The sequence below is a fragment of the Chenopodium album genome, chromosome 2 (genome assembly GCF_948465745.1).
Source record: "Chenopodium album chromosome 2, dcCheAlbu1.1, whole genome shotgun sequence".
Classification (NCBI taxonomy): domain Eukaryota; kingdom Viridiplantae; phylum Streptophyta; class Magnoliopsida; order Caryophyllales; family Amaranthaceae; genus Chenopodium; species Chenopodium album.
The window spans coordinates 22,845,222-22,917,310 of record NC_137835.1 but is presented as its reverse complement, the minus strand read 5'-3'; the positions used below and the strand labels follow the sequence as shown (position 1 = coordinate 22,917,310).

Here is a 72,089-nt window from a genome sequence, read left to right as displayed (position 1 = left end):
ACTAATATTTTAGAATTATGTGTGCATTAATATTCAACCAATTTAGTTAAATAATAGTTTGGAGCGAATTGAATTATTGTTTGTATGCCTTTGAGATCACAGGAATGCTTTTCAATATAAGAATCGAGCAGAGGCCAATACGGGCGAATGTGACTCCATGACTCACTTCGTACCATCATCCCCGATCCTCCTTTCGTGGTTCCGAACCATATGGAGTTAGTAATCTCATGGATTCTGAATGGGGTGTAACCTTCACGGGTCAATCGTTGTTGCCTATCGTAATCCCTTTATCGTGGTTGCCTTATAATGATCCGTGAACGGTTTACAAGTTCCTTAAAAACTTGTTGGCGGCTCCCTACTTTATTTGTCCCTAATCATTGTCCCTAATCGTAATAACAATTCCCACTTCCTATGAGTGCCAAGCATATTCACCACATGATTTAATGTAGGCGCACTTCGAGCGACGCCTACAAAGAGTATTTTCAATAATATACCTCATTGATTATGGCTACTTTAGGATACTTTGACCATACTTGTATTGACTCCGTTTAACCAATCTTCCTATGTGATCCTGAAAGCATGCACATTACTATTTTTTAAAAAAAAATTTCATTCTTGAATATTTCGTACCTTTATGATATAAGTCATATAACCTTAGAATTTTTTATTTTTATATCTTATGGAAATGTATTCTTAAATGCATGGAAATGGTTTTATATGTCATATTCCTCTTAATGCAGGAGCTGTAGTGCCAGCGTTGTCATTCAACAGCTTTTCTTGTCATAAGCTTTTCTTATCATATCATGGTTGACAGTTTATATGTCCGCATCTTCAAAGGATCGGCCTTTTATAATTCAAGAGGTTAAAGCTTCCTACTTAGTGAGATTTTGCTGCTGCCTTGATACTTCCCTCATATTGACGACATTGATGCCCCTGCTACTTCACGTTCTGCTCTGCTAGGCTGCTACTTCATGTTCTGCTGTTGGGATGCTACTTCACATTATGCCTTTGCTAGAGCATCTGTTATTGTTGCTTCAAGTTATTTATTTTCAAAAAAAAAAAATGTATATCTTCAAGTTTCTATTGGTAAAAAATAATTGGTGTTTATGGATATTTTTTTTAAGAAACTATGAAATTATATCACTTCAAATTTTGGTATATCGTATATGTTAATTTTACATTTGTGATCGTTATATATATTAATTCTTTATAATTTGATTGAAAAAAGCGATACATAATGTCGAATAAAGTGCTACTATATGTCAAAATATGATTGAAAAATGTTACCTAATAATCAACAAAGTGTTACGTTAGTTCGAAAAAGTGTTACATAATGTTGGATAAAGTAATACTATATGATTGAAAAATATTACTAGAAATAAATAAGTGTTACATAAGAAATAATAAGTAACACTTTAAAAATGATACTAATAATATAAAAAGTGGTACATAAGAGGATTTCTAGTAACATTTTCAAAAGTGTTACCATAAGTTAACCGAAGTGTTACATAAGACTGTAGGTAACATGGGCAGAAGTATCACCCAATAAAGTGTTACCTATTGTCTATAGTAACACTTTTACCCCTTTATGTAACACATTTTGGGTGTTACTTGAGGTTAGTTTTCTACTAGTGAATGCTAGGTCGGTTGACATACTTTTATGCAGTACTAGTGTACTACAAATATGAATAGGGCTCGAGTATATTAAGAGAATTAAATTTGGTAATTTGTTGTTTGTATCGGAAACAAGTGTTTTAATCGAGAACATAGCAGTGATAGCACTAAAGGTTAAAAATATGATTTTTGGTTACGACAAATTTTTAACTTGACTCGTATAATTAAAACCTTTATGAAGTATAATTATAAATTTATCTTTGTAAAATCATATAAATATTTTTTATAATAAAATATTTCGAAAAAATCCATAGTTAATAATTAGTAAACGGCTTAAAAAATACGGGGCATTACATATTGGGTGTTCAAGCTTCCCTTCAAGCAATGAATCCAACAAAAACAAAGGTAAGAGTTAAATGACGAATATGCCATTAGAAGTATGACAAAATCGGTGGGACACAGTCCTAAACATTAACATAACACGACAAATTGAAACAAGAATTGAACTTACAAGATTGAAGTATCGAAGAGAAAAATAAGTAGAGTTGTTTCAAGTGGAAAGGGAAAAAGACTCAGTTGGAAAGAGAAAGAGAAGCAAGAAATCAAAGGAAAAATAATATGAATTTGTTCAAACATCTTGATTCGAAGCCATACTTATATGAAGTAGATCAGAAGCAAAAGAATAGTTTGTTGAAGAAGATATTTCCATGAGATTAGTTCATTAGTGTTCGCTTTAAGTTATTGTGTTTGGTTCTAATTAGTTATGTTTACCATTATTGTATTTCTTTTTTTTCCATAATTAATAAATTTAAGGTCAAGTGTGTTTTAGATATTAACAATTTTTTTACTGTATTGTAGTTTTTAATTAATAATGCAAGTTTAATTAATGGTGTTCTTTTTTAATAAATATATTATTTTATGAATTATTTACTAATGTACTGGTGCATTGATGTACATATTACTGCAAAATGTATCAATTATTTTCTGAAGAGTATAGTGCATTGATGTATATATCACTGCAAAAAGTATCAATTATTTTCTCGAACGTATAGTGTATTAATATATGTATTACTGCAACAAGTACCAATTATTTACTAAAAAAATTGATGCATTGATAATACACTGCAGAAAGTATCAATATACAAGCATCTTTGCAGATATAAATTATCACAAAAACAATTGATATGGTTACTCAATGGAAGACATTTATTGTTTTGAGTAATGTAGTTATTGTGTGTATGTATGTGTATTGTGTATTGATAACATAAATACACCATTGTGCTATAAAATGGTTTATATCAATTTGCATTTCATTCAACCATTTATTCTCAAATTAAACTGTCTTTCATAAAATAGGTCTTCAAAGGAAACTTTTAATTCGTCTTCCATTTCTTCAAATTCTGAAAAATGTTTCCAACCTACTCACCTAATTATCGAATGACAGTGATGATGGACATTATGAAAGGCGTAGACAAGAAAATCGAGTTGTTGATTGAATGATGGGTCAAGTAATAATGTCAAATCCAATTTTGATATATATTAAGCTTTAATATAAATTCCGAGGGCATCAAGGAAACATGTTGAAAGAAATAGTGAAGATAGACAAGCTCATTTATGTAATGACTACTTTGCAGATTCTCCCATATTCCCTGCACATTTATTCGGTCGAAGATTTCGAATGAAGCAACATGTCTTTTTCTGTATAAAAAAAATACTTTGGAAGAACGTCAACATTGTAGAAATGCACATCGGCTATGATATTAATAACATATTGCACCTCAACTGATTCTTCGGATGACTACATTTGGATTAGTGGACCTCTTGCAAGACATTGCTTACAACATTTTGAAGAAGGTATTGTCTCTTATTCTTCTAGCGATGAATACCTTAGGAAACCCAATGAAGAAAATTTGGTAAGACTACTGAGAATTTGAGAATGAAGAGGTTTCCCAAGAATGCTCGGATCTATCAATTGCATGCATTGGCGGTGGAAGAATTGCCCCCTTAGATTGAAGGGATGTTTTCTGGAAAAGCCGGTAAGCCCACACTAATTTTGGTAGCTGTGGCGTCGTATGATCTTTGGATTAGCATGCTTTTTTCGGGATACCAGATAGTCGTAATGATACCAATGTTCTTGATAGACCTCCATTATTTAATGATGTGTTTGAAGAACGTGCATCACCTATTAATTATGTCGTAAACAACCACCGGTACAATATGGGATATTTCCCCACTGATGCTATATATCCTAAATGAGCGGAATTTATTCCCACCATATCCCTCCCACAAAATGAAAAAGAGGATCTTTTTACTAAGAAACAAGAAAGTATGCGGAAGGGCGTTGAGCATGCTTTTGGGGTAATATAGACTCGCTTTGCAATAATAAGAAATCCTACTCTTGCTCGTGATGTATCAATGTTAGGAAAAATTATGGTAGCTTTACAATATAATCGTTGAGGATGAAGGAGATGAGATACATGTGTAACGTATATGTATTATAATACGACTAAATTTGATTAAGCATCACCTATTCACCTCCATCCTCAAGCAGCATAAATAATAATGAACTCTTCCAATTCCAAAATAGTGTAAGTCGAATTGCAAGTTTGGATAATTACATGTGTAATAGAGTTGGTGTTCGTGATGAAGATATGCATATAGCCCTAAAGTCGGATTTAGTGGAATATTTATGGCTAAATTTTGGGGGTAATAATAGACATAATAATCGACAATAATGAACTATTTCAATTTTAGCATTAACTTTATCTAACTAATCATGATTTCTTTTGTTTTAGAAAGGTTCTATGTATCATTGTATTTTTAATATTTGGTATTGTATCATCTTATCATTTTTTTTAATTACTTAACGATTATTAGATCACAATTTACATTAAAAATTAATAATTAATAATTACATTTAATTAACGATGATTAAATAATTTAGGAAAATTTGAGAAAAATAATCCCAACTTTCGCTCGTTCGCTCAAAATAATCTCAACTTTGGATTATTTTTAAATAATCCGAATTTTTAAAGTCATTCGCTCAAAATGATCCCAACTGGTCACCCAACCTATTAAATCAGGTTAATGTGCTTACGTCATTGGTTGAAAATAAAAATTAAAAATATCAAAAATAAAAGGAAAAACTTCAAAAAAAAAAATAAAAAAAAAAAAAAATCAACCCCAACCACCGACCACCTCACCACCACCCTCTTCCCAGCCAAATCTACCTCCGGAGATCCCAACCACCGCCAACAACCCTCCTTCATGCTGGCACTGACTCCCAGACTATCCCTCCCTCACGCTTGCACTGTCACCTCTATTCTCCTTCCCCCTAAATCACATAAACTCCACCGCAACCCGAAACCGTAAAAACACACAGCCCACTACACAAACCCCCTAAATCGTCTCTCCCCCACTCTCGGAACCCTAGAGGGTGGGGGAACGATGAATTGGGGGTTTTGTGCGGTGGGCTGGGTTTTTTTTTTATGAGTTTTCAGGTTTAGTGTAGGAGATTTTGGGGGAAAAAGCGTTGGAAAAGGATGATACTGGCGGTAGGGGAGGGGGTCTGGGTTTTATCGGTAGGAGAGGGTTCTTTGCGCCGGCGGGGGAAGGGGTCTGGTCGTCTGGGCTGGGTTGGTGAGAGGAGGCACGCCGGAGGTCGGTGGTGGTGGGGTTGTTGCGGGTTGGGGATGGGTGTTTCTATTTATTTATTTTTAAAAAAATTCAACCTTTCACATGGTGACACGTGTCACAAACACCATTTTTTTTAACCTCTTGAGTAAGTTACCGGTCAGTTTGGATTATTTTGAGCGAATGACCTCCTAATTAAGTTTGGATTATATAAAAATAATCCAACGTTGAGATTATTTTGAGCGAATAGGCGAAAGTTGGGATTATTTTTTTTTCTTTTCATTTTTTCCAATAATTTTATCATTTATTATTAATTATTTAATTCATTAATGTATTAATTGTAGTGGTGGGGTAGAGTAAAAGTATGAAAGAGAAAATCAATGATTACAAACTAGAAGGACAACTGATGGGAGGGCATGGACATAATTAGGCATGAGAGTGGCATGAATGAGGTGGAAGAGAAAGCAATTGATAAAAAATGTGATGACCATGGGGTGCCCATTGACATGGTGGTCATCCATTAGCTATAATCTAACAATAAACCCAAAAATTCCCTCACCACTCTCTTTCTTACTTTTTCCCATACCCCACCATATTCTCTCTCTTACTTATTTTCAATTTTCATTTTATTAATTACTAAATCCATAATTTTTCTGACCCATATAATTGCTAATAATTAATTGTAATTATTAATATTATGTCTTTAATTAATTATGAACTAATTAAAGAATATTGATTAATTTAACGTATAATAGTTATGAATTAGTGAAAGAATTACTTGAAGAATTCAATTACGAATTATTTGCTAAATATGTAACAAAGACACAAGTAATAAAACTAGAAATGCATTACCAAAAAAAAAAAAAAAGGTGAAATAAGATTACGATACATGAATATTAAAGCGTCATTTACAAAATAATGAAAAGGAAAACAACGACAAATAAATTTCATTTCTAATACAGATGCAATTTCATTTCTAATACAGATGCTGATAGATTTTAAGGATTATTGGCACAAAACTTTTGTCAAATGTGCTTTATCAAGTCATCTTTCAGGGATTGGTGAATTCATCTATTACGCATATCGTCCCTTTTATCCAAGTATTTGATAATGTCGATAGGACATCCTGTTTGAAACTGAAAAGTCTCACCATTAATTATGGCACCACTTGTACTCGCTTCACCTCTACAAAGCATACTCGAAATTATGGTACCACTTGTACTCGTTTCGTAATATCTTGTTATTACTTCAACATTCTTATAAATATCTCATTCATCCTCTACTATCATGTTATGAATGATTATGCAAGCCTTTATAATGTCATTTAGCACATTTTCATTGTGAGCAAGAGCTGGTTGTCGTACAATTATGAACCTACACAAAATGCATGTTCAACATCTTTACGTGTAGCAGCTTGCTGTTTAGCAAAAAAATATATGCTTAAGAGTTTGAGGATTGGTAAATCCTTGCACAAAAGTAGCCTAACCTGGATAAATACCATCATCTAGGTAGTAAGCCATGTTGTATTCATGGTCGTTGATTCTAAACTTTATTGGAAGTGCACAACTTTGCTAAACATCAGTAATAACCGGTGAACGATAAAGTACATTAAGGTTATTATAAGGACGTAAAGTACCGAAAAAAGAATGCCTTATCCATAGATCTTCATCTGCGACTACTTCTAAAATGAGGGTTGCATTCTTATTTCGTCCACAATATTGACCTTTCCGTGCATATTGGGCAATTCATCCACTTCGAATGCATACAATCAATACTGCTAAAGTGCTAATCATGTATGGAAAACCTCATAAGTCAATTATGTAAAGGATCTTTTGTAGGTCTTTGTTTGTCGAGTTTGGTAAATATTTAGCTTCAAAGTCCTTGATTATTCCTTCATAAAATTATTGTACACTTCCGTGCAACTGTTTGACCCATACGTAGATACTCGTCAACTGTGTTTGGAGCCACCCCATGGGCTAACATCATTCTCATTGCCATAATGCGTTTTTGGAGTCCAGATAATCCCAACTTCCCAACTCCATTTCGTCTTTGCTGGAAAACTCATCATTTTCTACAATCTTATTCACAATCTTACAAACACAGTGGCCGCTTAATTCAAAATTAACCTTCGAAGAAACTGATTCTCATTATATTATATACTGGAGGATCCGCAAAGATGTCTTTGAAAATTTAGCTATGCCCTTGATCTTGATTTCTATACATTTGAACCACAACATGAGCATATGTATTATTACGACGTTGGTTTTGAGGGTGGAGGTGTTGGGTACAATATATATGGTAAGTGATTGTTGGCAAGGTCGTCAGTAACTTGGTAAAATCCTTCATTACTATCAGATGAACTTGATCTTGAATAGCTTTTTAAAAACAACATTATTTGTGTTAACTTTAGTAAAAGTTATGTGGATGTTTTGAGTGTGTATTGCAAACCATTCACATAGTCTTTATATAGAATGAAATGGGCACATTTGTTCAGATACCACGATTCACATAGTTGGTATAATAATTTTCAATCTTAAGGTGATTATGACTACACAATTCCAACAAACAACATAGATGTGACTATAGAGGCACACATTTCATTGTGATAAGGATTACACAATCCATAAATAGACATGTATGTGACTTTCGGAGGCACACAAACATTGTGAAAAAGACTTTACAAAACCATAAAGACTAGACAATGTTATAAAACATGCATTACACAATACCGTAAAGATTGAGAGTGAGAGATAGCTCAAGTGGTAAGAGCTTCTCTCCCGATTCCAGGAGATCCTGAGATCGATTCTCACCCCCGCCCTTGTGGCTCTCTAAACACAAAAAAAAAAAAAAAAACAATACCGTAAAGATTACACAATGTCATCGATAAGTGTACACAATGTCATAAACAAGACTACACAATGCCATAAATAAGATTACACATAGTACAGGGGTGGAATCAAGAGGGGGCTAGGGTACGCCATGGCCACCCCCTTGATTTGATTTAAGAATTAATTTTCTATCTTAGTATGATATATATTCCATAGCTAAGTTGGTTAAGATGTGAGATTTTAAGGATTTCTTTTTAATAGCTAGAGTTAGACTCCTTACACCATTATTATTATTATTATTATTATTATTATTATTATTATTATTATTATTATTATTATTATTATTATTATTATTATTATTATTATTATTATTATTATTATTATTATTATTATTATTATTATCCTCCAATCTTTAGATATCAACGCATCACTGATGATTCCCTAACTTTCACATTATTTATTAGCGGGCTTGTTTCATTTTGGATCTGTAAGGAGGGTGTGCCCATCGTAGGGGATCCTTCTCCTTATATGCCCATGGCCCTTTAAAAGCCTAGGACTTTAAACTTGTTAGGGTGTATTAGTATTTGAATTCCTAACTGTTTGGGGGACCTTGAATTAGAGTTGATCCTATCATTACGTTTTTTTGTAAGAAACAAGTAAGGAGTCGCCAATGAGTTTTAGAAAAACTCATAAACCTCGTTCATACTTTTCTCCCAATTAGAGTTAAAGGGATATTTAGCATGAATCATAAGTTTACCCCATGCCCAAATTGGTCTACGTGTACCAGAAATGAGTTCGGGAGTGAGGGTACTAAAATAACGTTCCCTTTAGGGGGAATCGCTATTCTAGCCCTAGTGCAGCCTCTACTAGCTCTTCCTTTTTTACAATTTCATCACCAACAATATATGCAACGTGGATCCTAAAAACTAAGTTAGTTGATTTATTTACAAACATTAATTACGTAGGAATTACATTGCAAAAGTCATTATTCTTTTGTTATTCAAATTCGTGAAAAGAACAAAAAATAAACAATGTTCGCCTTGACATAGGTGATAAAACAATCAATCAATTATTCAAATTCAAGTCTTGATTAACACAAGAATGCTCTATGTGAATTAAATTAATTAAAAGTTTTTTAAAGTGATCAAACAACACTATTTATTCATTTAAAGTTATTTAAACAATAAAAGAAAAGTGATTTATTTATGTGCTCAGGAAACTAACCGTTCTTCTTTTATATTACATATCCGTTTAATGCGTTTATGGACTTTCTTTCTTCTTCTTACCTCCAAGGACTTCAATGGATTCAATTAAGGTTTGAAAGTATTTGTGAAGAGAGAAGCACTACTACAAAAATTAGCAAAGAGATCTGTTGAAATATGCCTGAGAGACCTCTTTATAACGGGTTTCTATCTCAGGGGTCTTTTTGATAAAGAGACCCGTTCAATAGGAGGGTTTGTGTTGAGTAATAAGGTTTTGATGATTGTAAACTAATGATGATTATCTATCTAACGTGTTTGTTAAGTTGTGCATAGAAAGAACAAGTTATACTTGGAACATGATACAAGGAACCTGAGCAATGACAAGTATATAAGGAGCTTAAGCAATATATGATAAGCAATAGAAGAACAAGAACAATGATGAGTGTTATGGTTGATAAGCATGATGATGATTGATGGCTAAGGAACCATGAAGGTAACTATGTAAATAGGTGTTTGCATAAGATAGCTTCATGAGGTAAGTACACTATGCATACATAAGTTGTATATGTGTAGGAGTATTTACATAAGCTTTAAGTTTAATTAGTTCTCTCACTTGAAGTTTGTTTATAACAAACAAACTTCAATCTAATGTTTCTCTTAAGTGTTTATGTGAAGACAGGAACTGACTTAGGTGAACTCAATGGGTTGGAACATAGAAGACTTCAAGTGGAACAAGAGAGAATGAATGAACCTAAAGCAGGTTCTCCCATGAGAACCAAACCACGAAGGAACCTGAAGGTATTCTCTAACAAGATCCAGAAGGAACTTTCGGCAGGCTTTCCCACGAAAGCCGGAGCATGTTCCCTAACAGGTACATGAAGAGTTCCCTAACAGGAACTTAGTTCTCTAACAAGAACTATCTAAGTTCCCTAACAGGAACTTGCCCCGAGATCTAGAATACATCAATACTACAAGATTCCAGAATAAGAGTTTTAAAGAAACAACATGAAGACGGAGAAATCGAAGTATATCGCTCTAGGATTCATGTAAGTATGTTGGACATAAAAGTTAGTCTGGAACAAGTCTAAAGAACCAAGGTGAACTCATGATAGTCAATGAAATTAGAGTTACTGACTTGTCAGGAACTCAGAGACTGTCAGAGTTCCGAAACCTAATCGGAACTTAGGTCTGCACGTCATTAAAGGTCGCAGGTCGAATTTAATGATATAAATATTTACCTAATACGTGCATAAATTTTAGGGATTTGGTTTTACAAAATAAAAATATTTATTTTCTAATAAATCCCTTTTGAAAAAAGATAAGTTATTTTTGGAAAATATTTTCAGTAAAATAAGTTTTAAATAAAATCTAATTTTATGGAAAGTATATCTTTTGTTAAAAGATATGGTAAATATATCTTTTGTAAAAAGATATGGTAAGTATATCTTTTATAAAAAGATATGGCAAGTATATCTTTTGTAAAAAGATATGGTAAGTATATCTTTTGTTAAAAGATATATTAGTATATTTGGAAAATATAAGATTTAGATAAAATCTGATTTTATGGTAAATATATCTTATTATTATTGATAGAATATATTCTTAACAAAAGATTTATTTATGGAAAACTTATTTTTGGAAAATATCTTTTATTTCTATCTTTTAATAAAACTTATCTTTTACGAAAAGAATAATTTGGGTGTACTATAAATATGTTCATATGTATTCATTCAAAGTTGAGATTGATGAAGCTTAGTGGTCGTGCTTAATGGTTTCATCCTTTACCACGAAGCTAAGTCAAACCTCCAGGTCGAAGTTCCAGTCAGGTTCCAGTTACAGTTCGTCCAGTAAGTTCCAGACAGATCTCAAGTGTCCAACATATTAGTTTTATCTCTTTATTCATTGGTATGTATTTAGAGTTATTCTTTGAGATCTTGTAATTGGGAAAAAGGGTTTTGAGTGTTTTATGTATTGGGGTGTGAGAGTTTGTGAGGATTCTCGTTATAATTGTATAGTAAGAGTAGTTTGTGTAAGCTTCTAGGTGAAGCTGTAAGTTTTGTACTTAGGTGGTATAAGTAGTTGTACTTTGGCAGTACGTGTAGTACTTTGGTGGTACGAGTGAATCTAAGTGTGATACTTAGATTGGGTAGGATAGGGTCCTATCAAGTAGCAAGTCCAGTGAGGAACTTGTGAAATAAAGGTCCGTGTCTAATAGGTTGTAACTTGGTGTTTGCCCTATTATAGTGAAGTGGTTTGTGTTTGAAATCCCTAAGGTAGGGTCGAGGTTTTACTTCCAGTTGGGCCCTGGATGGTTTCCTCGTAAAATCCGTTTTGCATTGTCTAAGTTCCTAACAGCAATCAGTTTTATATTCCGCGAAAAGTAGGCACTAGGAACATACTACAATTCATCCCCCCTCTTGTAGTATATCATCCGAAATAACAGTTTGTTTATGAAAACAAAGAGACCCATTTTCACTTATAGTGGGTCCGTTAGGTAAGAAAAAAAGTTAATATTTAAGAAGACAAAGAGACCCATTATGAGAAATATGGGGTATGTTTAGTTGTATCAAACAGACCTATCATGTCAAATAATGGGTCTGTTTGTTTTCTACTTTTTTTTTTTTAAAAAAAACAATAATAATTTTTGCGGTTTGCTTTTGAATTTTGAAAATTTCGTTATTTATGCTCCATAAAAATTTGCAAAAATTTCATATACTGTAATTTAAATTTGAATTTATTGAAATTTACATAAATTATTACATCATGTAAAATTGATGTGAATGATACTAAAGATCATCTAACATATAAAACTCCAACAAAAAAAATTACAATAATAATAACATTAACAAGGGTTGAGTTCCATTTTGGTTGAGTACTCCATTTCGGCATTTCCTATCTCCGTTGAGAATTTTGTGTGATATGATGAATTAAGCAAATCTGACAAAACAAAAACAAAATAATTCATCATTGTAATTAAGAAACATTCTACACTAGAAAAATTATATAAAAAGACATTCAATTATTTTCATAAAAGCACAAACAAAATTGCAATCAATCATGAATGTAATACTCTGCATGAAGGCTATTCTCAATTCAAACCAATTCTTTTTAGAAATTTTCAGCAAAGCATTAACGACGATGAAGACCATCGACTAATGCAAATTTATCTTCAATATAAACAAAGTGTATAATTATACAAAGCCTTTGAGATCAGATCTAATAGTACAATTTACTCCTTCAATAATTTCTCACCAACAAAAAAATCAAGAAAAGAAAACCCATATTAAAGGAACAAATTACATGAAAAACTAACCTGCATATAACATCAATAGGAACAACAAGAACATTTGAATCTGTCGAGCTCTGGTTAACGAACCGATGTGGATCGGAGGAAGGAGAAAGATGAATCCGCCAGAAGCGGCGGTTGCTATGGCGGAGGCTTTCTCACGAGCGTGGCACTTCGGAGGCGCCGATGATGAAGTGTTGGTGGATTTACGCTTTTGGTTTTGGCGGCAAGGAGCTGGTGGTTTTGTTGCCGGAAAATCGCCGAATTTTATGGAGGATGCGGCGGGAATTAATACTCCGTTTGTTTTTCATGTGAAAATATGATGCATTATTTCTGTAAATATGATGCTTTATTTCTGTAAAGAATTCAATAGAGGAAGAGGAGGATGTGATGGCGGCTAATTAAAAGAGAGGATGAGCTAGGGTTTTAATTTGGGGTTTGGGTTTTGAAGAAAGAGAATAAAAATTAAATATCATTGTTGCTGCATTTAAGGACACGGTGATTAAAAACAAATAATAAAAAAAAGGAGTACGGATTCAATATGGGCATTCATCATTGCTACAAGGAACAAAGGTAAAAGACCCATTAACAATGAGAACGGGTCTCTTATCTTTCAATAAGCCAAAGATGTGGGACCTAACATAATTTAGAGACCCGTTAAGTTTGACAACAATTTTTTTATCTCTCTTCTTTTGTCATTAATACATGTAAGAGACCCGTTACAATTAATATTAGATCTTTTTTATCAAACAGACCCGTTGGTTAAATAACGGGTCTTTAATTGGGGGTCTCTTTTCAAGTTTTGTAGTAGTGAAGAAAAGTAGTATGATAGTAAGAGAACCTAAGAGATTAGGGTTTTGAGAATTCCAGGGTTGGAGTTTTGATTTTTCCGTCCCCTTTAGGGTTGAACGAAGACCCCTATTTATAGGCGTAGGAATATAGGTTTAGGGTTTTAGAGCCGCGCCGTCAGGTGGTGTGCAAAACTCGCTGAGCCACGCTGGGTGCAGGCGCGCGCATCTTACTGAGTTGCGCTCGGTGCGGTTTGCCTTATACGAAAACACGCTTTTAAATTAAAACTTCCATAACTTTTGACTGCAAAGTCGGATTAAGGCATGTGAGAAATCATTGGAGAGATCTGAATGTCTAATTTCCATAGCCATTAGAATTAGGTTAAGATATGTTATGGATTCAAAGATATGGCTGTTGGAGTGTAAGGGTATCGGTTTTAGGGCCCGGTTTAGTGTTTTGATTATAACTTCTTCGTTTTAACTTGGAATTGGGCTTATAATATACCGTTGGAAAGCTCTTTGAAAGGGCTATCCATATGTATTAGCCTTGTATCAACAACAATAAACTTTTTTCCTCACCAGGCGGCAAGAAGTAAGTCATAAACAACCACAAAGACAAAGCACGATGCAAGCTTCTCACCAAGATTTCATGTTTTCTTCTTCTTTTGTTTCAAAATCTTCCCCCTAAAAAGTCTAGCATAGGTTCTCCTTATCCATGTGTCTATGTGTCACATTTCTTACCTTCTTCATAAATGAGCATCTCTTTCTTACATTCGATCATGTGATTAGCAAAAAAAAAAAAAAAAAAAAAAAAAAAAAATTGCGGAACCGAACACAAGGTATACCAATGATTTGAGGTACCTTTGCAACCCATTCATTCCCCATTAACCATTCAATCACATGTCCATTTCTTCATCAACCACTTTGAGCCTCGTCTAACGATTGGCCTTATTTATTCAACCCACATTCACCTAGGGATGGGAAAGTGTGAAATTTGTGTAACATTCAAAAAGTAAGTGAAAAAAAAAACAACAAAGCAACAATAAAACAATGTTTAAGGGCAAGTGTTCCAATGTCTTTGATATGAACATGTTTCAAAATGCGTCTCTCATCGAGTGCTTGATACCGTGCCTGAGAAACATGAATGCTAAGTGAGTGATGGACCACATGATCTGAGATTGCCCACATTGATTCAAAAGAATGAAAAAAAAAATCAAAGCAAAAAAAAAAAAAAAAAAAAAAAAAATTATTAAAAATAAACTTGCAAAATTCAAAATTTTCAAATTCACAATTACACATCTTGGGGATTCTCTCGGGTCTTGAGCCTTGTACCCTTTTCTTTTTTAAACCATCAACTTAACCATATTACAACCCTTGAAAGAACTCTTTGAGGTGTACTCACACTTGTGCAAAGTTCGGCTAGAGCTACGTTTGGCCTGATTCCTAACGGATACGTAGGCAACATCTGATTGAGATGCGGCCACATTCATATGCATGATCGAGTCGAAGAATATCCAATGCTTATTCCTATGACCCTATCCATCTAGAGCTAGACTTTGGGGCTTGAACCCACATCAATTAGCCTACCTAGCCTAAAGGGTCACCATTTCAACTTTTCTCACATCTCTTTCCATCACCATAGCCTTTGCAGTCTCACCTTAGTATCACTTTCACATATACATATCCAATCATCTTCCCTTAGGAACCCTTATCATGAAATCTTGTTTCCCTACCGCGCATGCTTCATCATCTTTCAAGACAACATTCATTAAAAGAAACATTGTATACTTGCTTAGCTTCATGACCTGAGCAATGTTCATTGTTTCACGCATCGCATAATGTGTTGAACAACATATATATATAAATGATTTGTAATCATACAAAGCATATCGTCCTGATTTGTAATCATACAAAGCATATCATGCTTAGCTCCTTGACTTAAGCAATGTTCATTATGCAATAATCACTTCATCTATATACGTGCTTAGCTTCCAGACCTAAGTGACGTTCAAGATTGTTTCTTTACACCATATATGATGCTTAGCTCCATGACTTAAGTTCATTCATCTATCGTATCACATGATGTAATTGCCTTTAGCCTCTTGGCCTAAGAACATGCATCATGCATACATTATTTTCAAGACAAGCAATTCAATCCATACGATTCATTTCGTCTTGCTCAAGGAGGAAGTTCAAAACTTCTTCCCTTTTTCATCTTTTTCTTTTGGGGAAGTTCAAACAAAACTTTCGTCTTATTGAGGGAAGTTCGAAAATAAATCTTCATTTTTCACGTCTTTTTTTCTTCAGGAGCAAGTCGGTACCTTCCACTTGTCTCATGACAAAAATGACGAAAAATTTTTGCTTTTGCATTTTCTGTTGCTTGTGTTTGCACACACACACCATATACACACACAACACAAGTTATACACATGTCATGTCATGTCAAGTCAATCTATTGGTCAAGTAAATCATAGTCTATACGAGTCCCCAGACAAATTTTATTTTGCAGGTCTCAATTACAGCCTACGTCCGGGGACAAGCAAACCATCTACAACCCACGTCTAGGGACAAGCGGACCATACACAGCCCACGTTCGGGGACAAACAAACCATCTACATCCCACGTTCGAGGACAAACGAACCATCTACAACCCACGTTCGGGAACAAGTGAACCATCTACAACCCACGTTTGGGGGATAAGCGAACCATTTACAGCCCACGTTTGGGGACAAGCGAACCATCTATAGCCCACGTTCGGGGACAAGCAAACCATCTACAACCCACGTTCAGGGACAAACGAACCATTTACAGCCCACGTTCGGGGACAAGAGAACCAACTACAGCCCACGTTCGGGGACAATCGAACCATCATCATTTTAGTGATCATCTCCCAAGCGAAGACAATTCATGACGCAAGGTTCTCAATACATAGAGACTTGCAATCTCATCATCAGACAAGTTTTTCCTCAAGTATGGAAAATTGTCGGTCGTTGCCACCTCTCAAGGCGAAGAAGTCAACGATTATATCATCTATCGACTTTCCTCAAGCATGGAAAGTATCTCAATCGATGGATTTCTTCAAGCATAGAAAATCGCTAAATTCATCAGTCGATTTTCCTCAAGCATGGAAAGTATCTCAACTGGTGGCTTTCTTCAAGCATAGAAAACCGCCAAATTCATATGTCGACTTTCCTCAAGCATGGAAAGTATCATCCGGTAGATTTCTTCAAGCATAGAAAGCTACCAAACTAATCTGTCGACTTTCCTCAAGCAGGGAAAATATCTCAACAAACGTCATCCTGTGGATTCCTTCAAGCATAGGAAGCAACCAAACTCATTTTTCACCGATACACTGGCGTCAAATACGCATTCTATCTCTTTACTCTTTTTTAACTGTGGAATTAACATTTTTCAGCAGGTATCGGTGTATACTAAGTGATTTAGGATCGCTGAATGTCTTAAATCATTCCCCATCTCTATCGACTACTTTGACTATTGTTTCTACAAACTCAGTCAAAGTGGGGGCTTCTGTAGACACCTAAAAATATCTCCCCAAAACCAAACTTGATGATGAACAAACTTTCATTGCCATTATTGGTCGGGTTGAATATTTAATATTTGGAGTGCTTAAATCCATATTCAATCCCAATACATTTCATAAACAACCCAATTCCTTTCCCCAAACCAGAACTTATTTTCCTCTTTTCGTGCCTTTAAACCCAAAATGATTCATTTCGTGTCCTTTAAAATCATTCATTCCGTGTCCTTTTTTTTTAAAAACGTTTAGTCTAGTTTATATTGGTCCATAATCTGGGCCCAATGATTGAATAGTTGGATGGATATTGAAAAGATCTTTCCAACGATACATTATAAGCCCAAATCCGAGTTATAACGAATAAGTTGTGGCCAAAATACTAAACTGAGCCCAAATCGAACCCAAGCCCACCTTACCTACGACCTAATGATCATGTGGAGGGTCCAAAAGCTTTAATCCCATTTCTAAACCAATTAGGATTAATTAGAATCTTATATAAGTTTCTAAAAGATCTTAATTATCCTTTATGAAAAGATAAGATTAAAAAGTTGAAATTGAATATAACTCCTTTTTTTTTTAAATCCTAATTCTATTCGAATTGAAAGATGTTCAAAGATAGTCAAATATTATTTTTGTGCCTCATATTTTTTTATCCAAATATTATATGGTTGGATATCCCTTGAAATTATCTTTCCAATGATATATTATAATATCAATTCCGAGCTATAACGGAAAAGATATGAATGAAATACCAAACTCTATCCAAAACTGACACCGTCCCACTATTTCGGCCATATATTTTATTTTACAAAGGATTTTAATCTGATTTTAATTGGGTTAGAAATTAGAATTCAAAATCTTTTCAACGACATATTATTTATATTATTCAAATTTCTGGAACAAAAGATATGATAAAAACAAAAATTGCTATCTATCGGGTTGTATTCTGATTAAATTCGGATTTTATCTTAATTCTTCGAACCTTCTTTTTTCATTATAAATAGAGGTCATATCAGCCTTTTTCAATCATCAACAAGCTTTATCACAAAATCATTCTCTTCTCCCTCTTTAGCCTAAATACTAGCCACCCTATTATTTCAAAATACTTGTCCTAAGCACTCCAAGGAGTCCATACTTGACCCGAGGTTCCGTCCTTAAACCAAGGCGTGAAAGGTATAATTAACTGAGGGTTTGGACCAAATCAACTCAACTTTTTATTTAATTTAATTTCCATTTGGTTTATATAATTATTGAAGTTACTAACATTTTATTCATGATGTAGCAATTTAAGGAAACGCGGAAAGTGAGTAATTAATCATTTAATTACTCTTATTTTTATTCTTGTTGCTAGTATCATGATTAGGTTTATGATGATTTGATTTGACTAACAATTTATTTTTGAATTGCTTCCAATATTAATGTTGATTTCTATTATTATTATTGATCACCATATTGAATGTTTAAAGGAAATATGTAATTAAATCACGCCTAAAAAGATAATTTGGACAACCGGTTTTGGTTCCTTTTTAATCTTGTTGTTTAATCAAGTGATCAAATATTTTAGAATTATGTGTTGCATTAATATTCAACTAATTTAGCCTAATAATAGTTTGGAGCAAATTGAATATTTTATTTGCATACCTATGAGATCGCAGGAATCATTCTTCATTATGAGAATTGAGTAGAGGCCAATATGGGCGAATGTGACTCCATGACTCACTTTGTACCATCATCCCCGATCCTCCTTTCGTGGTTCTGAATCATATGGAGTTAGTAATCTCATGGATTATGAATGGGGTGTAACCTTCACGGGTCAATCGTTGTTGCCTTTCGTTGTCCCTTTATCGTGGTTGCCTTTTATGATCCGTGAACGGTTTACAAGTTCCTTCAAAACTTGTTGGCAACTCCCTACTTTCCTTGTCCCTAATCGTATATGTCAATTCCCACATCCTATGAGTGCCAAGCATATTCACAACATGCTTACGTAGGCGGGCTTTGAACGACGCCCACAAGGAGTTGCCAAAATTATGGGGAAAGTTAAAATAATTTCAGTTCATAAGGAAACCCTAGCCTTTCCCTCTCTCTTCTCTCTCCTAAACTCTAGCCTTTATTGTTAGTTTTTAAGGGCTTCCATTGGATTTCACCAGTGGAAAGCCTCAACCTTTATTTTTTTTTATTGCTTTCTTAGGTTATAATAATGTCTCCCTCGAATGAAAGGGTTTAACATCATTTGAAAGACAAGGTTTTCCGATCTCATTCCATAAATAAGGTTTTTCAAGCTCAAGACAAGGTATTATTTGCATTTTATTTGGTCTCCATTTATGTTTGGATACGATTGATTATTGCTTGGATTCAAGTTACGAACTCATCAACACAAGAATTATTTTTCTCTAAAAATTATGAAGCGGCGACGAATCCACTCAAAAAGTTGTATGAGACAACGAATTGAGAATGAGCTGAATTGTTATATTTATGTATTTGAATTCATAGCCCTTCCCCTATTAACTCTTGTTTGACTTTGTTAGATTTGTTTTTGTTATCATTAATTATATATTTTAGATGTCGTATGACTTTAATTAATGAGATTTAGTGTCCTTTTGGACTTCTTTTTTAAAAATATTATGGGGAAAATTTAGAGAGAGATTTTTTTTTTCAAATAGTTCGAAAATAACAAGGGAAAGAGACTGGAAAACGACGAGGGAAAAGTAAAGACTTTTACCTAAAAAAATTGATCAATATTAACAACTGTCCTTTTTTCTACAAAACGTTCTTTTTTTTTATTGTTTATTTATTCATTTATATTTTTTTATTTTGACTCCAAATGTCAATTTACCATTTTGACTCTAGAGTGCATTTGGACTCAAGTTATTAGTCTTAGAATTCCTGTTTGATTATACCACTTTGATATGCACAAAGTTTTATGCAAGTGAGTTGAATATGTTGAAATATATATTGTGTAATTAGGGGTTGTTAAAAAAAATGATAACGGGTGAATAATTTATGTAAAAATAAGGGATGTGAGGGAATAAAAATATTAAAAGCATGTATTTAGGGGTAAAACTAGGACCAAAAGATTATAAAGTATTCACATTTAATGAAGTGTTGCAATTAAAAAAACGTTTGATTTTAAGCAGTGTTTCACTTAAAATAAACCATAGGATGTATTAAAGAGAGATAGTAGAGAGTAAGAGATTAACTGAATAGAGCTTAGAATAATGGATAAAAAGAGTGAGTAGAACTTAGAGTCTACCGCAATTTATATCTTACTCCTCGAGTACCATAAATTCATGTTATTTTGATGTTAACTTTTTATTATTTCAATTTTTATATATATTATTTTAAATAAATGAATGTTATTTCACCCTTTTTCTCAGTCATCTTCCTCCTACACTCACTCTCTTTCTTCCTCTTAGCTACTCCAACTCAAAATCACACACTTTCCCTTCCTTTCTTCTTCCAGACCTCTTATTCTCATTCTCTCTCTTCCTCTCACTACTCCAACTCCAAATCAAAGACACTTTCTCTCTCCTCTTTTCTTCTTCCAATTTTCTGGGTTTCTTAGAAATCAATTGATTTGAAGCCATTTAAGGATTTAAATGTGTTCATGTCTAGAAATTTAATACCTCTTGAAGTGTTTGATTCTCTTCACGACGTCTTGAAACTCAATGCTGCTAATGTTATTTTGATGTGAACTTATTATTATTCAATTTATATATATGTTATTTTTTAAAAGTATTTGTTATTTTATGTAAATTACAAATAGCATGAGTTGAGGTTGAAGTAGATAAGTAATGAAATAACATATTGTTGTAACAAATAACACAACATTTAAGCAAAATAACATAAAGGGTACGCAGAATAACTCAAACATATTGTGCAAGGAGTACCACAATCCATGGTAATCCAAGAGTATATAATACTAATTGAGAATCTACAAGAAAGAAGCGTATTACATAAACAAAAAGGCTGGCAAGTTAATGTAATATTCAATAACAGTGTGAAATTTGTATTCTGGCTGCTTTCCAAGAATAGTTTCCATGAAACTAACATAATTATAGATGGTCAAAATTAAAAATCTGTTCATTAAGCCGTGTGTTCTGCTTCATCAATGAGACCAACTATTCTTGACTTAATCACAAATTAAATAAAGATCATATTTGCCATCAAGTGACCAATTACCCAATATCATCAGTTGCAAATTGCGAATTGCCTTAATCTCTGACCTACAGTGACTCTGCGATTAATCTCTCTGTTACTGCTTTCGGAAGGCCCATTACACTGTCGGTTGTCCCAACCTGCATGAGTAAATAACAATATTTTCAACATATGCCAAAGTCTCCTTCATATATGATGGTTTCACAAAGGGGTGCACTTAAATTGCGCTACACAATTCATTTCTTGATCAAGATCCAACTAGTTGACAGCTTCAGTAGTTATATTCAAGGTGAGTGAAATGATCTAGTATGACGTCATATCCGATTGATGGTGTTATGTGCTTATGTTTATGATAGATTCTGTGACTTTGAATATCACCTTGGCACAATGATTTTATTTTTCAATGATGGCATATTCTGCACAAATTCAATATCCGCATTCTTACTATATCATATAAAGTGGTCTAGGATAACTAATATTGCAGCAAATGAAAAGAGAGTGGAGAAGACCAACCACTTGCTTAACCAAGGGTTTTATGAGAGGATGTTCAATTATTAGAGCACCAGCAACATGCAGTACTGCACCCTCTGCGATCTGAAAATTGGAAGGAAAGGATCAAGTTACAGGCAAAAGGTTTTAAAATCATTCTCACACTATATCCGAAAGATTTTTGAGAGGCATAAGAAAGAATAAAGGATATTGAGGAGGATGCTTACAAGCTTGTCAATAGTATCATCTGGTATCTCATCAAACAAAATCTGCAAAGATATCAGAGCATATGTATTACAGTCTTTCATCCGGGAACTAAAGATATAGATATACAGCTCTGGGCAGCTATGGCAGTAAAAGTGTCATGCGCATTTGTATCAGGTACATGCAAAATTAAAGTAGGAGGGCATAACAAATATGTTTCTAAATACAAAAGGGTGAGTGACGTATGAACATTCTGCCACAGTTTAGCATTCAAAAGTGCAACTATGGTTATTGAAACATCCTATAAAGGAGATTATAAATCTCAAAGTTAAATTTGATCTTTCTTTTAAGCTTTTCCACAGAATTCCATCCAAAGGATTTTTCTGCAGCATCGGTTTTTTTATTATTTATTTATTTATTATTATTATTTTTTTTTTGAATGTATTTGAATCTCAAACTAATGGTGAAGTAATTTTCTGTCATTTGATAGGTTTACTCAATAAATAAATAAATAAAGATACCAAAAAATGCAAAATATAAAGTGGATTTTTTTTGTCTTCAAGAATAACCTGGATTTAGAAGAGTAGGTATACAAACTTAAATTTCACTTGTTTAAATCAGGAAGCTACATCATGAACCAATTAAATTACAAATTAAATAACCAATTCACAGCAAAATTTATGGACTAACAGGGCAGAAACTCGCTATTAACAGCTAAAACAGAAGAAAAAACAACGAAATTAACTAACATTTTTTATCTACAGGGTTGGGGTAGGCTAAGTTCATTAGAGGGGAAGACACAGATAAAGCAAAAGGTTTATGCAATAAGAAGCTTCTTCATTTCTCCACTTGAACTCACTAAGTACAAGGAGTTTGTATTTTATCCAGATGATGAAACGGGTCTCAGTAAATTAATTTCAAATAAATCACACCAAAATGTACCTCCACTCTATCCCATTCCCCTTTCCTGAAACCTGTCTGAAGGTTTGTCACAAGAACAGAGCTGACAGTTGAAGCCTTCCTTCCAGAATAATCTGTCAATGAGACAAACGAGAAACCAATTTGAGAAACATGAACACAGATGGCGCTCTCCAGTTCTCATCGTAACAAACTATCATAATTGCATAATACATCTAGCTTTACATTACCAAAGTGGTATTATTTAGAACTTAGGATACCAATGGAATGTCACTGGTCAATTTAGAATACTTAAACGATGAGCATTCAGAGCATGGCGATGAATAAATTATCACTCACAAGGTGTTAGACAGCAACTGCACCATTTTTTATTTTTATTTTTTTGGATAAGAAACTGCACCATTTTATAGCTGTTGATTCAAACCACAAATTGCCAACAATGGTGAATTAATTGTACTTATAAGTATAGATAACAGTCTGCAGAGCTACCTAAATGAACTTTCATCATCTTCTCTGTTTAATATTTGAAACCCCATTGACTTTGGAAAGAACCCTTCTCCAAAGAAAAATCTAAGCTCCGGCCAAGTCAATAAACGGAATGACAAACAGGATGGGAAGAAATCACATAGAAGCAGCAAGAGGGGTTCAAAACTACGAAGCTATTTTACAATACACGCCCCTTGTATATTCTCTCTTGATCAAACAAAGAGTAAGATTCCTAATGCTAATTGATCAAGTGCACTTCTACACTGCATGGCTGTTACCAAGAGCGTGACCATAGCTGTAATTCAACCTAGGTGGGCTGTTATTCTTATAGTTATTCTGCAGGGATTCACTTCCGTAGCTCTAGCAATTAGCAAGGGAAGCTCTAGCTTACAAGAGTTACAATCACTGTAGGACCTTCAAGGCCAGAGTGGGTTAGCAGTCAGCATCTACTAAATATCTCATCAAACCAAGGACCCCTTTTAGGAATGTCAAACCGGACCTACAATAGCCAGTGTTCATCGCCAAATAATCCTAAATCGAACAATGTGCCAGCAGCCATATGGTGCCCTTGTTAATTAGTACTGATTCAAAGAAAGAAAGTAATTTAAGCCCAAGAAGAAACACAAGTCCAGTTCTATAATCAAATTACTGTATGACTTAAAGATGCCACAAACAAGTAAACACATCACAATTAACACAAATTGATAGACAATGACACTCTCAAAGGCACATAGAAACCTTTTAAATACTGTCAAGCTTCCTCTTTGCCAGATGGTTTCTCCCTTATCATGCCTTCATAAGCCAGTACTGATTCAAATAACCCTAAATCGAACAATGGGCCAGCAGCCATATGGTGCCCTTGTTATCTAGGACTGATTCAAAGAAGGTAATTTAAGCCCACGAAGGAACAAAAGTCCAGTTCTATAATCAAACTACTGTATGACTTAATGCCAAAAATAAGTAAACACATCCCAATTAACACAAATTGATAGACAATGACACCCTCAGAGGCACATATAAACCTTTTAAATACTGTCGAGCTTCCTCTTTGCCAGATGGTTTCTCCCTTATCATGCCTTCATAAACCACCACCTGGAATGAAAGAAAATGAGAAATAAGCAACAATCCTCACATTTTCCTCGAAAATAAATTTGTCCACAATGAAATGAAGTGAACAGATGTTGAAAATAGTAAATAAGACCCACATTAGCTTAATTATAGATGCTCATTTGGCTTTGCAAGATGTCAAATTTGGATATTTTACTCTAGTTTTCAATTTCACTAATTAAGTATCAGAACATTACTCTTTTTATAATTTTATACATCTTTTTTGCAAAGTACAAAGATGTTGAATAAAAGAGAGAAGAGCACATAACAAATGAAAAGTGAGGAATTGTTTTTATAGAAAAGCAGTTTCCCAAACCCAAGCCTGCACTATTGAGTTCTTCCAAGTCACATCTTCACGTAGCACCCGATAAGAGTTATAACCAACATACCAGTTTGACGCTGGTCAAATATTGAACTATGTTAACAGAAGCCCTCAAAACATTACAGCTTTTCTGTCACAAGTTGACTTTCTCACTTACAAGTAAATCGTAAAGAGCGATGCTAAATTTAGCGATTAAACAGGCCAAAATGTCTCCACATGGTCAAATCCACATTTAAAAAAGATGAATTTTATATATTCACTCTAAGTAAGACCAAACTTAACCACACTAAAATTGCGCAGTTCCAAAATGTCTCCACATGGTCAAATTGGACACAACTCAATGCTAAATTCATTAGCTGATCTTAACTTGTTTATCTTATAAAAGATTAATGGGAATGGCTGTTACTTGGTATTTCTTGGTACAACACCCAGCTTGAGAGACAGAGCAAAGACATAGAGGGCCAGAGAAGGCCATACCCTACTTCTTCACAGTTTTCCACGTACTGGACATAAATAGCTGCCTAAATCAGCAAACATGGCACCAACTAAAAAATGCATAAGCTGTTAATCAGCAGATTGTAAATATGGGTTGCCAGATGCTGGATTCTACAGAAACCAAATAGAGTATGACTAATAAATTCTCTGTGAGAACTTAAAGCCAAGTTAATTATATTTTGTGTTTCCACAATAAGACTTTCATCTCATCAAAGAAACATGCTCTTTAACAATTGAAGGGTTAAGCACATGGGATGTGTATTCATAGCCTTGTCCTAGAAAGGAAATTTTGGCAATGGGCAATGAGAAGAATGCGTCTTTCCGTAAAGAGAGTTGCTCTGAAAGCTATGATGAATTATCAAGATGTGCAGGGATTTAAAGTGTCGAGGACAAGTGCTCTCAGAATTATTTCTGGCAAATTCAATTAATTATTCTTTTTTTTTTTTTTGAAAAAAAAAAATCAATGTTTCTAGTATAGGAAGACAATGATGGAAATTAGAATATCAGATAATGATATTTTGACAACAGCAACTGCAGGCCTGAAGAATATTGTTGATTACAAGAATCACAACATTTTTTATGATAAAAGACGACCAAGGAAATCATATATGCTTAGCATATATGATGCTGCCAAAGCTATTAACCTCAGATGCTGGTCAAATCCATAGTGTGTTGGATAGCAAATACTTGAAGAAATTATATGCCTTTATTCCTAAGATTAATTAAATAAAATTGTTTATTGTAATGATAAATAGGAAGGTGAAGTGTCATATGATGTGGAGTCTCTAAACAATTAAACACAGTAAAAGTGCGTACTGCATAGCCTACAATTGACAAGAGGGAATGACACTTATGACAGAAAGCATTCTTGGTTCTACACTTTGGAAACACTAAATAGCTCAAGAGAGTGCCATATCATTTTGCAGTTTTTGCTTGCTAATCATATTTAACTTGGCAAAAGTATCTATCCATTTATATTTCGGATATTGTTAGTTGAATTATTTATTACTTCTGCTTCTTCTTAGTATGTTTTTGTTATACATTATTTCATATACAAAGGTAAGGACTATATGTGAATAAGATTCTACTTCCTGCGTGTCTCAAAACATGCATCATACTTTGACCACATTATATTACAATGTTGTTAGCCTATTAGGTTCATCTCAATTTATATCCTCAAAAGATCAGCCTTTATAATTTTTTCTAATACATAATTGTAGTTAGAAATGGACAAATTAGTGTGTTGGAAAACATAAAAGTCACAACGATGTGATGTATTGAGAAACAGAAGATGTATCTCACTACAACATATGCCAGGTGAATAATTTCCAAAAGGAAAAAACATATTGCATAGACTAACTAGAATATCATTTTTAAAGGAAAACGAAAATAACAAAAAATAAAAAAGAAACTATTTATACTTGGTCGGCTGTAATTAAGATAGTGGTTCCAGCATCAGTTCTGTGATCACCATTGGAAGGCTTTGTTAATGTGGCTTCTGCCTGAGAAGATATGGCGATAAATTAAGTAAATATGGAATCCACTACAACAGTAACATAACTTTTGACAACATACACAACCACTTTCATCAGAGTATAAAAGATTATATTGTTGGAGGCTTGGAGCAAACTTCTAATGCTACAGATTTGATAATGTTGCGGACCTTGAGGCCATATTCCAATAGAAGGGTCATCAAGCATAAAACTAGATGAATGCAATCAAGAGTTTACATCGTATTTCAACCACAAAGCTAAAAAGAAATAATAAGTTACAACTAAGGATTAACATTAGCCTCTGAAATATGTCCATAAGATTGGTTTCAATGGCAGATTAGACAAGAAACAAGTGACAACATATCAAGAATTACAATCAGTCTGTTGATAAATCTATGGTCAGCTTAATCAGCTAATAATAAAATTGATTAGGGGAAACTAAGTTAATCCCGTGCGTTGCATGATTTAAATAGCTATCATTTTAAGATAGTCATTATTCTTTATTCGAAATATGTATAGTTGCAATCTCGTTATTTTTATTATATATTTAGTCTTGGAACTTAAGAGGGAAGGGGAAAAAAATGACGCCCAATATAGTTTAGGCGGGAAAATTTTTCATAAGAAGTTGACATGCGTCCAACTGTCCATCAATGATGTCAGCATGGCCTGTTTTAGTAATAGTTAAAAGATATAGGCATTGTGCTAATCTTAACCCCAATTGTACAACATTCACTAAACAAATAACAGATGATCACATGTAGCATTGACCACAAGTAAATCAACTCTCACAATGAATTTTCAAAAACTTAAGAGAGGATGCGAAAGTCAAAAGTCACAACTATTAAAACAACAGTTATTGTTCAAGGTGGTGCGTAGTCTCTGACTGAGTGATCAGTGGAGAGGCTATTTCTGATGTTCTGGTAGAGAATACAGAATTTTTTTTTCTTTGACTATAGTAAGTAGACAATTATTATTATACTTTGTTAAACAAGATAGAACTTGAACAGCATCATGATAATTGAAAATCACAGCCGCAATAAATGCCCCCAGTACCTATGACAACTGAATTAAAAAAAAGGACATGGAGACACATTTTACAGGTTGGCATCAACACACACACACACACACACACACACCAAAAAAAAAAAAAAAAAAAAAAAAAAAAAAAAAAAAAAAAAAGACTGAATCACAGTATAGCATCAAAACAATCAACATCCTTAGCAAGCTACAGTAGCTTTCTCACTCAAGGATTCTATAATCAAGCTCACAACACTAACTAATGGAATTTTCTGATGTCTATGTTAACACTAATTAAGAAAAGGAGAAAGATTGAAGGGTACATTGAAAGAAAGATGCGATGAGACCACTTATTCAAAATATCATGTTCAACATAAGTACAAATTGAGCTGCCCAATAAATTTAAATATGATCAAGAGTCATGACTAAAAAAACAGCCAAAAGTAGAAAGCCTGTGTAAATTTTAACAAAAGTACATAAAGAGTGTTAAAGACTTAAAGCACTCTCAGAAGACGAGCATTAAGCAAAATCTGAATAAATATGAAGTGCATAACAAATACTTCAGACAGTAGGGCAGCACACAGATAGAAAGAAGAGAAAGCATACTGTGTCAGCTGCAATGAGAAGCGTTGGCTCATTATCGTTCACTTGTTTATCAGCAATTTGAAGCTTTGAGATGACGGCATCAGCCTGAAGGATATCCACAACTCACCATTAGGCTTGTACGAGTTGGCTTCACAAGAAGAAATGTATTACACCGTCACAACTCTATTTGGAGATTATGAGGCATGGTGCATACAACATTACAACCACATATATTACAAGAATACATGAATACACTTTATGCCTTACATTACTCTTATTCTGTTATTTCACCTTAATATAATAGTGCCTGTAGGACTGTAGAACACAGGTTCAAACTCGAACAAGAAACTCAAACTGCTAGGCCTCATAGTGTCATACATACACTTGTATCTCATCCATTGGTCATGTCAAGCTCAAGTCAACTTTAATTACAGGATGCTTAATAGCTCCTCCGTCTTTATATTTACGCCCCATTTTTCATGCTCGGATTCCCTAAATGTATAACATTTCCCATAATGGTCCTATCACTTTACTCTCTTGTCAATTACATATGGTCCAACTGGTTTAGTCACCCATCAAATTCCCCAAACTCTGGTGAGGCATACAAATAAGGACACAGGGAGTAAACTCTCTACAAATAAACCAAAATGCATTGAACACGAAAAATCGCAAAGTAGTTTACATATTCACTAAGCTACGCAAAGGAACACAACATATGAAGTTGAGCAAACATCTCAAACTTAAATAGGGAATAAAGATTGCACCTTCGCCTCAGCAAGGGCCATGACCAAATCTTCCGGCTTTTCTTTGCGGATAGCTTTTTCATCAATATCTGCAGTCTGCAGGACAAACATAATTCTATACTTCGTATTTAAAAACCCAGAAAACTAATAACAAAAGTAGCAGAAAAATCAAGTAATCAACCATGAATTTACCATAATTGTGAATTCATAACCCATTTCCACCATTATTTCTCTTCTTGCTTTTGATTTAGAGCCCAAAATTATCTGCACCAAATCCCATAATATCTTCATTATCAAATACAATTTTCAATCAATATCAGTAAATGGATTAATATATCCATAGTATAAGTACAAAAAAAAAAAAATCTTCAAAATGCTGCTAATTAATTTCTTCAAAATTTAAATTATTGCCAAATTATTCTGGAAAGTTGATAATCTAAAGTCCATAAACAAGGAACAAGACCCAGATAGGCAATTAATGTAGAGTACTAAGAGTGGAAATTTGAGTTTAATTACACTAATAATTCGAAAAATATTAGTTTAAGTTTGTAGATAAGAGAACAAATTAGCTTTAGAGAAAGTACCTTGAATGTGGGAGCAGCGGAATCCATCCTCGCTCTTTCTTTCTGACTCTCTGAACAAAAAAAATAAGGTGAGGAGGACGTTATTGCTAACTACTTTAAATAAGCCTTTTTTTTTTCTTTTTTCTTTTTTTTTTTTTTTTTTTTATTTTATTTTATTTTTTTTTTATGTTTAAATAAGCTAGATGTAGACCATGCAGTACTGAAGTGAGAAAATCTTTGGTTTTATTTTTTTTTTTTTTTTTTTTTTTTGGGTTTTTCTACATGGTCCCCTTGAATTTTTGAGTTTTCTACCTTGTACCCTTCTAAATTCAGATTTCTACAAGGTGACCTTGAGTTATTAGTTTATTTTACATTATACTCTTGAGTTTTTGGATTGTTCTATATGGTACCCTTGAGGCATCAAATACACAACTAACATGTTTATTGCAAAAAAAAAAAAAAAAAAAAAAAAAAAAGACTAACAACTTGAGTCCCTCTAAAACAAGATCTTTTAGTTAAAGTATGAGCAAAAAAAAGTTCTTATCTTCCATCTCAAATGATCATACAAAAGTTCTACTAAATAGCGAATAATGAAGATTGGTGATTCCTCCATCTAATATAAATAGAAGTGGTAAATAGATCATTTAGACGGTGTCGGTTTGAGTCAAATTAAGTGTAGACACCCATTTGTGTCTCCTCAAAACCAAACCCGGTGATGAGTACCTTTCACGTCGAATCGTAATCGAATGAAGTGAAAGTGTGAAAAGTCTAGTGTTGCGGATAGTTTTAATTTCTTTTCTTTTCTCTCTGTTTTTTAAAACCTATTTTAAGAAAATAGTCAATCCAGTTTGGTTGGTCCATGATATGGGTCAAATAGTAGTGTAGTTAGATAGGGCTTGAAAAGAGCTTTCCAACGATATATTATAAGCCCAATTCCGATGAATATTGAGGAAGTTATGGCCAAATTACTAAACTAGGCCCGGTTTGAGCTTTATATGCGGCCCAATGATCTAGAGGAGGGCCCAATATGGATTTATCATTCCTAATGCAATTAGGAATGGTTTTAGTGTTCTAGATTCTTCTAGAAGGTTCCTTTCATTCCTAATTCAATTAGCATTGATAAATTGACTTTTGTTGACTTTTTAGAGTTTTAATCAGAATAAAAGAATGTTTTTGAGGAAAATACGATTTTATCCTCCTGTACGGTTAATTTCTATCTGATTTTAGAAAACGCGTCAGAAATTTAATCAGCGCCAAATGCCAGTCATTAGCGCCTGGCGCTAAGCCTGGTGCCTGGCGCTAGCTTTAGCGCCTGGCGCTAATGTCAGCGTCTGGCGCTAACCTTATTTTTGCGCGTCAGAACTCTGTTTCGATTTTTTATCTTTTTGGCTGATTTTCTCTATAAATAGCCTTCTAAAAACTCCGTTTTCATTCACCAATTCTCACCAACTCTCATCAAGAAATTCTTGATATATTATCTCTCTCTTTTCTAAACTAGCCTTTTCTCAAATACAAAATTTGCATTCACAAGACCTAGATACACCTAGCCTTATTCAAAGTTGTCTTCGCCCTAGACGTGAAAGGTTTTAATTTCTGAGGGTTTGGTCCCAAATCTCTCCTTCAATTATTTAATTTAATTGTTGTTTTATTATTTTCCTTGAAGTTACTAACGTGTGTATTTTGTTATTAGAAAGAGATACGAGGCATCCAAGTAAGTGCTTTAATGGTTTTTATTGATATTATTATGTAGAGATCATGCTTAGGTTGTTATTATGATTCCTAATGTTATGTTAGGGCGTTTTGATCTTCCTAGTATCATGTCTAGGGTAACTTTAATATCAAGTATGATTAAAAGTATGATGCCTTTTATTTTCTTCCTAATATTTATGATCGTTAGTATCATGTTAGGGCTAAAGCTTTGATTTTTATTGTTTAGTGTCATTCTAGGGTTTGTTATCAATCTTGTTAGTGGATCTTGCTATTATTATGCTTTAACATGATTTATGATTATTTTTATGATTATAATTGTTATAATAATTATTATGATTATTATTATGTTGCTTGATATTTTATTGTTATTGCTTGGTCACACCTTTTATGCATGTTTAAAGGAAATTGGTACTTGTAATCATGCTTAATAAGATAATTAATAATCTTGTTAGGGTTAATTTGATTATAATTCAAGTGATCGCCAATAATAGATTTATTTGTGCATTAATATTCAACCAACATAGATAAACAGGTTTAGGGTTAAACCTATTGATTGCATGTTAGTGAGAAAACGCACATGAATACGACCAGAATAAAGTAGAGGCCTATTATTAGGGCAGGTTCAATCTCTTTTAGGTTGGATTTGTACCTTCATCCCCGAACTACCAGTCATGGTTCAAGACCTATTGGAGTTGACGATCTCTTGGATCGTAAAGGGGTGTAACCTTCACCTCGTGAACGGTTTACAAGTTCCTAAAACTTGTTGGCGATTCTTTTGCTCTATCTTCTTTCCCTTTGGACTCCACCGTACTTTAGTGTATGATCACAGTGGGGTTCAAGCTAGGGGTAACGCTTGAAATATTCCCTACATTAAGTTAGAGTCATTTAATTTACAACTCAAGGGTACCATGTAGAAAAACCCAAAAACTCAAGGGCACCTTGTAGAACTTAGGGTTTAGAAGGGTACAATGTAGAAAACCCAATAACTCAGGGGTACCATGTATAAAAACCATTTTTTGTTTTTTTTAAGGATGCCCACCCAATTTACCCGGAGCTTGGCTTTGACCCTGATTATTGGGTAAGTCTTTTAACAAGAGTTTTTGGATACGGTGAATCTCAAACTCGAGACTTTCCTAAGCGACAACAAGTCATTTACCACTAGAGTCAACTGTTGTTGGTAAGAAAAAACAAGTTTACGGGGTATTTTCAAGTTTCACTTATACTCATCCCCGTCCCCATCTTTAAAAAAAAAGTTAACCAAACTCTTATAAATAGAGTTATGTCAATTATAAATAGTGTTATGGTGTAGTTTTTTTTTTTTTTTTCCTACCTTTTAAAAAATTTGAGAGGACACTTATCAACAGTGTTTGAATAATTATATGCCTTAGAATGTTTATCAATTTATTCGTTTGATGTTAGTTGACTCTTTTATTGAACTCTTAAGAATAGTGTGTGGAAAATTGTACCGAAAAATTTTCATTTACATATTTTCCCTATTATTAATGTCACCAACAACAAATGTTGTGACATTATACCAAATTAAAAAAAAAAACCCCCACACATGGCTAGTTTTGCATGAGACATTTGTGAGCGTTAGCCACCCTAGCCATAAACAAAAGATGTATTTTAATGGGTGTTTTGGGTTTTTTTGTCCCTCGAAAGAGTTACGACTCGAAAACTGGTCTGACTACGCCTGTACATGCAAAATAACAAAGACTCCGGGTGGTTGGAGCTCCGCCTCCGACGATCAAGTTAGAACATGTTTGGAGAATGTAAAAAGGTGCGAAAAGTAAACTGAGATATTCTCGGATTCCGAGATCAGGTGTTTCTTTGATGTAAGAGAATGTAGGTATGCTGTAATAAATTCTAGATGTCCCCAAAATGGGGGGAATCTCCCTATTTATAGGGTCATTAAAAAATGTGCCCCTAATTAGGTCGCTCTGACCTAATTCTGATGGGCTGCGCCAAATTACGGCTTTATCGGGATTTGGGCCCTTGAAGGTCGTCTTTTCTCCCAGATTCTGGGAATGACACGTGTCAAATGGAGATTGGTCCAATTAGGAATAATCTGGGTCTGACACGTATGTCACCACCTGGTTGGGCCACGTGACATGGGTAAAATTACCCAAAACATTTGCCCCTTACAGATGCGACGTGATGCGCCACGTGGCATCTGTGACACATGTCACTCAGCCACCATTTTTTTACTGTGAAATTTTAACCTTTCACATTCCGGGGGAATTACAAGAATGCCCCTGTATCTACCCCTCTATAAATACAGGTTTTACCCTCCCTATTTTGGACGTTTCCAAAACTTTTTAGAGAGAGAAAGTCAAAAGTTTCTAGAGAGAGAGAGTCTGACTACTGTCTGTGTTAAAACACAAACGTCGTTTCTTTTTCACCTGCCCCAGCCAGTTTAGCAATCGCTTGTGTTATATACAAGCAAGGTCACCTTCAGCCAACCTACTACAGCCGGTCAACACTTGTCCCCTTTCAGAGTCAAATTCTTAAAGGTACCGTCTCTACCCCCTTCTGCTCATTCTTTTTCATTTGTATACTTTTATTCAATAAATGGATTCATCACCAACACACAGCACAACCTAGGTTAGTAGTCAGCCGGTCTCCTGGTACGGCTGAGTCTAGGGCTAGGAGTGCCGGCTCTAGGTGCATGGAGCAATTTTGTACATCACCCCAACCGACCGTCTCTATGTCTGTGTAGGACACAATGGCTAGAACCAAACAAACAACCACCAGACGGCGGAGAAGAGACAGTACATTGGAAGTGTCGTCTGATGAAGTGACCTCGGTTGAAGGGGGAGTGATGTAGGATGATTCGGGAGAGTACTCCCTGTCTGGGATCCCTAGGATCCCTAGTGATACAATTTTAGGTGAAGCTGAGGGTAGAGACAACGAGTAAGCTGTCTCCCAAGTTGAACTTGATGAGGTTGGCCCCCAAGATAGAGACGGGGAGGGGTCGGCGTTTGACTCGGGGTCAAACAGCGAAGAATTCTCTCAGGATAGAGACGGGGAAACTGCGCATCAAGGTCCAGCTCTGAGGATAGCAGCGATGCTCCTCTATCCCCACTTGAGGATAGTGAGGTTGAGGAGAGGAAAATTGGGAAACGAAGGTAGACCCCTTCGAAACCACGTCTCTGCCAAAGATAGAGAGAGCATGGAGAAGGGGATTGAAAACTTTGTACTCAAACGACCCTTGGGGGAAGGATATACGATTCGGGTGCCGTTTGCGCTAGGTACCGTCTCTTGGAAGGACGATCAGGAGAACGCTAATGTAACACCCCTAAATCTCCCTCTACGGAAATACCAGTATAATACGTATAATTATATCGTAGAGATAGACTTGGGCGTATTACCGCCGCGTGATTACACAAGGCTACTCAAAATACTTAACTCAACAACAAAACTTGCAGCGGAAACTCAACTTTCTTTTATTAATACTTATAAAAATAGTAACAGTGTTATGAGTGCTCAAAAATAAAGACAAGACCAACAATCCTAAACTAAGTGAAGCAAATCCCTGGACTCTCATATGCTCATTCATGACTCCACCTGAAAATAGTCAACACTGCTTACCATTACGGTAAACATGGCGAACCAAAACAAATAAAAAAAAACGGATTAGCAAAATATGCTAAGTACGATAAGTGCAAGATAGTGTAAGCTTAATTTATTTGCAAACATGATTTTAAAACCAATTCCAATAATTAATCCAATAAATTCAAAACTCATTATTCGAAAACCGATTCCAATGATTCAATATTCAAAATAATAGTTGATAAAACCAATTCCGTTATTAAGAACCAATTCCTTTTAATCCAATTCCTCACCCAAGTGTGCCACCCCCCAAACTAGTCTCCTTATATTACAAGGCTATTCTTGAGGAAAGACCCGGTCATACAAAGTCCAATGCCTTATCAATAAACCAAATCCGCGTAGTGGGATTACATACTAACATGCTTATAAAACATTAATAATAATTCAATGGTTCAATAAATCCTTTTAATATCCAATAGTTCCCAATATTATTTAAACACGATAAGTAATCCAAACCATTCAAAACATGATTTAAAAATCAATCATTCAAATACTTTTATTAAAATAAATACCTTCAAACATAATTTATTTCAAAATCAATTTAATTCAATCACCAATCAAATCATGTAAAACATGTTATTCAAACCAATTACTTTCAAAGGTATCTAGCCACCTAAACGTACCTTGATCCTTGCTAGAAAAACCACACAAAAAGAACCTCAAGAACCTTGATTGAATAGACCCTACAAATAAATATAACCTTAATCAATATAAGGTTCACAAATAATTAAATGAAAACCTCCCAACTATATGTACATGAACCTTTCAACATAAATATTATTAAAAATCTGATTTTATATAATTAAAACTACTCATAATAATTATTATAAATCTCCCATAATAATAATAATAATAATAGTTGAATAAGAAAAGAGAATAAGAAAAGATAAGAAACCAAGGAAAAGAGAAGAATTGGATTTGCGTTGGAAAGAATAGGCAGAACTTGCAGAGGCTATAACTCCTTCGATATAACTCCGAATTGGGTGATTCTTGAGCCTAACCTCAAGTATTTTTCAAGAGCAACAATATTCTGCGAACGTCAATACCCCAAAACTGACCTGAAGTGCCCGAAAATTGGCTTCAAAGATAAACGGGATGATTTGTGTAAAAAGAGGAGAAGAAAAGTAGAGAATTGTTGTGAATAAGTGAGAAGAATTAAGGGTCTATTTATAGTGTTGAGGGTGTAGAAAGGATAGTGCTTAAGGTGGAATGAGATTAGAATAAGAACATGATAAGTTTAAGTTTGTTGAATGAATTTGAGTAACATTTGGTCTAGATTAGTAGGTTGGTTAAAAGATAAGAAAAATTAAATGGGTACACATATGGTTGGGAGAAGGAAGATAGGAACAAAATGAGATAGAGAATTAGAGGTTAAGTTAATTAATTATTAACAAACTAAGGTGATAAAATCACTCTTAAAAACATGATAAGCTCACGTTCACAAAAATTTCTTTTTTTTTTCTTTTTTTTTTTTTAAAAAAAAAACGAAAATCAAAATAAAATAATTGAATAAATAAATATTTTAGATAATATCAAAATTAGTTAAATACATAATGTATATTAGATATTTCTCTTGAAATAGTTAGTATAATAAAGTATGGATCGACCTTAAAAAAAGATAATTAAACCTATATTATTAATTTAGAAATCCAAATTTAATTAATTATTCAAATGATTAAATACTTATATTTGACGCCAAAATTCAAATATTACTTTGGCTCCAAATAATGAATTTACTAAAATACCTTTTTTATAAAATAATTCTTAATTAATTAATTAGAAAATACGTATGAAAATATGGGGTATTACATCTAATGCATACTTTTGCTGTTATGAGGTAGCGTTTCTGGCTGGCCTCCTCAATGACGTTGTGAAAACCATCCTGAGAGGCTATGGCCTAGGTGTCTAACAATTAACCCCAAACTCATGGGCTAATATCCTTGGATACGTCGACGCCTACGAGATGTAGGGGCTGAATCCTGGCTTGGAGGCTTTTGCGCACATGCACTATCTTAGTCGCAGCCCACACGGTTGGAGAGCGTGGTACACTTTGACCACTTATCCCAGATATCAAATGACCCTGGACAAGGTGTCCAAGTATGACAACTAGAAACGCCAGTTCTATCCACTATCTGCCCCCACCCGGTGGGAAAATTTTGAATTGCGCCGGTATAATAAGAAGCTTGACCTTCTTGGTCAAAATGTGACCTCCCTCGGATCCCAGAGGATGACTATGACAAAATCATAAAGTGGGGGTTCTTTGAGCTTAGCACCGATACTATCTCAACCGGGGACATAATAAAGGTTCTAACGAATTGGATAGCCATGTGTGCGTGGCAGAGAGATGAGGCGTTCTTGTCCGCCTTCGGGTTGAGCAAAATGTTCACAAAGAGTATGTTTACTGCACATCTAGCAAAATGTCGTTTGTACTATTGCTCTGCCAGTTAATTATGCTATTGAACCGAGTGTTTGTTTTTTTTTGTAGAAGAGGCTTTGAGGATGCTTCTTGACGAGAAGACCCCCAAACTGTCCTCCACCCAAATTTGCAAGGATCTAGCGGAGGCCAGAGTAGCTCAGATAAAGGCTAAGGTAAGAACCCATCTGGCCCTTTATTTCGACATTCACTTGAGAGAATTTGTCGGTTGTATGTTTGATAAACAATTTCATTTGCAGGGCGGGGAGGTCCCCAAATCCTTCAGCAAGTTGTTCAAGCGAGGACGAGACGACACTGCCTCTACCCCTGCTAAGTCTGTCAAGACTGCTTCTGGATAGATGACCCTAGATGGTTCTTCTGGAAAAAACCGTCTGCGCATCAAGGGGAAGAACATTACACTGGGAGGCTTTGGACTTGGCCTGAACTTGGCCAGAGGTTCTCTGGCTCCATCCGGCTTCTTTGTGCCGGTAGGTGATGCAAAATTACAGGCTTATGAAGGTATATATAATCCTTTCGAAACATCGCCTGAGCTTGGTTGGCCCTTGCGAGTGAAATCTCACTCTCAACAGACCTCTTCGTCGAACAGTCCACAAAAAGCTGGTGTCGGCTTGTAGACACCCAAATGTGTCTCCCCAAAACCAAACCCGGTGATGAGTACCTTTTTACGTCGCATCATAATCGAATGAAGTGAAAGTGTGGAAAGTCTAGTGTTGCGGAAAGTTTTTTTTATTTTCTTTTCTCTTCTCTCTGTTTTTGAAAACTTGTTTTAAGAAAACAGCCAATCCAATTTGGTTGGTCCATGATATGGGTCCAATAGTAGTGTAGTTGGATGGGGCTTGCAAAGACCTTTCCAACGATATATTATGAGCCCAATTTCGATGAATATTGAGGAAGTTATGGCCAATTTACTAAACTGGGCCCGGTTTGAGCTTTATGTACGGCCCAATGATCTAGGGGAGGGCCTAATATGATTTATCATTCCTAATGCAATTAGGAATGGTTTTAGTGTTCTAGAATCTTCTAGAAGGTTCTTTTCATTCCTAATTCAATTAGCATTGATAAATTGACTTGTTGACTTTTCAGAGTTTTAATCAAAATCAAATAGCATTTTCGAGGAAATTATATGATTTTATCCTCCAGTACGGCAAACTTATCGGATTTTCGAAAACGCGTTAAAATTAGGCTTGGCGCCTGACCCCAGGCCTTGGCGCCTGGAACCAGGCCTGGCGCCTGGCGCTAGTGTTGGTGCCTGGTGCCAGCTAGCCAGGGCTGGCGCCAGCTTTGTTTTTTGTGCGTCAGACTCTGTTTTGTTTAATTTATCTTTTTGGCTGATTTTTTCTATAAATATCGTATTAAAAACTCCGTTTTCTGGAATCATTCATCACCAATTCTCATCAAGTTTTCTTGATTATTTCATCTTTCTTTCTTTCTTTCTCTAAACTTTGTTTTCATATACAAAATTCCGCATTCGCAAGATCTAGAAACACCTAGCCATATTCGAAGTTGCCTTCGCCCTAGACATGAAAGGTTTAATTTCTGAGGGTTTGGTCCCAAATCTCTCTTTCAATTATTTAATTTAATTGTTTGTTTTATTATTTTCCTTGAAGTTACTAATGTGTGTATTTTGTTATTAGAAAGAGGTACTAGGCATCAAAGTAAGTGCTTTAATGGTTTGAATTGATTTTATGATGTAGAAATCATGTTTATATTGTTATTATGATATTCCTAGTATCATGTCTAGGGTAATTTTAATATTAAATATGATTCCTGCGATGCTTCCTATTTTCTTCCTAATATTTATTCATGTTAGTATCATGTTAGGGCTAAAGATTTGATCTTTATTGCTTAGTGACATGATAGGGTTTGTTATTAATCTTGTTAGTATCATGCCTAGGATCTTGCTATTATTATGCTTTAATATTAACATGAACATGATTATGATTATAATTGTTATGATTTATGATGATTATGAATATTATTATTATTATTATTTTATGATGATTATTATTCATTATTTATCATGATGATGATTATTTTTATTATGTTGCTTGATATTTATTTATTGCTTGATCACACTTTTATGCATGTTTAAAGGGAATTTGTACTTGTAATCACGCTTAATAAGATAATTAATAATCTTGTTTAGGGTTAATTGTGATTATAATTTCAAGTGATCGCCAATAATAGATTTGTTTGTGCATTAATATTCAACCAACATAGATAAACAGGTTTAGGGTTAATCCTATTGATTGTATGTTAATCAGAAAGCGCACATGAATACGATCAGAATAAAGTAGAGGCCTATTATTAGGGCAGGTTCAATCTCTTTTAGGTTGGATTTGTACCTTCATCCCCGAACCCTTATTTGGTTCATGACCTTATGGAGTTGACGATCTCTTGGATCGTTAAGGGGTGTAACCTTCACCCTGTGAATGGTTTACAAGTTCCTAAAAAAACTTGTTGGCGACTCTTTTGCTCTATATTCTTCCCTTTTGGACGCCACCGTACTTTAGTGTATGATCACAGTGGGGTTCAAGCTAGTGGGATTAAAGCTTGAAATTATTCCCTACAGTTTTTGGCGACTCCACTAGGGAGGATTTCTATTTTAATTCCTGAATTTGTTTCGGCAATGATTTAGAATGAGTGGATGAGACTCGAAAAGTTCTAAGTATTTCATGTGCGTAATTCTGATTAACATTATTGTCATATGCATAAAAAAGATCTCATTGGAAAGACCATCCGTAATGAGTTAAAAACATAGGATTTTACACGTAGGAAATTTGAGAAATATCTTTCACAACTAGGACTGAAATAACACCGCGCGAAACTGGAAAATTTTATCGAGCACAGAAAGCTGCTGAGGCATGTGGGAAGTAGCGTCAGGGGCCAGAGCTTGGCGCCAGTATTTTAATTGTAGCGCCAGACGCCAGTATTGGCGCCAGGCGCTACAGTTAAAAACTGGCGACAGTCTCTGATTGCTGGCACCAATTTCCCCCAATACCGAGCCAGAAATATTCGTTCTAATTTCGACCGGTTTTTCGTATTGTTTGCTCGATCCTACTTCCTGATTGAATTTTTTCTCACTTTTCTGAAACCCATGTGTTCTACATATGGACATAACCCTCTGGGAATTCATGCTCCATCTACTTGATTGAACGCTCCGTGCAACAAAGGGTACATCCGAGATGTTGAATTCACCAAACCATGGAAGCGAGTTTTTTCTAAAACTTGCGGTGTCCCATCCACTCGCGCCAACCCTTCACGGTTAGGCTTCCGCGCGGTGCATCCGGACAATTAACCATGGACCCTCTATTGACTAAACCATATCCCGAACTATAGAGAACTAGAGCCATGGTTAGGTTGCAAACACATTGCATCATATTGTGCCTACTTGACTAAGTGTGCATTATTTGTTGTGCATATATATTCTGTGTTTTTCTTAACCGTTTGTTGACTTGTGTTGAGACTAAAAAATTAATGACTTAAAGAACTTTGCCTATTTAATTAAATAATTAATTAATTTGAGTCAATAAAGTCTAATATTTCAATCGGAATTTACCTAGTACGACTTTATGCATACCCCGATTGACTAATAACACCGAAAACAGTCCTAGACCGAAGCTCCAATATTGGCGCCAAGGTCTGGGCTGTAGCGCCACATCATGGAGTATAGCGCCTGACGACAGCCATGTCGTCTGGCGCCAAGCTTCACAGTGCGACGCCAGTCCTGTCGCTTGGCCGACAGTTCGGATTATTGGTCGAGTCATCACCTAGAGTCTAATTAATCAGTTTTCTATTTAATTCGGCTAAATTTTTGCTGTCAATAGAATTTATTTGAGTCAATGATCGAGTTTAGGCACTAAGTCCTATGGTCTTACACAAGAGTCCAAGCATGTCACTCACATTCAACGCACACACCAATCCACATACTTTGACCATGTTTAAGAGAGTCTTGTGTGCGCGTTTTTCTGTCATTTTTTTTAGGGGGGTAAGTCGGATATTAATCCTCCAATATAAAAAAAAACTATACTTAGTTCCCTAAAAATATGTACTCCCTAAAAATATGTATGTTATCTTTGCCAAAAATAGGCACCTTTTTCCCTTTTCTTTCTTTTTCCTCCTTAAAATAAACCGTAAAGTCAAGTTGATTCGAGTCAAGTAATTAAAACGCAAAATGGTTTAATTTACAGCGCGTGGTCAAGAAAGGAAGGACGGTTAATCAAAGACAACCTCTTCGTACAAGTCCAACTTTTCGACAAACCCATAGCTCGCAAGAGAAAAGCTAAGACTATAATGGAAACACAAGAAGAAGTCAATGATCTTAAGAACCAACTGGCTACTGTGACTGAGACACTGAAGCTTCTCGCACTCAAGATTGATGATCCCGTGAAGCAACAACAGATGGACCTCATGCAAGAGAGTCTAAGCAAGTTGTCTAGCGATTACAAGTTTCAAGAGCTTACATCACAAGGGGTCTCGGTGGACAAAGAGCTTCTTCCGCAGAAGTTCAGCGCCAACGACATCCCAAAATTCAGAGCAATTGACAACCCTTACTTTCATTTATGAGCATTTGAAACAATCATGAGTATCAAGGGTATTGATAAGAAGGTCTTCCCTTCTCTGTTCTCACTATCTCTCGAGACCGTTTGCCAACAATGATTCTTTTCTCCCGAGAAAGAAAAGACCTCTACCTGGGAGTCCATAGCAAACGCTTTCGTTGATAGGTACAAGTGCAACATTCAAGTCGAGACTGACCATAGAGAACTTGAAATCCTCAAGCAGAAAGAGAATGAAGGCTTCACCTCTTTCTTTAACAAATGGAGAGAAACCTCAGCAAAAATGATTGAGGTGCCAAATGAAAAAGAATCTGTGAGACTGTTCATCAAAAATCTCCAAGAAAAATATTCCAAGCATCTCAAATATCAAAATAACCTCCATACCTTCAAAGCCGTTTATGATATTGGGATCAATATTGAAGATGACTTGGCTAAGTTAAAAGCTGCCAACAATAACTCCAACAGTGGATGGAAAGGAAAGAAGAACGACAATCCTTCTTCTTCCAAAACCGCCCACTCAAACAATGTTAGCACCTTTAACTTAGGAGAAGTCCTTGCCATGAACAATCAAGGACAGAAGAAACCATTTAGGAGGAACTTCACTCCTATTGGTATGAGTTATGACACCGCATTTGATCGATTAAATGCAAAAGGTCTTATAACTCCTATTGGACCATTTGGGGACCCACTAGCTGAGAAGAGGTCGGCTAATTGGAACCCCAATGCACACTGCAAGTATCACCAAGGTAGGGGCCATCTCACTGAAAACTGTTGGAAGCTTAAGGAAGCTATCCAAGACCTAATCGACAATAACAAGCTGCCGTTTCCCCCTGCCAGTAAGAAGCCAAGCATTGACAATGCACCTCTCGCTCATACCCTAGCTATCTCCGATGAGGAAAACGAGGTTGACCCCTCATCTCTTGTTTTGGGTGTTTTTGTCCCTTGGGAGAGTTACGTCACGAAGTCTGATCCGGCTGAGTTGTACCTGCAAAATAACGGAGACTCCGGGTGGTTGGAGCTCCGCCTCCGACGATCAAGTTAGTAACTTGAAACGGAATAAAAAGAACGGAAATTTAGGTGGGTATCTGCTTGGATTCCAAGCTCAGGTCTTTCTCTGATGTAAGAGAATAAGGGTGTAATAATTGATTGAATGTGTCCCCAAAATGGGGAAATATCTCCCTATTTATAGGGTCGTTGGAAAATGTGCCCCTACCTAGGTCACTTGACCTAGATTTTAGTGGGCTGCGCCGTTTTACGGCGCTCCTAGGAGTTTGGGCCTTTGAAAGCCGCCATTTCAGAAACATATCTGAGGGCGCCAAGTGTCAAGAGGATGTTGAGCCATACGGGCCATCCTAAGCTCGACACGTGGCAACCTCTCATTGGTCCACGTGTCTAGGGTAAAAGTACCCTAAACATTTTCCCCTCACAGGTCGCACGTGCATGTCACGTGGAGCCTGTGACACGTGTCCACCTTTCATAGGTGAACAGTAACAGGTAAAATTTTGAATTTCAAATCAAAATTTTCCCCCCACTTTTACTTTCTATAAATAGAAAGTTACCCCCCTCTTTTTCACACCTTACGTTCATATTGACTTTTTAGAGAGAGAAAAAGAGAGATTCTAGAGAGAGTTTTCTCTGCTCCCGCCTGCATAACAGCAAGTTTCAAACTTCCGAGTGCTAGCAGTACATCACCCGGTTCACCGGCTGTAGCGGTTTTCAGATTTTTCAGAGTTAAAGCAAGGTAACCGCCTGTACCATTTTAGCTTTTCTCCCCTTCAATTTACATACCATTTTTTCGCCTGTATGCCCGGCTTTCTTTAGAGAATATAAATGAGTTCCCAATCCACCCACTCGACACTGCCTAGGACACTCAGCCGATCCCCCGGAACGGCTGAGTTTAGAACAGGGGGTGCCTCTTTTGGACTGTCGGAACCAATATGCTCATCTCCGAATTCCTCCCTCTCTGTGTCTGTGCAGGACACAATGGCCAGAACAAAACAAACGGTCAGGCGGTCTAAAAGCCGGCGCACCATGAGAGTGCCAGCCGATGAGGTTTTCCCGGATGGGGAACAGAGGAATTGGGAGGAGAGTGGATCTGATGAAGAGGCTCCCTCTACCTCCGGGAGCTCTGGAGTAAGAGAAGTGGACGACGAAGGAGATGCCTCCTCCAATGAAGCCGGCGACGCTGAGGCCGGCCAGGGGTCAAGAGCGGACTCCTCCGGCTCTGACCAGGGGGATTTTGCGGCTGACTATCGGCAGCCGCCCAAAGTTGCTGACAATCCCAACCCCAAAAGGACCCGGATGCTGCCGAGTAACATTGCCCTTCTTAATAGCGGGTTTAGGGCCTTTAAAGAGAAACATCCATTTGGAAGGGGTTGGGAAGTTATTGTCCCTCCGGCTGATGCTGTGATGGCCTGGGGGGACGACATTGACCATGCAGATGATTACTTCATTTTCTATGAGGCGGTTATAGAAGCCGGCCTCCGGTTCCCCCTCCACCCCGGGATTAGGAAAATCCTCAAGGGGTATGATCTGGGGGTTTGGCAGCTCACCCCTAACTCGTGGGTGAACATATTAAGTTACATCGCCGCCTGCGAGTTCCAAAACTTGAGCCCCAGCTTTTCCGCCTTCGCTCATATGCACTACCTAAGCAAGGCCCCAGGCGGCCATGGGGCATGGTACACGCTGACTACCTTGCCCCAATATCTAATGACTTTGGACAAAGTGTCCAAGTGGTCCGGGTGGAAGGACAAATTTTACTTGATTTCTTCCCCCACTCTGAGACACAACCGGACACTGCGCCGGTACAACACCGAGCCGACTCTTCTAGGCCGAAAATGCCCCCTCCCGGCGCTATCTACTAAGGCCCGGGAGCAAATAATGGAGCCGGGATTTTTTGAGACAACAACTGAGCCCATGGGGGATGGGACTCACATCATAGTTCCCAAGAACTGGATCCCCCATCCGGACTTCTTCAAAGATGAGTGCTTCTTGTCCGCCTGCGGACTGAGTACAATGTTTCCCAGGGGTAGAATACTTCTCATCCGGAATGATTGTCATTTCATTTTTATTTCAAACTTGCCTTAATTCTTTCTAACTTGTAATTCTTGTTTTTGCAGAAGAAGCCCTGAGGATGGTTGACCAGGATAAAACTCCTGCTAAATCTGCGGCGCAACTGCGCAAGGAGGCGGCACTTGCCAAAAAGGCAGCCGTCGAGGCTAAAGATACGAAGAAAGGCGGGGTAAGACCGCCTGACTTTATGTGCTCTTATATATATATATATATATATATATATATATATATATATATATATATATATATATATATATATTACATATACCGGTTGGGTATACTTATAATTTGCTTCTTTTTCAGGAGTCCGTCAAGAGAATTCCTCGATCATTCTCCAAGATGCTCAAAAGGCAGGGAGATGATCTGGAGAAGGCTCCGGCTGCCAAAGACGCTAGGAAGGATCCCCCCCCAGAAACAAACTTCTGCCAAATCCGGTCGTCCAACGACTGGGGGCAAATCCCCTGCTGTTCTGAAAAAACTAAGTGAAAGCTCAGAACAGCAGAAAGCGCCGGATGCCTCTACGGCATCGAAGGGTGGCGAGCCACCTAAGGTTGCAGGCGGTGCGGCAACCACTGGGGAGGAGAACAAACCGGAGACCCATCCGGAAGTTCAAGGTAAGGAACGAACTAAAATACCTTGGCCACTTGATTTTATGAGAATCAAGACCAAGGTTGCTTCTTCAAAAGGGTTAGTCAGCAGCCGACAACGAATGAATGCCAACTACGCTGCTTCTATCTCACAAAGCACTACTTTTGATGCAGATCTGACTCCTGACCAGCCGGATCTTGCAAGCTTCGCGAAGCGGATGGTGCGGACCCTCACCCGGTCTGAGAAGGCCTCCATACCTGATCTGCAGGTCGTGGACTTCAACCGGATAATGGGTTCTCTGGCTGAGGTAAATGATTCCTCTATCTTGATGCCTTTAATCTTAAATGACTAAGTAACTCATAAACCGGCTGTTATTGTCTCAGGCTATGGTGAGAGTGGACAATCTCCGGGGCCCCTTCAGGCGGAAGCAAGAAGAGGTAAATGACGCCAAACAGAGGGCCCTAGAAAACCTCAACTTTGCTGAACATTCTGATTATATGTGTAATTTAAAGATTAAAGCAGTAGAGTTGAAACAGGAGGAGTTGATCCGGAGTTTGACGGCTGCAAACGATGAAGCTAACAGCCGGGCCGATGACCTTGACAAGCAGCTGAAAGATGCCAAATCTGATCTCAAGGCATTAGAAGATGCTGACAAGGAGAATGCCCAACTCCGGATTGACAATGACCGCCTGAAGCTCGAGCTCATGACCCTACGCAACAAGCAGTCGGATGAGCTGGCCTGGGAGCAGACCCGGCTGACTAAGGAGAATGAACGGGACAACTTGGCCCGGCTGAAGATCACCTGGGGCCTCCTCTACCCAGAAATAGACTTTGAGGTCTATAAGCTGAGGTATGATTACGCCACTGAGGTGTATGATGCCCAGCAACTGGGTGATGCTCCTCCGCCTCGCTTCAAAGACTGGGCTTCTGAACAGGGATATGAAGTCTCTGATGATGAGGAGCAGGCGGATGATCATCAAGAGGGCTAAGCCAGCCAAACTCAGCTGGAGAAGACTCCGCCTCAGCCTTTGGCGAGCCTCCCACCTTTCTGCGGCATTATGCCAATCAATGTTATTTACCGGCTTGCATGCCGTGTTTTGTTGTATCTTTTTACCAACCATGGGGTTGGGTTAACATTTTTACTTTCTTTCTGGCCTTTGTGCCATTTCAAATATAAATGAAGTATTCTGACTCAGTCGGATTTTATATATGTCTTTTTTTTTATTTGAATTTTTCATCTGTTTGCAATTCTTTAATATTTTGCCTAACTTAAAAAAGCATGCGTCAATTTGCAATCCGGGTGCTCTTGCCCCTGGGCGGCTGTGTGGTTGGTTTAGTGCCAAGCTGATTGATTGGCTTGAAAACACTTGATACTTGGAGAAGTATGGAGTGTTTTTAGGCCAGTCAATCACAATGGTGATTGCCCCAAACCAAGTACACAGCCAGCCATAAAAGCGGGTGCTTTGAGCTTCTTACCCAGGCGGTTATATTCCGTCTGGGGTTAACGCATAGCCATTACACAATCCTTTGCCCCAATATGGGAAGTGAGTGCAACTTTGGAATAAATAACCCAAGTAAGAATTTCTACCAATGACCGACTGATGCCTATGGGCATCCGGTATCTGGAAACTTATTCGTTCTTCATAGGTTATTTTGGTCAGACGGCTATGAGTTGGCCAATTTGGTCGCTCAATTTTTTCCGTCTGCATTGGTACGTAGAACCGACAAATAGTCTGTTCTCTGCGACGATTGCACCCGGTGGGGTGTCGCCGGACGCCTTTGTCCATGTTGGGACAGGCGATTTTATAAAATGAGCAACCATCCGGCTATTTTAGCCTCTGGTCTTGTTTGAAACCGGTTGTATAGCCACTAAACGTTTTTGTGATTAGTTTTTAGTCAGTATTGGATTTATACTAAGTATCAAACTTAGTTTTTTTTTTTTTTAAAACAAGCATGTCCGTCTGGGTATTACCCAGGCAGATAATCATGCAGTTGAATAAACAAAGTATTAAACTTAATTAAACAAGGGATCCGAGTATTACCCAGGCGGTCCAACAAATGCAACCTTTACTAAGTGTCAAACTTAGTTAGGTAAAGAAAAATCCGCCTGGGTATTATCCGGATGGATAATTAAGCAATAACTCGATTTTGCAAACAAAGTCTGAATCTTCATTAATTGACTCACTGTTTACAAAAAGTTTACATTCTCAGAAGTAGTACTTTTTTAGATTGTCTACATTCCAAGTTCTAGGCAGACGCCTGCCGTCTGGGGTTTCCAGGCGGTAGGTGCCATCCCTTACTTCTTCATAGATCCGGTAGGGGCCTTCCCAATTTGGAGTTAGCTTTCCAAGCTCATTGGCCCTACCGGTTGCCTCCATTTTCCGTAACACAAAGTCATCCACTTTCAGAGGACGCTTGTGCACTCTCTTGTTATAAGCTCTGGTCATCCTCAGACGGTATATCTCATGGCGCAGGGCAGCATTGCCCCTACGTTCCGGGAGGGAGTCCAATGCCAGCCGCATTGTCTCCTAATTTGCCTCTTCATCATAGAGCATAACTCTGAGAGTCGGCTCGTAATGCTCAATAGGCAAGACGGCTGCAACACCGTATACCATAAGAAATGGGGTTTTTCTGGTTGCCCCTTTAGCAGTAGTCCGGATGGCCCATAGGACATGAATTAATTCTTCTGCCCATAAGCCACCGACCCGTTCAATTTTCTTTTTAATGCCGTCTGAGATGAGTTTGTTGAAGGCTTCAACTTGGCCGTTTGCTTGGGGTCGGCTGGCTGATGCAAAACAATGTGAGATTCCCTGATCTCCTAACCAAGTCTTGAGTTGGGGGGTTTCAAACTGAGGGCCATTGTCAAACACCATAGACATAGGTACCCCAAACCGGGTGATGATTTTCTTCCAGATGAAGGAGATGACATCCTTTGTCTTGATGTTTTTAACCGACTCAGCTTCTACCCATTTGGTGAAATAATCCACAGCCACCAAAATGTAGCGCTTCCCGCCTGGAGCAAGCGTATAAGGACCCAAAATATCCATGCCCCATTTGGCAAATGGGATTGGGCTGTGGATTGCCGTCAGATCAGTAGCCGGACGATGAATAAGTTTACCAAACTTTTGGCACTTGTCACATTTTTTCATCAACTCCTTGGCGTCTGCTTCGAGGGTGGGCCAAAAGTAATGTCGTCTGGCTCTGACGGCTAGGGACCTGCCGCCTATGTGGGAGGCGCAAAATCCCGAGTGCAAGTCTTCGAGAACTTCCTTCCCCTTTTCTGGGGTGACACATATCAACAGGGGCTTAAGAAACCCTGCCTTGAAGAGTTCTCCATTTTTCAACTCGAAGCTTGCAGCTCGCTTCTTCAGGACGACTGCTTCCTGTGGTGAATCAGGAAGTGTGCCGTTTGAAAGATAGGCCCGGATGCCATCCATCCATGTGGAGCTTCAGTCTAAGGTTCCAATAGGCTCTTCATGTATGTTTCTCTTTTCAAGAACTTCCCAAAAGACCGAACGAGGAGTATCACAGCAGGCGGATGAAGCCAATTTGGACAATGCATCCGCCTGGTTGTTATCTGACCTGGGCACTTGATTCAGACGGAATTCCTCAAGTGCCCCCGTCTCTTCCTTGACTGCCTGAAGATATTTGATCATAGCCGGATGGGTTGCCTCATATGCTCCCTCATACTGGCTAACGACCAACTGTGAATCAGAATAGGCGTCAATCTTTGTTGCCCCTGCTGCCTTACACATGCGGATTCCGGCTAGCAGGGCTTCATATTCCGCCTCATTATTTGAGGCTTGAAACTTAAACCGCAGTGCATATTCAAATTTGTCCCCCTCTGGGGACTCGTATATAATTCCTGCACCACAGCCGTTCTTTGTTGAGCTTCCGTCTACATACACTTTCCAAACCTGGTCAAGATTATCCGGTTGCACCGGTCGGGTCATTTCAACAATGAAGTCGGCAAACGCCTTACCTTTCACTGATTTTCTAGGTTCAAAAGTGATTTCAAGACTTTGCATTTCAATAGCCCATTTCAACATTCTTCCGGATGACTCCAAAGTAGACATTGGCCGCTTGAGGGGCTGGTCGGTGTAGATTACCATCGGATGAGCCAGGAAGTATGGCTTCAATTTCTTGAAAGCCATATACAGAGCTAGGCCAAAATTTTTTACCATGGGGTACCGGAGCTCAGCATTTTTTAGGACATCCCCTAATGAAATAGACCGGAAGCTGAACACCGTCTCTCTCAGCAAGGAGAACGGCACTGAGGGCATGATCTGAGACGGCTAAGTACATGTATAACACCTCCCTAGGCAATGGACTAACAAGTCTTGGCAAAGAGTGGAGGTGTTCTTTCAGCCGTTGAAAGGCCACCTCAGCCTCATCCCCCCATTCAAATCTGGTCTTCTTCCTGATTACTTGGAAGAAGTAAAGGCATTTGTCACCTGAACGGTTGAGGAATCTCCCTAGAGCAGCCAGGCAACCGGTTAGTCTCTGCGCTTCCTTAACAGTGCGGGGTGACTTCATGTCAATCACCGCCTGTATCTTCTCAGGGTTAGCCTCTATCCCCCTTTGATCAATCAGGAATCCGAGAAACTTCCCAGACTCAACACCAAAGACGCATTTCTTAGGATTTAACATGACCTTATGCCGCCTGAGTGTGGAGAAGGTTTCTCGGAGATCAGCAAGGTGATCCGCCTGCGTTTTGGATTTGACTATCATGTCATCAATGTATGCCTCTACATTCCTCCCAATTTGATTAACAAAGACAGTATTAATCATCCGTTGGAACGTAGCCGGTGCATTTTTCAAGCCAAACGGCATCACCGTGTAACAGAATAGCCCCTGATCAGTGACGAAGGCCGTCTTTTCTTGATGTTTCTTCCACAAGGGTATCTGATGGAAGCCGGAGTAGACATCCATAAAACTCATCAAGGCGTGACCGGCTGTAGAGTCGACCAGACTGTCGATCTTTGGAAGCGGATAACTGTCCTTTGGACACGCCTTGTTGAGGTCTGTGTAATCAACACACATACGCCAGGTCCCATTCGGTTTCTTAACAAGGACCACATTGGCCACCCAGTCGGGAAAATTACAAGGCCGAATGAACCTGGCGTCTAGCAGCTTTTTTACTTCGGCAGCTGCAGCCTGACTTCTTTCCTCGTCGTGGTTTCTTTTCTTTTGCCGGATGGGCTTCTTTTTGGGGTCCACGGCGAGTTTGTGGACAACGAGATCCGGGCTGACGCCTGGCATCTCTTCCACTTCAAAGGCAAAAATGTCTTTGAATTCCTTCAGCAGGAGGTGCAAGCTTGCACCCAAGGTAGCATGAGCAACCGTCCCAACCTTAACAGTACGTTCTGGACGGCTGTCATCCAGAACGAGATCAATGCTTTCGCCAGCCGGTTGGGGACGGAGCTCATCTGACCGCTCACCGGTCAGTGATTACTATTTTTTCTATTTCTTCACCTCCACCCGCAGAGGTGCCTTTCTTTTCTTTCCGGCTGCTGGTGGGGAAGGTTCTGGATTGGCATCCTTGACATTGTCAAGTTCTATTGGTTCCTGGACGCCTGGGGTTACAGTGTCTCTGACGGCTGAGAGATAGCACTCTCGGGCCGTCTTCTGATCCCCATTCAGGGAACCAACAGTGCCGTCATCCCTCTCGTACTTGATGAGCATGAGAGATGGGATGATTACTGCCTTGGCTACGTTGAGGGTTGGCCTGCCAAGGATAATGTTATAGGCGGTCAACTCCTCAACGACCAAGAACCTGACGACAATATGTCGCCCTTGGCCCTTCTCTCCCAGCCGGATGGGTAAGTCAATTCTTCCGGCTGGGTAGACCATCCCACCCCCAAAACCAACCAAGGGGTGGGTGACCGGATGCATGCTGCTGATATTGTATTTCAGCTTTTGCAGGCACCGGAGGCTGATGATGTCTGATGAACTGCCGGTGTTAATAAGGATCCGTCCAACCAGCTGGTTGGCAACCTTACATTCAATGACCACCGGGTCATCATGCGGGCGGCGAACGCTGCCCCTATCCTTCTCAGTGATCAAGACGTATGGGAAGGAGGAGCTGGCAGACGCCTGCTCATCATCATCTTTGTCCATCTTTCGAAGATGGCTCTTGGTGCCCCGGATGGTAGGGCCACCACATGAGAACGCGCCTGCTATAGTGTAGACCGACTCCTTGTCGGTATCCGAACTACTAGCAGGCTGGGGGGTAGTCTTGGAGGACTGACCCTTGCTTTTCTTTTTTGCCCCGGCTAGGGACTTAGAAATATAGGACTTCAGCATCCCCTTGTCAGCCAGACGGTCCAACGTCCGTTGAAGGCTGAAGCAGTCGTTGGTGTCATGGCCAACTTCCTCATGGTATTGACAAAATTTATTTTTGTTCCATATTGAATGGAACTTTTCATTGGATTCGGCTTCTCTAGGGACAGCCGGTCCATGAGGATGGAGTTGCAGTCCTTGTTAAACTCGTACTTTGGGACATACGGTTTAAATTCCTTCTTCTTCTTCTGGGACGGCTGGTCAGAGTCACTAACCGCCCAGACTTCTTTTCTCTTCTTGCTCTCCTCTTTCTTTTTAACCAGCTGAGCAGGCCGACTGTCTTTCTGCTTGTCAGACTTCTTAGAGTCCGACTGGCTACCAGGCGAGCAGAGGTCGGTAGCTTGAATGTAGCTTTCCGCCTCCCTCAAGGTCGCCTGTAGGGTGAAAGCCCCTTTTCTGACTAGGTCGAACTTAAAGGTCGACCCGTCTCTCAGACCTTTGAAAAAGTCTGTAAAAGCTACCTTATCAGACAGCCCTTGAAACTGAATTCTGATCAGGTTGAACCGCCTGACATATGAGCGCAACCCTTCTCTCTCTCCCTGCTTAACAGTGCTCAAATCAAGGCTTGTTTTCTTAGCAGGGATGTTCATTGAGAAGTTGGAAGCAAACAGGAAGGCAAGCTTCCTGAAGCTATCGATGGACCCGGCTGGCAGATTGCCAAACCATTGTTGGGCAATGCCCTTCAATGTAGCCGGGAAGCATCGACACTAGGTGGCATCATCCAACCCCTGCAGATACATGAGGTTGGTGTAAGCCATGAGGTGGTCTTCCGGATTGGTGGTACCATCATAGGTACCAACCAACACGTTCTTAACCTTGGCCGGCTGAGCCGCCTCGGTTATCTCCCGAGTTAACGCAGAAGGATGTTCACCCAGGCGAAGCAGACGAAGCTTCCAGTCCAATGGCTGGACATTTGGGTATGCCGCCTGACCCCAAAGAAGGCCGGCTGCATGAAGTGAGGGGGATACTGCCCGTAAGCCTGAGTAGGCACATACGGGAAAACTCCAATCATATGAGGGCCAGAATGGATGGTATTACCGCCTGTCTGACTCTCATGCAAGGAGGGTGCACTCCCTGCAGAAATGTTGTTGAAGCTGTCTGGAAAGTTCGACGTTGAAGCCGACTCAGACAGCGATTGGTTTCTCTTCCGGTTGATGATCTCCCGGGCATCAAGAGTTGACTTTTTACTTCTCACCGGTTGCTGAGTCCGGCGAGTGTTATTGGTGTTCTTCCCAGGAAGGAGAATTTTTGACCAATCAATGGTCCCGGCTGCCTTCTCCTTTGGATGAGGAGTGGGCTGCCGGTCTCTGACTGACTTCCCCTTCTCTAGAGGAGTCTTCTTCGCCGACTGACCTTTACTTGGGCCAGCCCGGCTTTTGGTGATCAACTCTTTAATTTCACCCTTGAAACTTGTCATGAATCTCATGAGTTCGTCTCGGGTGACAGGGGCTGATCCAGCTGCCGTTTGGGTTTCCCCTTCCGGCTGCCAAGTGGGTCTGCTCGGACCCGCCTGGGAGGCACCCCGCTCCAAAGTCTCTCTGGGCCGGATGCTCTTGATTCTGAGAGAGCCATCTTCGGCTGTAAAGGTTTCGACCTGAGGATCTTCATCCTCCTCATGGTCTATAAAGACTTCTGGGTCTTCGCCCAGACGGTTAGGGGGTGGTACAGACTCTTGAACCATCTTCGAGGTACTCTCCTCACAGACGGCGCCAAATGTTTTGGGTGTTTTTGTCCCTTGGGAGAGTTACGTCACGAAGTCTGATCCGGCTGAGTTGTACCTGCAAAATAACGGAGACTTCGGGTGGTTGGAGCTCCGCCTCCGACGATCAAGTTAGTAACTTGAAACGGAATAAAAAGAACGGAAATTTAGGTGGGTATCTGCTTGGATTCCAAGCTCAGGTCTTTCTCTGATGTAAGAGAATAAGGGTGTAATAATTGATTGAATGTGTCCCCAAAATGGGGAAATATCTACCTATTTATAGGGTCGTTGGAAAATGTGCCCTTACCTAGGTCACTTGACCTAGATTTTAGTGGGCTGCGCCGTTTTACGGCGCTCCTAGGAGTTTGGGCCTTTGAAAGCCGCCATTTCAGAAACATATCTGAGGGCGCCAAGTGTCAAGAGGATGTTGAGCCATACGGGCCATCCTGAGCTCGACACGTGGCAACCTCTCATTGGTCCACGTGTCTAGGGTAAAAGTACCCTAAACATCTCTCATTAAACCCGTCAAAGAAATTCGTGTCAAAGAAAAAGAAGAGGAAATCTTTTTCGATGTCAAGGATAGCCTTCCAGAACCGGCAAATAAGGAAGATATACAATTGCTCACACTGTCTATGAGGGAGGTATCGCAACTACTACGCGAAGCTCTCAAAGTTATGAATGAACTCCATAAGAAATATGATGAGCTTCCACTTCCGAAAGAAGAACCTAAAAGAGAATTCACACCAGTGAGAACCACTTATGAGGCAAAGCACTTTCCCTTACAAGTCACTGAAAAAACTAAGAAGAGCAATAGAATCTACACTCCAATTGGGATCCCACATGCGCAAATGTTCGAAATGCTCTCCGAGAGTGGCAAGGTCAAACCTCTCGAACCGAGACCATTCGAATCATTAAAAAGAACAGATAGATATTACTGTTAGTATCATCAATCAGGGGGTCACACTATAGAAAAATGTTTCAAATTCAAGGATTTGGTACAAAAAATGATTGATGAAAAGAAACTAGTCCAAATTCAACAAGAAGAGGATGCGACCATCAATGGAGTTTGGGACAGTGATGAAGAAAATGTCTATCTAAAGGATGTAATAGGACCTACACCTTCTGTGTCATATACCACAGATGACATTTGGGGTGAAGAAGATTCATCAATAGACGTCCTCACAAGATCCGGGAGAATGCAACCTCCCGTTTCAACACAACCTATGCCAACCACACAACAAGTTCCCATACCTATCATCGAAGACAATGATATTGTTAAGCAGTTTAAGAAGACAAAGGTTGAGATGAATGTGTGGAAACTTCTGGCAACATCTCGAGAACATAGGTTGGCTGTAATGAATGCCTTGGACAAAATCGGGATAGATTCTGACACTACCCCTGAGGGACTAGCCAACTTCCTCACAAGTGACCTTCCTAGTCCGATTAATTTGATCACCTTTTCTGACAAAGATTTACCCCCAGAAGGTGACAAACATTACAAGGCATTAAACCTCACAGTAGTTTGCAAGAGGATGAATGTTCCCATGACTCTTGTAGACAATGGATCGGCTATCAATGTCTGCCCACTTAGAACTGCGAGGATGCTCGGCATAAGGGACGAAGATTTAACTCCGTCCACACAAGGAATAAGAGCCTACGATAACACTCGTCGTCAAGCTCTTGGCAAGATTACCCTAAATGTAACGGCAGGAGCAATAGAACATGCTACTACTTTCCAAGTAGTGGACATCAAAGCTTCATTCAACTTATTGTTGGGACGCCCTTGGCTTCATGATCTAAAGGCCGTCCCTTCATCTCTCCACCAACAAGTAAAAGCTATAGTTGGGGGAATTCCAATCACTATCGATGCTTCGCCTATGAGGATTAAATCCATAGAGAATCCAATCATTAATGTAGAGCACGACGAAGATGATGAAGATTTATGGGGCTTTAACGAAGAAGTCTCCTTAATCCAGGAGGATGAAAGGACCCCTCTTTGCCATGACCCCCATTCCAACATGATTGTCAACGCCATGCTGAAGAAACAAGGACACTTTCCTGGGATGACCTTAGGAAAGAAGAAAGGAATGGCAAAACCACTCGAGTCACCTGGCCTCCCTAAGTTAGATACTTTCGGACTTGGTTTCGAACCGACTCGGAAAGATCTCAAGCAAGCCCAGGAAAAGTTGAAAGCACGTAGGGACGCTCGCATTCAAAAGAAAGAAATTCCTATGGATCAGTACCCTCTTACGCTTAATGGTCAGTTCATAAAAGAAGGAGAGGACTATCCATGCCATGAATTTCCCGAGCCATTTGTTGTAAACGGCATACGACAACCGGGATTCGAGATTTTCTTGGATTGCTACTTCACTGATGAAATCCCAACTCCCGTCCACAAGGAGAAAGCACCCCCATGCTTTGACTTTAACGTCATGGGATTACTGTTTGGGCGAGAAAAGAAAGAGCCAACTTATGAAGAAGATAACTCCTCGCTCATTCAAACAGTCCTACAAAGTGAAAGCTTCGACCCCTCGAAGCTAATTACTCCAGCTGAAGGATCGCTACAAGGGTGGCGCAAGACTATCAAGGTGACTACTCCAAGTGGAAGAAAGATATCAATCACGACAGGACAGGGACCGATGTTTGAAAAGTCGTCTAAGTTAGAGTCTGAGTCGGAGTCTCTCCCTCTAGAGTTTTCTAAGTCTTTAGTAGTAACACCTTCCCCTCTTATTTCTTCTCCTAGGATAGTTAGTGATCCAGTCCCTGAGGACATATCACTCTTTGATGTAATGATCTCAGAGTATAATAATATTTCTCATTCTCCTTACTTCTTGTGTTCTTCCCTAACCCAAGATGACGAGCATTGCTTAGCTAACTATGGAAAGGACAAAGAAATTATTAAAGCAATGGAAACACTCGAAAAGAAAACACCGGTAATTGAAGAAACTGAAACAGTTGACATCTCAAATGATTCAACTCATAAAAGAGAAGTTAAAATCGGATTAACATTGAATAAACAAGAAAGAACCGATTTAATTAACTTACTTAAAGAATTCATCGATGTATTTGCTTGGTCATATGAAGATATGCCAGGCATTAATAGAGAAATAGCTCAACACACTATACCGCTAATTCCAGGAATGAAACCTGTAAAACAAAAGTTACGTTGAATGAAACCCAACGTAGCACTTAAAATAAAATAAGAAGTTCAAAAACAGATAACTGCAGGTTTCATCAAGGTATCCAAATACCCCGAATGGGTCGCCAACGTCGTCCCAGTTCCGAAGAAAGACGGAAGGGTAAGGATGTGTGTCGACTATCAAGATCTAAATTAGGCAAGTCCAAAGGACGACTTCCCTTTGCCACACATCGATATTCTGGTAGATAACACGGCAAATCACGCGCTTCTTTTGTTTATGGATGGATACGCAGGTTACAACCAGATTCTCATGGCAGAAGAAGACATGGAGAAAACAACCTTTATAATGCCATGGGGCACTTACTGCTACACGGTAATGCCATTCGGGTTGAAAAACACGGGTGCTACTCACCAACGTGCAGCAACTGCCTTACTCCATGACATGATGCACAAAGAAGTCGAAGTATATGTCGACGACATGATTGTAAAATCAAAAGACCGTCCAGGCCATCAAGTAGCCTTAAGGAAAGTTTTTGAAAGGCTAAGAAAATATAATATGAGGTGGAATCCATCTAAGTGTGCTTTTGGAGTCACCTCAGGCAAGCTCTTGGGTTACGTCATAAGCTCTAGAGGAATAGAGGTAGACCCAACCAAGATCAAAGCAATCATGTTCATGCCACCGCCCAAGACTGAGAAACAGATTCGAGGATTTATTGGCCGATTGCAATACATAAGTAGGTTCATATCAAAACTGACGACGATATGTGAACCAACCTTCAAAAAACTCAAGAAGAATGTACCAGTAATATGGGATGACGAGTGTTAAAAAGCCTTTGAAATGATCAAAGCCTATCTCGCAAATCCCCCCGTATTAGCACCAGCACTTCCCGAAATACCTCTTAGGTTATATTTGACGGTTACCAAAGAGACAATGGGAGCTATGCTAGCACAAGAAGTAGAAGGCAAAGAGAACGCAATTTACTACTTAAGCAAAAAGATGCTCGAATATGAAGCACGCTACACACCGCTCGAGAAATTGTGCCTCGCCTTGGTGTGGGCCACAACTAAGTTAAGACATTACATGCTAGTGCATACCGTCTTCGTAGTCTCCCGATTAGATCCACTCAAGTATCTATTCGAGAAATCTACACTCAATGGACGCAGTTCAAGATGGATAGTCAATCTAGCCCAGTTTGATGTGAGATTCATGCCACAAAAAGCTATCAAAGGATCCGTGGTGTCAGACTTTCTAGCAGATTTTCCAATAGAAGACTCGACGCCAATACAAGACAATGAATTTCCAGATGAAGACCTAATGGTTACTAAAGACGATACTTGGACCTTATATTTCGACGGAGCCTCAAACCAAAAGGGATGTGGCGTTGGAGTACTACTAGTATCACCTAAAGAGGAGCATGTTCCAATCTCCATAAAGCTTGATTTTGACGTTACCAACAATGCTGCTGAATATGAAGCATGCGTGGTAGGCCTTGAAACAGCTTTGGCATTGGGAGTAAAAAAGTTAAGGATATTCGGAGACTCTTCTTTGATCATCAATCAGATATCTAAAAGGTGGAAAGTAAGGAGCGAAAGTCTAGCCCCTTACCAAACCTATCTGGAAACTCTTACCGATCAGTTAGAGAAGGTAGAATATACATATCTACCTAGAGAGGAAAACCAATTTGCTGATGCCTTGGCAAGATTAGCCTCAATGGTTAGGATTCCCATAAAAATCGAGCAAATGCCTTTAACTATTGAAAAAAGACACAAACTGGCATACATCCAGGCCATAGAAGACGACGAAGTAGTCCAAGGCGAAGAAGAAGAAGAACCGTGGTACACGGACATACTCAATTATGTCACCAATGGAGAATACCCTCCTCATGCTGACAAAAGAGCAAAACGAGCATTAAGACTTTTGGCTTCTCAATATGTACTCATAGACAACGAGCTACATAAAAGGGTACCTAAAGGTCGAGCTCTCTTATGTGTAGGAAAGAAGGATGCACAAAGAGCAATGAGAATAGTCCACGAAGGAATCTGTGGAACACATATAAATGGCAAACTGTAAGTCCAGAAAATAATGCGAGAAGGGTATTATTGGACTACAATGAATAGGGATTGCCATTAATACGTAAAAAGATGCCCTAAGTGCCAAATTTATGCCAATTCACAACATGTCCCTCCATCTTTGCTCTACACCTACACATCGCCATGACCATTCTCTACATGGGGAATTGACATCATTGGCAAAATCACTTCCCCAGGAACAGGAGGCCACGAATTTATCCTAGTAGCAATCGACTACTTCACAAAGTGGGTCGAAGCGCAATCATACGCTAAACTCACTGCAAAACATGTAGCACTCTTTATCGAGAGAAATATTATTTGTCGATACGGAGTCCCACATGAAATGATAAGTGACAATGGAACTCACTTTCAGGCCGAATGTGAAGAATTGCTACAAAAATACGGCATTCAACATCATCATTCTTCCCCTTATAGACCTCAAGCAAATGGAGCAGTCGAGGCAGCTAATAAAAATTTAAAAACTATCATCGAAAAAATGACGGAGAATTATAAGGATTGCCCTGACAAACTTCACTACGCATTGTGGGGTTACCGCACGTCAATCCGTACATCAACAGGAAATACGCCATTTTCCTTGGTATATGGAATGAATGCCGTACAACCTGTCGAACTAGAAATACCATCTCTACGCATTGCGTTGGAGAGTAAACTCGATGAAGTTGAATGGACTAGGGCAAGATATGAAGAATTGATTCTACTCGATGAGAAACGACTAGAAGCTCTACATCACACTCAGTGTTACCAGACTCGTATGGCTAGGCATTTTAATAAGAAGGTCAAGACAAGAAATATCAAAGTAGGAGACTTGGTGTTAAAAGCATTAAGGAAAATTTTTTAGATCCAAGGGGTAAATTTAGACCTAATTGGTCTGGACCCTACATTGTCAAAACAATCCTGTCAGGAGGTGCAGCAAAATTAACTGATATGGATGGCAATGAATTCTCAAACATGACAAATCTTGACCAACTTAAGAAATACTACCCATAATTACTTGAGTAGGACACTCAAGAGAGCTACGTTCGGCCTGATTCCTTAAGAAAGGATACGTAGGCAACCCTTTACGGGTGCGGCCACTTTATTCTTCGACATCCCCGCGTTCCAGAATTAATTAAAAATTTAACAGAAGATTGGCGAATCATCGGCGTCGCAGAGAAGAACCTGGCGCCAGCCAACAATCATCAGCGCCAGCCGATGATATTGGCGCCTGGCGCCAGACTTCAATGACAGGCGCCAATTGCAAATAAGCGGCGGCAATCAGGAAATAAATTCTGGGCGAAGTTCGGTGTTTTTTCGGAAAATTTTCGACTTGCGTACTCGAAGAATTTCTGGAAAATTAATTTTTTCGATTTTCATTGCTTTAATAAAATAAATTTAAAGTAAATAATTTAATTGTAAGCTCAAATTTCATTAATAAAATAAAATTACATTATTGATGGAATTTAAATAAAGCTGAAATAAATTAACTTTAAATAAAAATAATAATCTAAGTCTAATAAATTGAAAGTCAAGCAATGCTCCTAATCTTTCTTTTCCTTTCTAGCCCTTTTCCAATTCTTGTCTGCTTCCTCCTCCTCATCCATAACTTTAGCTAGTAGGCATCCTTTAGAGGACCTACATTCAATTTTAGAATAGATAGTCTCCCCTTCAGCTAACACTCCATGCTTCTTTTCCACCCAAGCCTTTTTATCCGTGGTGTTAGCTTTCCTTTTCCCTTTATCTTTGGTAGCACCTTTCTTCCTAGGCATTGCAGGAGTTTTGAATTCAATTCTTACACCTAAGCGTTCCGTGGTGGGAATCACCCTGTCACCTAGACGATTCTTCACATCAGTTCTACCCTGATCCTTCGAAGATTTCTTCAGCAACCACTTCTTCACATCATTGGGCAAAGAAGGAGGAACCTTTTGGGTAATCACTTCTCACAAAGGTCTTGCACTCCAGTAAGCATCAAATCTGTCTACTTCTTGAGATACAGGGTACTCATAGGGAGGACGAAGATCCCCGGAAGGAATATTCTGAAGCAAGCCGTATTGTCTTTTTACCCTACAGGGATAATAATAAGTCACACGAGACAAGCTTGGAAGACGGCAGAAAGGTTGCTTGTTAACACCAACCATCCTTTCTATTTTCCACCATGGGACGACCCACTTGATAGCAAAATCACGTGATTCGAAGACTTTTCTCCACCCGTGGCGCCCAATTTTAGGGATGCGTTTCTTCCTTCTCACGAAGCAATTGGGAGTATACTTCTCAATATCGTCCGGAGGGCTAATTAATCCTAAGCCTCTCCATTAGCCACATCTGTAAAAAAATTGCAATGCAAATAAATTATTATTACAATACAAAAATACATTTTTTGATTTCTGTAATTAAAAATATTATTTTTCTACCTGTAATAAAATTGGAGAGCCACGAAAAGGTGCTTTTGGGTCCCTTTTCAGTTCATCAAGACTAATCATAGTCTCTCCAACTATCATGGCATTGGATTTCTCCCTGATTCAATTTGTTCTAAAACAGTGGTTATAATTGATTGGCCTTCATTATTTTTACCACTACTAAGAAAAAATTGATTAAGCATGCAAAATAGGAACGCCCTTTTTCTATATATATGGAAAGATTCAGAAAGAGGTTTATCAAAATAATGGCGTGCAAATTCTTTCAAATTAACTACGTTGCCATCTACTATTTTTGATAAATCCCTTTCTTTTAAATTAAAGAAGCGCTCAAATTCCTTATAATAATATGCATCTACTCTAGGGATTACTATAAGGTCTATTGCAGGGAAGCCTAAGATAGCACCAAATTCCTTCCGCAAAGGGCTAATCTCATCATACCCTATTCTGAAGCAATGAGTATCAATATTCCAAAATTCTAGAGCGGTATGTATGAAATCTAAGTCAAGATCTACCCCTTTGATGCCATAAATTCCCCCCAAGTGACACAAATCTAATTCTTTTCTCTCCCTAGCATTAAGAGATCGACACCATTCATGAGTATATTGGGTGAAGGTTTTGGTGACTAAAGACATAGTTAATATTTCTAAAGCAAAGAATAATTTTATTCGCTGGAATTATGAGAAGAATCGGCTGGGCAGGGGGCTATTTATGCACAAATTGCGAGAAATTTTAATCAGAATGAAATACGGCATCAGCGTCAATTGGCGTCAAAATCCCGTAATTGGCGCCAGCCGCCAACGCTTGGCGCCACACGCTAAGTGTAGCACCTGGCGCCACGCGCCATATTGTGGCGCCAGCTGGCGCCAAGTTGTCACAGCAGGCGCGCGTGATTAACCTGCGTTTTTAATACTAAACTCGAGTCGACTAATGACTTTATGGCTCCGATTATCTTTCCTAACAATCTTTTTCTTTATCCTTTTTCTTAATTAATTAAAATAGCTATTATTTTTTATTATATTATTCTCTTTTTTTTTGGACTTTATTTAAATTCCAAACACCCGACATTTCATTTGACTTTTTCCTTTTTTATTTTTTCTTTTTGGAGGAGAGAGTCGGATACCCTCCATCAAATAATAAAAATGACGGAATTTTTGCGCAAAATTGTTTGTCACACTTCACACACTAACATACACATAATATCAACAAACAAATAAATTCATAATAGCATAAATAATATACAAAATGTGTCTATAAATAATAAGTCTTAGGCAAAGTTCTATAAAAAGTCAAAATATAATATGCACAGGAACAAACTACGGCGCTGGAGGACGTATGCCCATCATATCATAAAATTGCGCCGTACGAGGAGTCACCTCTCCACCATCTCCAGCTCCAGCTCCAGTTTCCGTAGGAGGAGGAAGACTCAATATAGGACCACTCCACCCAGGATCAACCTGAGGCTGAGGCTGCGCAGGCTGCTGCGATGACGAGCCTACCTCGTACATCCCACCACCTATGAAAGCCGAGGTAGCCTCTCCTACCGGTGCAGCATGACCACCCTCAGAATAAGATCCCGAGCCCTCTGCAACGTCAGCACGAGCAGCCTCAAAGCGACCACCTCTACCCCTTGATGAAGTACGACGACGTCTCGAGCTGGACCTCGCCAGATCCCTTCGCCCCTCAGGTTTCGCGCGGGTGTGAGAAGCGATAGGCTGACCCTTCCAAAAGAATTAAATCAGAAACAAGGCAAACTTGAAGCGGTAATTCAAAAAATATGAAGAAAGACTACCTCTCGGGTGACGTCATCCCGACGGAAAGTGGCCGCATTCCTCATCCGGACGAGCTGGCTCCGAAAGGCATCTATGCATCGTGCCATCGCCGAAACCACCTCGCGCGAAAACTGTCAGAAAAATTAGTCAGTAAACATGCATGATATATGAACACAAAATTGTGAATAACTAGGCTTACTCGAGTCTGGTGGCGAGGAATCGACCGCTCTACGAAGCGCTCACCCTCGGGAGCTGGAGAAATCATCTCCTCAATCGGCCCGTACATCCCCTGATAGTGGATGGACATACGGGGTGGCACGAACTCAGCAGCACTGTCCTTATAAAACAAGAAAAAGTCAGTAAAACATTACTTGGGGGCTACTTCATGGAAAGTAAAAAACTGAAAAAATCTTACCCTCACATCCTCAGCCGGTACGGGGGCTGGAGCTAACAAAGGTAGTAGCTCCTTAGCATAGCACCGCCCGAGGATCACATAGGACCGCCAAGGGGTACCAGCTCCCTCAGACATGCTCGACAAACGCGCGTCATTAAACATATGACGTGGTGGAGGAGTAGGAACGACGAAGACATCAGAGGAATGCTGTCTAGCAACCCTCTCTCCTAAGTACGCGATCGCTCCATATGTCCCCAAGAAATAGCGACGCTCAGCAGAATACTGTGCGGCTAATCCAGGGACTGTCCAACCGCCCCACGGCCGGTACACCACCTCAGGACCCTACAACGAACATCAATCAGGCGAGAATATACCTAAAGCATCGCGGAAAAGCAAATAAATAATAAAAGTCGTACCGCGATGATCCAGTTCCGGACATGTGTAGTGGACATGTCCACATGGTGGCCGCCCCAAGAGGCGCTCACTGGAAATCCCCGCTGCGATGGTCTCGCCGGTGCAGCAGAAGGGAAGTGCTCGTAGAACCAGATCTACAAAGAGCTAAAAGTGTGAGTAAATGCTAAACTAATATGAAAAGCTAAACTTTATACAAAATAATGTTTACCTCTACGACCTTCCAAAAGGCAGACAAAGCAACGTTCGTCCCAAAGGACCGGTGTCGACACGAGTCCCTCAACGCACGAACAAAGTCAGCATAGGCCAAGCTGGCCTAGTCATAAGTCCCGATCCGGTAAAGATCACGGACAGCAGGGAGATAGTAAAGCAATGCCCTACTACCCTTGTCAGAGGAGAATGTCCCTGACAACAACATCAGCACAAAGATGCGCACCCGCTGCTCTCGGGTGGTCGCATCGTCATCAAGAGCCGCTGCCAGCGTCGAGCGGCGAATTCCCCTAGCGCTAAACTGAGTCGTCTCAACCTCAGCTTGGACCCGAATAGCGATCGGCCCTAACAGCTCCTCGACCTCCAAAGAAAAGACGTCGATTCCACTGTCAAACGACAGTGGCACAGAGGTAAACTCCAATCCTGTGATGAGACTGAAGTCCGTAGGGGTGACCATCATCTCGCCCCAGGGGAAATGGAAGGTGTTGGTAGTGTCCCAGAAGAACTCCACCAAAGCGCGCACTACATGATGACCCTCACTGGAGGCGACCATAGCCTCAGAGGTCTCGAACAGAGTAGCTAGCCCGCAAGACTCTCATAGGAGTCTCGTCTCAAGATCCCTGGCGATGTACATCCTGTACAAATCGCCCAAACCATCACATCCGGAGCCGTGATGCCGCGTCCTCCCGGGCACGATGCCCTGTCTCACCCTCTCAGAAATATGATGGACGGGGGCGAAGAACAGGGTCTGCTCATCCCACTCCGGAAGTCGACCAAGCGAAGTGGAAGGCGTGACGTCATCCTCTACGGGCTCATGCTCCCGTCTAGTGTTTCAGGACCGTGAACCCGAGCCTCGTTGTTTAGCCATGCTACATTGTGCAAAATCATCATAAGTTAAGGTTCTACAGTATCTAAGGTTCGCCTAGCCGCATGATACTATGTTCGCAAAAACAGAGTACGTAGTACTAAAACAGAGCACAAATTCAAATTGAGCATAACGGCATTTTTTCAAGCAATCAAACAATTTCTTGCAACACTATAGTAATTATTGTGACAAATTGGACAAGAATTGCTAGTAAAAACATCAAGAACGAGTCACATTGTTCTTCACGACCTTAAGAGGTCCAACAATGGCAAATTGCTCATTTCTTCACCAAATTGAGTCAAACAAGTCTCAAATTACTCCCAAGGCAATATATAAACATAATCAAGCAATTTCATGGCATAAAACTTGACAAACAAAGCAAATTGAACATTATAAATTTCGAATTTTCATGAAATTTGTGAATAAACATGCCAAAAATTCATGAAAACCGATGTGAGTTTGAAGAAAACTTACATAGATCGGGAAAATAGATGAAAAGAGCTTTGATTTGCAACAAATTTGAGCAAATTCGGTTGAGAAACGAGCAAGAACTGAGCAATTGAAGTTTTCGAACTTTTTTCGAGCAAATTCGCGACGAGCGGCCAGCAAAATGAAGAGGAAAGGGGTATTTAAGGAAATCCCCATTCTGGCGCCAAGCTCTATGCATTGGCGTCACAAATTTGGCTTGGCGCCTGGCGCCAATCTCAGCGCCTGGCGCTAAGGCTAAATGATTGGCGCTGATGGCTTTTCAGTGGCGCCAGATCACCCGGCCCCTGGTGGGGTTGATCTACCTTTCTGCAACATATTTTCGGGTTCCTTGGTACGCCAGTTAGCCCCTCTAAGCAATTTGACATGATTTAGTAATCGGCGTGATTACGTAAAGTGATCGACCTGATGAAATATCGTCTCACTTAGCTTAAAGCGCCTAAGCATTGGCTCATTAACAAAAAGCACCGGCATATAGATTCAAGAGCAAAGGGCACCGACATAATGGTTCATTCGCAAAAGGGCACCGATGTACAGGTTCAAAGAAACAGAAGCGCCGATGTACAAGCATAGCGGGAGCAAAGTTCAGGCGAACTTTTAAAGATCGACAGGCGTGGATCTTCGGTAATTTCCTTTGGAAAATTATCGCTTCAAATAAGGATGACTTCAAGAGAGGATATCTTCGACATCATTCCCTAGCTTGCGGAGAGTTGTCACAAACAACTGGAGGTAATTTCGGGCGAAGTTGTCTTCGATCATATTCCCTTAGGCATGGAAGATGGTCATAATGCAGATGGGGATTGTTTCAAGAGAAATAATCTTCGATAGTATTCCTTTGGACGTGGAATATTATCAATGCGGAGGAGGATCGTTTCAGGCAAAGCAATCTTCCAAATTTGGAAGCAGTTACAGGCGTAGCGGTTTTCAAGCGGGATGGCATTCTCTAGCTTGTAGGAGGTCATCAAAACATCAAATCGGTTACTTTCAGAGACGTGTGCTCGACGGTGCAAGATACGCGTTTCTTAACTCTTTTATCTGTTTAACTAATGCTAGTTTTGTAGGTATCGGCGTTGCAAGAATGATTTAGGATCGCAAAACGTTCTGAATCATTCTCCGTCCCTATCGATACTTTGACTTTTGTTTTCGAAACCTGCGTTTCTCCAAACTCAGTCAAAGTGGGGGCTTCTGTAGACACCCAAATGTGTCTCCCCAAAACCAAACTCGGTGATGAGTACCTTTTTACGTCGAATCATAATCGAATGAAGTGAAAGTGTGGAAAGTCTAGTGTTGCGGAAATTTTTTTTTATTTTCTTTTCTCTTCTCTCTGTTTTTGAAAACTTGTTTTAAGAAAACAGCCAATCCAGTTTGGTTGGTCCATGATATGGGTCCAATAGTAGTGTAGTTGGATGGGGCTTGCAAAGACCTTTCCAACGATATATTATGAGCCCAATTCCGATGAATATTGAGGAAGTTATGGCAATTTACTAAACTGGGCCCGGTTTGAGCTTTATGTACGGCCCAATGATCTAGGGGAGGGCCTAATATGATTTATCATTCCTAATGCAATTAGGAATGGTTTTAGTCTTCTAGAATCTTCTAGAAGGTTCTTTTCATTCCTAATTCAATTAGCATTGATAAATTGACTTGTTGACTTTTCAGAGTTTTAACAAAATCAAATAGCATTTTCGAGGAAATTATATGATTTTATCCTCCAGTACGGCAAACTTCTCGGATTTTCGAAAACGCGTTAAAATTAGGCTTGGCGCCTGACCCCAGGCCTTGGCGCCTGGAACCAGGCCTGGCGCCTGGCGCCAGCTAGCCAGGGTTGGCGTCAGCTTTGTTTTTTGTGCGTCAGACTCTGATTTGTTTAATTTATCTTTTTGGCTGATTTTTTCTATAAATATCGTATTAAAAACTCCGTTTTCTGGAATCATTCATCACCAATTCTCATCAAGTTTTCTTGATTATTTCATCTTTCTTTCTTTCTTTCTCTAAACTTTGTTTTCATATACAAAATTCCGCATTCGCAAGATCTAGAAACACCTAGCCATATTCGAAGTTGCCTTCGCCCTAGACGTGAAAGGTTTAATTTCTGAGGGTTTGGTCCCAAATCTCTCTTTCAATTATTTAATTTAATTGTTTGTTTTATTATTTTCCTTGAAGTTACTAACGTGTGTATTTTGTTATTAGAAAGAGGTACGAGGCATCAAAGTAAGTGCTTTAATGGTTTGAATTGATTTTATGATGTAGAAATCATGTTTATATTGTTATTATGATATTCCTAGTATCATGTCTAGGGTAATTTTAATATTAAATATGATTCCTGCCATGCTTCCTATTTTCTTCCTAATATTTATTCATGTTAGTATCATGTTAGGGCTAAAGATTTGATCTTTATTGCTTAGTGACATGCTAGGGTTTGTTATTAATCTTGTTAGTATCATGCCTAGGATCTTGCTATTATTATGCTTTAATATTAACATGAACATGATTATGATTATAATTGTTATGATTTATGATGATTATGAATATTATTATTATTATTTTATGATGATTATTATTCATTATTTATCATGATGATGATTATTTTTATTATGTTGCTTGATATTTATTTATTGCTTGATCACACTTTTATGCATGTTTAAAGGGAATTTGTACTTGTAATCACGCTTAATAAGATAATTAATAATCTTGTTTAGGGTTAATTGTGATTATAATTCCAAGTGATCGCCAATAATAGATTTGTTTGTGCATTAATATTCAACCAACATAGAGAAACATGTTTAGGGTTAATCCTATTGATTGTATGTTAATCAGAAAGCGCACATGAATACGATCAGAATAAAGTAAAGGCCTATTATTAGGGCAGGTTCAATCTATTTTAGGTTGGATTTGTACCTTCATCCCCGAAACCTCATTTGGTTCATGACCTTATGGAGTTGACGATCTCTTGGATCGTTAAGGGGTGTAACCTTCACCCTGTGAATGGTTTACAAGTTCCTAAAAAAACTTGTTGGCGACTCTTTTGCTCTATCTTCTTCCCTTTTGGACGCCACCATACTTTAGTGTATGATCACAATGGGGTTCAAGCTAGTGGGATTAAAGCTTGAAATTTTTCCCTACACGGCTATATCGCTCACTCATCCACTATTGCATATGGTGCATATCAATCCCCCCGATAACCGGACGTGCAGGTGCATGCCAAGGCCATGCTTGCAGCCGTCTCCAAGAAGGAGAAGGACGTCATTCTTGGCATAGAGACGTTCAACCTGGAACGCATCTTGAGTCTCCTATCTGAGGTATGACTGTCTCTTGAGAAATAGTAAGTATACTTTCGCCTATATTTTTCACACCATTTGTGTCTACAGGCTATGCTTAGGGTTGATGGGCTCAAGCAGCCATACACCCGGAAGAGAGAGGAGGTAAAAAGAGCTAATAGATCGGCTAGGGATTCTGAAGATGTTGCACAATATCAATGTACAATAAATGAACTTGAATCTAAAGTCGTGGAAGTGAAACAGGTGGAGCAAATTAGGGACCTGACTACAGCTCTGGAGAAGGCCAAGAAGAAAGCTAATGATGCTGAAACCTCTCTAAAAAAGGCTCAGGATGACCTCAAGACTCTACAGGGTGCTGCCTAGGAGAATACTGATCTCAAAGCAGAGGTCGAGCGTTTGAAGCAGGATGCTGAGCAGGTCTAGTAGAACATCAAGGCTACAATTGAGGCGGAGCAAAACCGCCTCATTGCTGAGAATGAGACCAACCTCAGACACTCGGATGAAGATTGCATGGGATGCGCTTTATCCGGGGAAGGAGTATGGTAAGTGGGCACTGGCTTTCCAATACGCAAAAGATGTAGTGTATAAGAGATAGAAAGGACTGCTAGAGCCTGCATCATTCAAAGCTTGGGCGAATGCTGAGCTTGAGGAGCCGGTAAAGAAGCTTCTTGGACCCGGTGAGGCGGTTGACCTCCAGTCTGAGGAGGAGAATGAAGAGCCGCCTAAGGAGCGGAACCAGGCGGACCAACCTTATTTTTCAACGGCAGTATGCCAAATTTATTTCTTCTGGCTTGTGAGTCGTGTATTTGAATGTTTAAAATCAATAATTTTTAGTCTTTTCCATTCCGGATGATGATCCGGTTTAACATATCCCCCGGCTCTTCATGGCCGGGTTTTATCTATGAAAATTCCGACTTAGTTGGTTTTGCAGTTTTGAATTTAAATTTTCATTTAAATTTTACTTATATATATATATATATCTGAATTTTTGCCTAACTTCATAATAGCATGCGGTAGGTATCAACACGGATGTACTTGCCCCTGGGCGGATGTGTGGTTAGTTTTAGTACTTTACCGATTGATTGGATTAGGAACTTGTGATACTTTAAAGACTATGGGAAGTTCCTAAGTCAAAAAATCGTAGTAGTGATTGCCCCAAACCAATCGCATAGTCGTCGAAATACTGAAGCGGGAGGCCGTTAGACCAGGCGATAGAACCGATGAGTTGCGCTTCATCTCTTCCACCTGGGGTATCTGCAATCCATTATACTCAATTTCCGATCCCTTTGTCCCATTGGGGGAACTTGTATATTTTCTTAAATAATCTAAGTTACAACTTCATTCGGCAACTAACTGATGCCACTAGGCATCCGGCTTTTGAGCTTAATCATTCTTTAGATTATTTCTGTCAGACGACTATGAGTTGACCAAATTAGGTCGTTCAATCTTTGTCGTCTTCATGAGTATGTAGAGAAATTGGTTACCAGGATGAGAGATTCTCTCTGCAATGATTCCACCTGGACGCCTTACTCATCTTGGAGCAGACAAATTTATAAAATGGAATATCATCCGGCCATTGGCCTCATAGTTTGAACATTAATTTAGTCATTAAGTTTTTAACTTAGTTTAATTTATTCAGTTATCCGTCTATGCATTGCACAAGCAGTATTTTAACACTACGCATGTATATATACGAGTTAAATAACAGAATTGAAAACAAAAAGCAATTTTTTCATTAATGGGCTTTTCATTTACAAATCTCAGAAGTAGTACTTTTTCAAGTTGTTTACATTTTCTAGGCAGCCACCTGCTGTCTGGAGTTTCCAGGCGGTAGGTGCCAGTTCGTACTTCTTCATAGATCTGGTAGGGGCCTTCCCAATTAGGAGTTAGCTTTCCATGCTCGTTGGCCCTACCGGTTGCCTCCATTTTTGGTAACACAAAGTCCCCAACTTTTAAGGGTCATTTGTGCACTCTTTTGTTGTAGGCACGGGTCGTTCTCAGACGGTAAATCTCATGACGCAAGGTGGCATTTCCCCTACGATCCGAGAGTTAGTCCAATGATAGCCGCATGGCCTCCCAGTTTGCCTTTTCATCGTATAACATAACTTGTAGTGTCGGCTCATAATGCTCGACGGGCAAGACGACTTCAGCATCGTAAACCATGAGAAACTGGGTTTCCCAATTGCCCCTTTTTTCGTTGTGAGGATGACCCATAGGACATGAATCAATTCTTCAGCCCATAAGCCACCAGCTCTTTCAATTTTCTTCTTGATGCCGTATGAGATGAGTTTGTTGAAGGCTTCAACTTGGCCGTTTGCTTGGGGTCGGCCGACTGATGCAAAACAATTTGAGATCTCTTGATCTCCCAACCAAGTCTTTAGCTAAGGCGTCTCGCCATTATTAAACACCATAGACATAGGTACCCCATACCGGGTGATGATGTTCTTCCAAATGAAAGAGATGACATCCTTTGTCTTGATGCTCTTGATCGCCTCTATTTCCACCCACTTGGTGAAATAATCCACATCCACAAGAATATAGCGTTTTTCGCCTGGTGCAGGTGTATAAGGACCTAAAATGTCCATGCCCCATTTAGCAAACGGGACTCAGGTGTGGATTGTTGTAAGGTCAGTGGCCAGCTGATGGATGAGCTTGCAAAAATTTTAGCACTTGTCATATTTTTTTACCATTTCCATGGCGTCTGCCTCAAGTGTAGGTCAGAAGTAGCCCTGCCGCCTTGTCCTGACAGCCAAGGATTTGCCGCCTATGTGGGAGGCACAATATCCCGAGTGCAGATCTCTAAGAACTTTTTCCCCCTTTTTTGGGGTAACACATTTCAACAACGGCTTTAGAAAACCTGTCTTGAAGATTTCTCCGTCTTTCATCTCAAAGTTTGCAGCACGTTTCTTTAATACGGCCGCCTCCTTGGGTGAATCAGGAAGTGTACCGTCTATCAGATATGCCCGGATGCCATCCATCCAAGTAGAGCTTTGGTCAAGTATTCCAATGGGTTCTTCGTAAGATATACTCCGTTTTTCCATAATTTCTAGAAGACTGACCGAGGCGTATCACATGAGGCGGAGGATGCCGATTTCGACAGAGCATCCGCCTGATTGTTTTTAGACCTGGGCACTTGACTTAGATGAAATTCTTCAAGTCTCTCGGCTTCAGCTTTGAGTGCCCGCAAGTACTTGATCATTGCTGGAGTAGTGGCTTCATAATCACCATGGTATTGGCTAACGACCAGTTGAGAATATGAGCAGGCGTCAATTTTTGTTGCCCTTGCTGCCTTGCACATGCGGATGCCGGCCAGCAGGGCTTCATATTCCGCCTCATTGTATGAGGCTTAGAACTTGAACCATAGTGCATATTAATATTTATCTACTTCCGGAGACTAACAGATTATACCTGCACCACAGTCGTTCATAGTAGAGCTCCCATCTACATACACTTTCCAAACCTGATTAAGGTTGTCCGGAGCAACTGGCCTTGTCAATTCGACAATGAAGTCGGCAAATGCCTGACCCTTCACTGCCTTTCTTGGTTCGTAGGTGATTTCAAGACTTTGCAATTTAAT

At 38.8% G+C, this 72,089-nt stretch overlaps 1 protein-coding gene across 2 annotated transcripts; it reads right to left on the bottom strand.

Moving 5' to 3' along the window:
• Positions 1 to 20,729: 20,729 nt before the first annotated feature.
• Positions 20,730 to 29,595, bottom strand: LOC145584469 (uncharacterized). 2 transcript variants are annotated; one of them, XM_081641309.1, is made up of 10 exons: positions 29,485 to 29,595; positions 29,093 to 29,164; positions 28,922 to 28,996; positions 28,179 to 28,262; positions 26,484 to 26,564; positions 24,161 to 24,230; positions 22,677 to 22,768; positions 21,758 to 21,799; positions 21,555 to 21,635; positions 20,730 to 21,181 (listed from the first exon to the last, which is right to left on the bottom strand). In XM_081641309.1, exons 1-10 carry the CDS (start codon positions 29,509 to 29,511, stop codon positions 21,110 to 21,112), a joined length of 696 nt encoding a protein of 231 aa, XP_081497435.1. In that variant the 5' UTR covers positions 29,512 to 29,595; the 3' UTR covers positions 20,730 to 21,109. The 2 variants fall into 2 exon arrangements, with proteins under 2 accessions (XP_081497435.1, XP_081497439.1); XM_081641313.1 differs by lacking the exon at positions 26,484 to 26,564.
• Between the last annotated feature and the right edge of the window lie 42,494 nt (positions 29,596 to 72,089).

Coding starts and splice junctions, on each gene's coding strand:
- LOC145584469 (XM_081641309.1), bottom strand. CDS start 29,511: ATGGATTCCGCTGCTCCCACATTCAAG. Junction 24,231..26,483: donor TCTTAATTACAGCCGACCAA/GTATAAATAGTT, acceptor CTTTCATTCCAG/GTGGTGGTTTATGAAGGCAT. Junction 21,800..22,676: donor GGGAATGGGATAGAGTGGAG/GTACATTTTGGT, acceptor ATATCTTTGCAG/ATTTTGTTTGATGAGATACC.